General features: G+C 34.1%; 2 protein-coding genes across 2 annotated transcripts; one reads left to right on the plus strand and one right to left on the minus strand.

Annotated features, from left to right (window-relative positions):
• Nucleotides 1–47,280: 47,280 nt before the first annotated feature.
• On the plus strand, nucleotides 47,281–47,957 carry LOC119767084 (mantle protein-like). Its single transcript, XM_038254620.1, has 2 exons — nucleotides 47,281–47,327; nucleotides 47,385–47,957. Exons 1-2 carry the CDS (start codon nucleotides 47,322–47,324, stop codon nucleotides 47,904–47,906), a joined length of 528 nt encoding a protein of 175 aa, XP_038110548.1. The 5' UTR covers nucleotides 47,281–47,321; the 3' UTR covers nucleotides 47,907–47,957.
• A 3,446-nt stretch (nucleotides 47,958–51,403) lies between these two features.
• On the minus strand, nucleotides 51,404–52,041 carry LOC119767085 (mantle protein-like). Its single transcript, XM_038254621.1, has 2 exons — nucleotides 51,992–52,041; nucleotides 51,404–51,934 (listed from the first exon to the last, which is right to left on the minus strand). The coding sequence occupies exons 1-2, from the start codon at nucleotides 51,995–51,997 to the stop codon at nucleotides 51,413–51,415; spliced, it is 528 nt and encodes a 175-aa protein (XP_038110549.1). The 5' UTR covers nucleotides 51,998–52,041; the 3' UTR covers nucleotides 51,404–51,412.
• Nucleotides 52,042–72,089: the final 20,048 nt, after the last annotated feature.

Consider the following 72,089-nt stretch of genomic DNA (forward strand, 5'->3'; position numbering starts at 1 on the left):
TGTTTGGGAGCGCCTGTTGTGTATGCAAGACAAAAGAAATTGAAATCTATCATCGTACACATGTATCAAAACGCGAAAGCAGCCAAACAGCAGCCCCAAAAGGCACTCCCCGCGAAAGCCTTCCAAGAAAACGGAAGACCCTTTCTTGAATTCAGGCTTTGGGTCTTACCCTGACGAACTATGGGCAGCCATAGTTAAATTAAAAACTAAAAACTAAAAACTAAAAACTAAAAACTAAAAACTAAAAACTAAAAACTAAAAACTAAAAACTAAAAACTAAAAACTAAAAACTAAATACTAAAAACTAAAAACTAAAAACTAAAAACTAAAAACTAAAAACTAAAAACTAAAAACTAAAAACTAAAAACTAAAAACTAAAAACTAAAAACTAAAAACTAAAAACTAAAACCAAAAACTAAAAACTAAAAACTAAAAACTAAAACTAAAAACTAAAAACTAAAAACTAAAAACTAAAAACTAAAAACTAAAAACTAAAAACTAAAAACTAAAAACTAAAAACTAAAAACTAAAAACTAAAAACTAAAAACTAAAAACTAAAAACTAAAAACTAAAAACTAAAAACTAAAAACTAAAAACTAAAAACTAAAAACTAAAAACTAAAAACTAAAAACTAAAAACTAAAAACTAAAAACTAAAAACTAAAAACTAAAAACTAAAAACTAAAAACTAAAAACTAAAAACTAAAAACTAAAAACTAAAAACTAAAAACTAAAAACTAAAAACTAAAAACTAAAAACTAAAAACTAAAAACTAAAACTAAAAACTAAAAACTAAAAACTAAAAACTAAAAACTAAAAACTAAAAACTAAAAACTAAAAACTAAAAACTAAAAACTAAAAACTAAAAACTAAAAACTAAAAACTAAAAACTAAAAACTAAAAACTAAAAACTAAAAACTAAAAACTAAAAACTAAAAACTAAAAACTAAAAACTAAAAACTAAAAACTAAAAACTAAAAACTAAAAACTAAAAACTAAAAACTAAAAACTAAAAACTAAAAACTAAAAACTAAAAACTAAAAACTAAAAACTAAAAACTAAAAACTAAAAACTAAAAACTAAAACTAAAAACTAAAAACTAAAAACTAAAAACTAAAAACTAAAAACTAAAAACTAAAAACTAAAAACTAAAAACTAAAAACTAAAAACTAAAAACTAAAAACTAAAAACTAAAAACTAAAAACTAAAAACTAAAAACTAAAAACTAAAAACTAAAAACTAAAAACTAAAAACTAAAAACTAAAAACTAAAAACTAAAAACTAAAAACTAAAAACTAAAAACTAAAAACTAAAAACTAAAACTAAAAACTAAAAACTAAAAACTAAAAACTAAAAACTAAAAACTAAAAACTAAAACTAAAACTAAAAACTAAAAACTAAAAACTAAAAACTAAAAACTAAAAACTAAAAACTAAAAACTAAAAACTAAAAACTAAAAACTAAAAACTAAAAACTAAAAACTAAAAACTAAAAACTAAAAACTAAAAACTAAAAACTAAAAACTAAAAACTAAAAACTAAAAACTAAAAACTAAAACTAAAAACTAAAAACTAAAAACTAAAAACTAAAAACTAAAAACTAAAAACTAAAAACTAAAAACTAAAAACTAAAAACTAAAAACTAAAAACTAAAAACTAAAAACTAAAAACTAAAAACTAAAAACTAAAAACTAAAAACTAAAAACTAAAAACTAAAAACTAAAACTAAAAACTAAAAACTAAAAACTAAAAACTAAAAACTAAAACTAAAAACTAAAAACTAAAAACTAAAAACTAAAAACTAAAAACTAAAAACTAAAAACTAAAAACTAAAAACTAAAAACTAAAAACTAAAAACTAAAAACTAAAAACTAAAAACTAAAAACTAAAAACTAAAAACTAAAAACTAAAAACTAAAAACTAAAAACTAAAACTAAAAACTAAAAACTAAAAACTAAAAACTAAAAACTAAAAACTAAAAACTAAAAACTAAAAACTAAAAACTAAAAACTAAAAACTAAAAACTTAAAAACTAAAAACTAAAAACCAAAAACTAAAAACTAAAAACCAAAAACTAAAAACTTAAAAACTAAAAATTAAAAACTAAAAACTAAAAACTAAAAAAAAACAAGAAACAAGAAACAAGAAACAAGAAACAAGAAACAAGAAACAAGAAACAAGAAACAAGAAACAAGAAACAAGAAACAAGAAACAAGAAACAAGAAACAAGAAACAAGAAACAAGAAACAAGAAACAAGAAACAAGAAACAAGAAACAAGAAACAAGAAACAAGAAACAAGAAACAAGAAACAAGAAACAAGAAACAAGAAACAAGAAACAAGAAACAAGAAACAAGAAACAAGAAACAAGAAACAAGAAACAAGAAACAAGAAACAAGAAACAAGAAACAAGAAACAAGAAACAAGAAACAAGAAACAAGAAACAAGAAACAAGAAACAAGAAACAAGAAACAAGAAACAAGAAACAAGAAACAAGAAACAAGAAACAAGAAACAAGAAACAAGAAACAAGAAACAAGAAACAAGAAACAAGAAACAAGAAACAAGAAACAAGAAACAAGAAACAAGAAACAAGAAACAAGAAACAAGAAACAAGAAACAAGAAACAAGAAACAAGAAACAAGAAACAAGAAACAAGAAACAAGAAACAAGAAACAAGAAACAAGAAACAAGAAACAAGAGGTGGGTTGAAAAGTGTTTTTATCAATTTTATTAAACAAGAGTTTACTTATGTGTTAGGACTTATGATTAGTTGTAAAATTTAAAATTGCCAGTGATTTTCGAATTATTTTGACCAAATTTTCTTCATTTCCTTCCACAGTGAGACCCCATCGAGACTCCGCAGTCACAATCCCAGGACTATGAGAAATGATGCTCCAGATTTATCGTTTTCTGACTCTCTCTCTCTCTCTCACCCGGTGTGGCAGAGAAAAATTGACTCCACTTCACATGCTGCTCCTCCACACACTGAGGCACACGGGAATGGCATTTAGGAAATTCTTTACCGCTGTTTTACTCGTTTAATCACTTCAATCTCAATTATCTTCTCGCGCTGTGCGTCGATCTATAACAACAACAAAACAACTGAACCAAATTTTGAAGGGACTTTGAGGGGACTCCACGGGGTTGATAATGACCGGCAGCAACGCCACCGTTTTGTTTGAAAGCTGCGATCTTCTTCTCCGCTTTCCATTCATGTGTGATATCCATCAGCTCCAGAAGTGCCAACTTTTTCACTTAGCTTCTTCAGGGTTGAGTGGGAAAGGGTTGCCGATAAATCTCAACCCTTTCTTTCTATTATTTTTAAAAGAAAATGTCAAAACCTGGCAACCCTGGTCCACGGGGGTTTCGATTTCTCAATGGTTGTATTACATCGGAAATGATTAATTCTTTCTTTCTTTTCTTAGGGACTGGCAAACAGATCAACTCACTGGTGTTTTTTTTGGTGTTCAAGCGATGCCATGCCAGGCGATAGATGAACTAGTTTTACAGATCGACCGTACCACCGCAGTTGAAAGCAAGACAAACGCGTGGCCTTCCCCGAGTAAGGTTTTAAGTGTGGGGTGAAACGAGGTGTTTGTTAAAAACTTGAAAGTTGTAAAAAATGATTTCTTCAAAATTTCAGCCATTAGTTTTTTTTTCAAAAACAGTTTTTTTTTAATACTGTAATTTGCTGATTCAAAACATTAAATTCATTCAATATTTTGATCAACTCAGCTCAACCTAGTGGATAAAAAAAAACTCAACAATTCAAAATTTGCTTTATAGATGTTTGACAATTACAGTTAAAATCAATCAATAATAATTATTATCACGATTTTCGTACGAATTTTATGAACAAATTTGTGACGAAAGTCGGTAATTCAAACGTTAATTCGTACGTTGAAAGCCTTGGCTGAAGAAATTTAGAAAAAATAGACACATAAAAAAACAGCTTCACATTTTATTATTTCATATTTTAATGCACAAAAAAAAGTTTTGCACAAAAGCATTTTTGAATTAAACTGTAAACTGTTATGTTTCACAGACAAAATTATACAACTTTCGAGCTTTGACAGAGGGAAGTCGAAAAATATATGGCAATAATGACACCTTTTAAATCTTTTTTTTTTTTTTTGAGAATAAAAAATTTAAAAAATTACTTGAATTTTTAATGCAAAAGTGGGTTTGAAATCAAAAGGAATTTAACTGAAATTATGATAAGCAGAGAGTGCACCGTTTTCGAGATAAATTCACCAAAAGTTTAATGTTCTGTGAAAAACTAGCATTTTTTGATGGTTTGTTTTTAGGAAAACTCAAATAAAAATTTCGTTTTTTTTTTATTATTAAAGCAGAAGATTAACTTTGCAGTATGATTTTTTGCATTTTAAGGCCAAATTAAATTTCAAGTTTTAATCGTTATAAATTCTTCAAAAAACAATTATTGCTAAAAATTAAAATTTGTATTAAGTTATTCAATTTGATTTTTATTCAAAAAAAAATAAGTCACAATGAGTTCATTTAAATACATAACAGAGTTCCGTTCAGCTGTGTGTTGCATAATAATTCATTTTGGAACATTTTTATATGTAAACTAAGGCCGTTATAAGAGTATTAAAAACACTTTTAAAAAAATTCTACAAAAAATGAACTTAAATTGGAAACGCTTATTTCTAAATTAATGATTTTTATTTTAAAAAACCTGTTCAATTGTTGTAAACTCTTTAACTCTTAAAAATACATTAGATAACGTCGAATTTAGTTTTTTAATCAAATAGGGCACTTGAATTTTTTTTGCAAGTTTTAACAAGATATAAAAAAGGCTATGAAAAAAAGATCTTCATAATTTGAATTTAACAAATTATAAAGAATTTTGTAATAGCTACTTTGTGCTTCAAAATTTAGAAAGATTGGCTTAAAATTTCTTTTTTTTTTATTTCAGCCTCCTTGACTAGAGCCGAGTAATTTTTTTTTTTAAATATTTTAACAATATTATTAGTTTTGATTTGTTCCAAATCTGATTTCAATTAATGATGTTTGAAATTTTATATCATGTTTCAACTCTTTTTTTTTTTCTTTGAAGATTTTTGTGAAAATTAATCGAAATTTAAGAACAACTTTGGAACAAACAAGCCATTATGATTTTTTTCTAAAGTTTTTTTTTCTTGAAAAATTTGTTGAAAACAATTTTTTTTTATGGTTTATTTGTTTATTTTTTAACTGTTAATAGAAACTTTTTGTAAGTTTATTTCATTTTAGTTTCTATTCAAAAATACTTTTTCTTTCTTTTCATTTGCATTTTTTAAACTAGCAGTTTTCATATTTTCATAATAACTTCTTTAACTCAGAATTTCAATTCTTACATATTCTTGATATGATTTTTGATTTAGCAAAAAATTAAGAAAAAACCAGAACCTAATTTGCTCTGTTCTCTTCGAAAACATATTTTATTTCTTAAAACGCGTATTTTTAAAAAGATTTTGATTTTCTCAAACATGATCAGCTCATCAAAACAATTTGTTATGATAATTTCAACAGTTTGAAATTGCTTAATTTTTTTTTTAGTTTTGTAAATCAATTTATTTCTTGACAAAAAACACAATTTTAAGTAATTATTTGAAACCTCTAAATACATGTTCAAGAGTTAAATGTTTTCAATTCTAAGCTGACTAAGGCAAATCTATAATTATCACAGACAACTAAGCATAGAAGCGTAGTGCTACTATCTATTAGAAATTTAAAGAACCATTTCAAGAACTCTGTGCTGGAAGTTTTTGCAATGTAATGTTTTCTAAGCAGAACTATTGAAGGACCTCCTTTATAATTTTCTTTTGGGACTTACGGAACCTCATCCTGAACCAAATGGAATATACCCGGACGAGATATTTGTGTAAATTAAAAAAAAAACATGTCCACAAGTAAATCTTCATATTTTTTTAAAAAAAATTAAACAAAATTCATTTGTTTATCGAGTTAAAAAAAAGCGTTGTAAACATTTCTATCCAACCCCACTTGACCCTTTTCCTCAAAAGTTACGCGATCTGCAGCCAAATCCCACCACCGGTCTCGCGCCGTGGGTGCGTCCGTCATCGTCGTCACAGTTCATCTTCTTCGGTCCAACTCCCTAGCAGTCAAAACGGCCAAAGCCAAAACCTCGACGACTCCACGCAATGCACACCTTTTCGAAGCCGTTTGTTTTCTAATCCATTTTTCATAGAGTTGTCAGTTTCACCACCAACCAACACGAAGCCATTTTCGAGAAAACAACACTTTTGCTAATGATGGACGATTCCCCTCGCTTCTTCGCTCATGGTCCACGTGTGTTGCCACCTGGTTTCGGCGGGCATCCCCCGCTATTATGGCACTCATCAACAGCGTCATCAATTTCAGGAGGACCGCCGATAAACAATAGCAAATAGACAAAACACGACTCCCATAGACTCAAACCCACCTCGGAAGATGGTGGCCTACATCCAGGGGGGGACGAAGGAAGCGGCGCAAAAGGGGTTAATTTATCATACAGCGAAAAATGCGCGCGCGAACGATGGATGGATGGATGCTGTGCAAGATCTTCTCGGCGATGTAGCAGGCGATGGGAGAGGACTATTCGATCTTTGACTCGCGCCACTCCACAAATCTGGTACGGCTACAAATGCCACGCTGTCTATTCGCTTTAAGCGAGAAGTGCGAGGAGAAGAGGCGAGTTGCTTGCAAAGCTGTGAAACATACACCTCACCGGGTTAGGTTGGTAAAGTGTTGAAAGAAAAAATTGTTTAATATATTTTGCTCATACTTAAAAAAATCACACAAGAATAAAAATAAATTTTCTTTAACAAAATCTCAATCAATTTTACTCTGATTGCAAGATTTTTGAAGAATAGGCAAAATATGCTAAACAAAATTTCAATAAAAACTTTCAAATTACAACAGTTTTTCTCGGACTCGGAACTGGAAATCATTGTATAACGTTTATATTTGTATTTTTAATCAAAAAGGGTATCTTTGAACTTATTGCAAATTTCAAATTTTGGGATATTTTTGAATCAGCCGTATGAAAAGTCGTACAGTTTATTAAGCCTGTGTCAAAACTTTTTTGTATTGAAATGTTGAAACCGCATAACATTTCAATTTTTGGTTTTTTTTTCTTCCCTCTCAAATTTGGCCAGGGTTAAGGACATCCATATAAAAAAAATATAAAAAAACTATATTTTAACGTTAATTCGCGATTACACAGCAAAAAATCCGATGGTAAAATCACATGTAAGAGCATGCACATCACCTTCGTCAAAATAAACACTTAATATTACACACTGCATGTACAATTTTTGCAAACACAAAAAAAAAGTTGCAACCGACGGGATTCAAACCCAGCACCAACAGTGAGGACTGGCGCCTTAGCCCACTCGGCCATCAGACCGATGTTCAGCTGGAAGGATAAACGCATATATGAGCTTGACATTTCGGTCAAGTAGGTTTCCCATACTGATAGGCTACATATTTCAGGGTGTAAAATCACATAAAATTGCATAAAATAATGCAATATTTAGTTTACACCCAAGCCTTTTACACGCAGCTGAATTACTACTTTTTTAGCTGTGTACTCTTAATATTTTAACATCATTTTTTTGTAATTGTCTGCTAAACAAATTTGTAAATCATTGTTACACTCTCAAAAATAACCCTACAAAGTTACAAAAGACACGAAATATAAAATTTTTTTTCCGTTCTAAATTATAAAATGCCGCTTTGTAGGTTATTTCAGATTCGCAAAAGAACATTTAATTTTTACATAAAATGATATGTGCCAAACAATTTAACAGTTTAAAAAAATGAAAAGTGGCAGAATTTTTAAAATAGTTTTTCTTTTTTTTCCGATAATTTTTATTATATTTTAATTCTTAGTACACCATCAAATTGGGCGTCCATTCTACATAAAATTCTCTTTGACACCAAATTTCTAAACCATCACCATTTCAGGCTACAGCTTATTGAAAAAACAAGTATTTTTTTAAATGAGACGAAACAAAAAATTGAGATCGGATTCGTGATCCGGGACTAAAATTACCCCTAAGGACAAAACTTCACGCATCGAATCGTCATCGAAAAGGGGTTGGGGCAACTACTAGTTGACGGAGTTAACGGAGAATTACCCTTATTCTATGAAAATCATTTTTTTTATAACAAAACAATTTTTTTTTCAAATCCATGTTATTTTCTTAATATTATCTTGAAATTTATAAAACAACTTTTTGAACCAACCTACCGTCTTTCTCAAAGTATCATACTCTTTGTCAGCTCATAGGCCTCTCTGTTTTAGACCAACCCCAAGACCAGACCAGACCAGACCAGCAACAACCAAACAGCTTCAACCTACCAACAATCATCATCAGCAGCAGCGTGCCGTGGCATGTTTCGCTCTTCGATGCTGCTGCTTTTGTTATTGCTGTGTATCAGCATTAAGTGTGTCGTACAAATCTGTGGAATGTTATCCCGAAATTGAATCAACAAACTGACTTTGAAGCGTCGCGGCGACAACACGCGTTACTTCGGCTCGACTCGGCTCAGCAGCCGCAGAGCTATTTATACTGGGCCAAAACACGACAGACGACACTTTTTCGAGTTTCGAGTCTCGAGGTTTAGCTGGTTAATGTTGTTGGCCGCTAGTTAGCCCCGTTGTTGTGACTGGTTTTTCGGCGAAATTGGACGTTTGCGAGATGAAAGGGGGGTTCGCGACATGTGGCCACCGGCCAACGATAGAATCTGTACTGTTCAATGGCCGATGGCCCATGGCACAGAGCACACATGCAATCAACCGCCACCATCGACCAGCCGTTGTGTCATATATGCAGATATCAATCTCTGCCAAATACCCCCCGCAGGGGTGCAGGGTCCACACAATTTAGCATTGTGTCAAACTTTGACGAAAACCTTCGATTCAGAGGTTGGTATTGCACTCTGTGGGGTCACATTTGTGACGGGGAGAGGTCTGAAAAGTGAGCCCGAGTCAATATTGCAAAATGGATGTTGAGTCACCTGGACTTGCAGTGATTAGTCGATAGTCATTGGAAGTATATTGATTACAAAAGATTTAAGACAATATCATCATATTTTTCAAGTGAAAAACTCTTACTTTTTTCAAATAGATTTGAACTGAGAAGGGAAATTCTATTATTATTTACTTAAAAACTGATAATTTAATAAGTAATAGTAATTTTTCACAAAACCCATAAAGAGCATCGAGCACGTAGCTCGGTCTACGAATTTTGTCAATTTGGTTAACTTGGTCAATAAGGTTAATTTGGTAAATTTTGGGTAAATTTTGAGTAAATTTTTGGTCAAATTAGTCAATTTGGTCAATTTGGTCAATTTGGTCAAATTGGTCAAATTGGTCAATTTGGTCAATTTGGTCAATATGGTAAATTTGGTGAATTTTGTAAATTTGATAAATTTGATAAATTTGGTAAATTTGGTAAAATTGGTAAATTTGATCAATTTGGTTAATTTGGTAAATTTGGTAAATTAGGTCAATTTGGTCAATTTGGTCAAATTGGTCAAATTGTTCAATTTGGCCAATTTGGTCAATTTGGTCAATTTGGTCAATATGGTAAATTTGGTGAATTTTGTAAATTTGATAAATTTGGTAAATTTGGTAAAATTGGTAAATTTGATCAATTTGGTTAATTTGGTAAATTTGGTGAATATGGTAAATTTGGTGAATTTAGTAAATTTGATAAATTTGGTAAATTTGGTAAAATTGGTAAAATTGGTAAATTTGATCAATTTGGTCAATTTGGTAAATTTGGTAAATTTGGTCAATTTGGTCAATTTGGTCAATTTGGTCAATTTGGTCAATTTGGTCAATTTGGTCAAATTGGTCAATTGGGTCAATTTGGTAAATTTTGTCATTTTTGTCAATTTGGTCAATTTGGTCAATTTGGTCAATTTGGTCAATTTGGTCAATTTGGTCAATTTGGTCAATTTGGCCAATTTGGTCAATTTGGTCAAATTGGTCAATTGGGTCAATTTGGTAAATTTTGTCATTTTGGTCATTTTTGTCAATTTGGTCAATTTGATCAATTTAGTCAATTTGGACAATTTGTTCAATTTAGTCAATTTGGTCAATTTGGTCAATTTGGTAAATTTTGTCATTTTTGTCAAATTGGTCAATTGGGTCAATTTGGTAAATTTTGTCATTTTGGTCATTTTTGTCAATTTGGTCAATTTGGTCAATTTGGACAATTTGTTCAATTTAGTCAATTTGGTAAATTTGGTAAATTTGGAAAATTTGGTAAATTTAGTAAATTTGGTAAATTTGGTAAATTTGGTAAATTTGGTAAATTTGGTAAATTTGATAAATTTGGTAAATTTGATAAATTTGGTAAATTTGGTAAATTTGGTAAATTTGGTAAATTTGGTAAGTTTGGTAAATTTGGTAAATTTGGTAAATTTGGTAAATTTGGTAAATTTGGTAAATTTGGTAAATTTGGTAAATTTGGTAAATTTGGTAAATTTGGTAAATTTGGAAAATTTGGTAAATTTGGGAAATTTGGTAAATTTGGTAAACTTGGTAAATTTTTGACAATTTTGGTAAATTTGGTAAACTTGGACAATTTTGACAATTTTGACAATTTTGACAATTTTGACAATTTTGACAATTTTGACAATTTTGACAATTTTGACAATTTTGACAATTTTGACAATTTTGACAATTTTGACAATTTTGACAATTTTGACAATTTTGACAATTTTGACAATTTTGAAAATTTTGACAAATTTTGACAATTTTGACAATTTTGACAATTTTGACAATTTTGACAATTTTGACAATTTTGACAATTTTTACAATTTTTACAATTTTTACAATTTTGACAATTTTGACAATTTTGACAATTTTGACAATTTTGACAATTTTGACAATTTTGACAATTTTGACAATTTTGACAATTTTGACAATTTTGACAATTTTGACAATTTTGACAATTTTGACAATTTTGACAATTTTGACAATTTTGACAATTTTGACAATTTTGACAATTTTGACAATTTTGACAATTTTGACAATTTTGACAATTTTGACAATTTTGACAATTTTGACAATCTTGACAATTTTGACAATTTTGACAATTTTGACAATTTTGACAATTTTAACAATTTTGATCAATTAAAAATGAATCAATCAGCCATCGAATAAGTGATTTATTGGTCCAACATCGCCTTTTGGATTGCCATCGTCCAATTCGTGGAAGATGGAGTGGTTAGCTCTAGCACATTCAAAAAACGTTTCCATGAGGATTTAAATAATACCGTGCACAGTCCTTACAAAAACAGATTTGAATGAAGGATCTGTAAGACGCGTTGTGTAATAAAAATAATGACAATAACTTTTATTTCACCAATTCGTTTCCTAAATTCCTCCAACACAGGAAAAAAAAGATGATCGAAATCGAGAACGTGTCTTCCGAAACGGTCGATTCAGCACCTTTTTGTTGTATCGATCTTTTGTTGTTAAAACGAAGAGAAAAAAAAAACTTTGTTTCGCTTTCGTGAACGAAACCGAGCCAGCCAGGAAACGAACAAATTTGAATTAATCTTGTTTCAATATGCGTTTCCAAAAGTCGGTGCCCCGTAGAATAGGTTCCCCTCTTTTCACGCCGTTGATCGAATCGAAAAAGTTGTTTTAACAACACTCACACACACCAACAACAACAACACCCAGAGCAATCGACACAAGTTGTTATAAATAATAAATGAGATTTCAGTTTTTCTCTGCTTCTTCTTCTACTTCAACTTCGTTGCCTTCTTACCTGGGCAATAATAATCGACAAACCGATATGATAGGTATAGGAAAACTGCTATAAAAAGCGTTAAATCAATCCGTCAAAAGTTAACCTTTCACCTTGCCTCAATTTTTATACGCGTCGTCGTCTTAGTTGTTCCTTTCTCTTGTTCTTCTTACCTTGTTGCTTAAAAGTACCTTCGGTTCGATGATGGCCACGGTGATGGTGGCCAACTGGCCGACGACCGCCGCGACCTGGCCACACACTTCCCCGCGTGGCCTTTTTTCGCTAGCCATAAATTTACGACACCAGAAACACTAAAATTAAGTACATTTTTATTATTCTTACTTTGTTACTTTCTAAGGAGTTTGCTGCCCGCTCGCTCGCTCGCTCAACTTTGTTTTCTTTTCTCTTTTCTTTCTTTTTCTCTCTTTCTTTCTTATCCCTGTTTTGGTCGGTGTGTCCGTTCGCGCGGTCCGACGTTTGATTTGTGCGTGGTTTTGTCCGTTTGGACGTTTTGCCTTGTAGGACACACAGACCAGCCGTCGTCGTCGCCGCCGCACGCGTTTATTGCATCTTTTACCTCATCTCACTAACTCACTCTCGCTTGGAGCTAAAACTTGGTTTAGCTAGGTTTTGACACCATTCGCCCGTTGGAAAAGTGCGTTTGCACCGTGAAACTTGGTGATTTTGGATTGAAATATTGCAATTGTTTGACGTTTAAAGGCATTTTACATTTTATGAAGTCATTTAAAGACGTTAGAAGACAAATGAAGACAGTTGAAGACAAATGAAAACGATTGAAAAAAAAAGACAATTGAAGACGATTGAATACAATTCAAGACAGTTGAAGACAGTTGAAGTCAATTGAAGACAATTGAAGACAATTGGAGAGAATCGGAGACAATTGAAGACAACTGAAGACAAATCACAAATCAAGACGATTCAAGACAGTTGAAGACAATTGAAGAAAATTTGAGTCAATCGAAGACGATTGAAAACAATTGAAGACGATTGAAGAGTAATGAAAACAATTCGAGACAATTTAAGACAATTTAAGAAAATTTAAGGCAATTGAAGACAATTGAAGAAAACTGAAGACAACTGAAGACAGCTCACGAAGACAATTAACGGCAATTGAAGACAACTGAAGAAAATTGAAGATAATTGAAGACAGTTGAAGACAGTTAAAGACAATTGAAGACAATTGAAGACAATTGAAGACAATTGAAGACAATTGAAGAGAATCAAAAACTATTGAAGACAATTTGAGACAATTGAAGACAGTTCAAGACAATTGAAGACAATTCAAGACAATTGGAGAGAAACTGAAGACCAATCACGAAGACCAAATACAATTGAAGATAAATGAAGAGAATTGTAGACAGTTGAACACAATTCAAGACAATTGAAGACAGTTGAAGGCAATTGAAGACAGTTGAAGACAATGGAAGAAAATTTAAGTCAATTGAAGCCAATTGAAGACAATTGAAGACAATTGAAGACAAATGAAAATGATTGAAAAAAATTCAAGGCAGTTGAAGACATTTGAAGTCAATTGAAGTCAATTGCAGAGAATTGGAGACAATTAAAGACAACTGAAGACAAATCACAAAAACCATTGTAGAAAATTGAAGATAAATAAATGATATTGAAGACAGTTAAAGACCAACCAAAACAATTGAAGACAGTTGAAGACAATTGAAGACAGTTGAATACAATTGAAGAAAATTTAATTCAATTGAAGACAATTGAAGACGATTGAAGACAATTGAAGACAATTTAAGACAATTAAAGACAATTGAATACAATTGAAGACAATTGAAGACAATTGAAAAAAAAATAATACAATTGAAGACAAATGAAGACGATTTAAGACAATTCAAGACAGTTGAAGACAGTTGAAGTCAATTGAAAACAATTGAAGACAATTGAAGACAATTGAAGACAATTGAAGACGTTTGAAGACAATTGAAGAGAATCAAAGACAATTGAAGGCAACTAAAGACAATTAAAGACAATTAAAGACAGTTGAAGACAATTGGAAAGAATCAAAGACAATTGAAGAAAATTGAAGACAAATCACGAAGACAACTAAAGACAATTGAAGGTAAATGAAGAGAATTGTAGACAGTTGAAGACAATTCAAGACAGTTGAAGACGATTGAAGACAATTGAAGACAATTGAAGACGATTGGAGACAATTCAAGACAGTCGAAGACAATTGAAGACAATTGGAGAGAATCAAAGACAATTGAAGACAACTGAAGACAATTAAAGACAATTGAAGACAGTGGAAGACAACTGCACCCAAAGTTAAAGAACGAGAGGATAGTCCTCACGAAAAGAAACGTGAGGAAAGTGCTATTTTGCGAGAGTATAGTCCTCTCGCGTGTTCATTTGTTCATTGGAATAGTTCATTCTTTTGAGTGGCTTATATGGACACATGACCGCCACTTAATCATCAAACCGTGGTGGCCCATACGGCTAAGGCACGGTTCAATATGTCGAAGGTCTTGGGTTCGAGTCTCGGTACCGGTACTTTTTTTTGATAGATGAACTTTTTTTGAAGATGAACCCATGAGTAAAGTACTCTCGGTAATTTCGGGATTTATCCTCTCAGTCCGCACACAGTACCATTTTACTACCGAATCGTGTTCTTTATTCTCTCGTAAGTCGATGCCCAGTTCTGGGTGTGAAAACAATTGGAGAGAATCAAAGACAACTGAAGACAACTGAAGACAATTAAAGACAATTGAAGACAGTTGAAGACATTTGAAGACAGTTGAAAACAATTGAAGAAAATTTAATTCAATTGAAGACGATTCAAGACAATTGAAGACTATTGGAGAGAATCAAAGACAATTGAAGACAACTGAAGACAACTAAAGACAATTGAAGATAAATGAAGAGAATTGTAGACAGTTGAAGACAATTCAAGACAGTTGAAAACAATTGAAGACAGTTGAAGACAATTGAAGAAAATTGAAGTCAATTGAAGACGATTAAAGACAATTGAAGACAATTGAAGACAAAGGAAGACAATTGAAGACAATTGAAGACAAATGAAAATGATTGAAGAAAATTGAAGACAATTCAAGACAGTTAAAGACAGTTAAAGTCAATTGAAGTCAATTGGAGAGAATCGGAGACAATTGAAGACAACTGAAGACAAATCACGATAACAATTAAAGACAATGAAGATAGATGAATAAAATTGTAGACAGTTGAAGACAAATCAAGACAATTGAAGACAGTTGAAGACGATTAAAGACAGTTGAAGACAATTGAAGGAAATTTAAGTCAATTGAAGACGATTGAAGACAATTGAATTTTTCGAATTGATTAAATATCAGGAACAATAAGTAAAATGTAGATCTAAACTAATTTTAAAGACTGATGCAACCCATTTTCTGATTTCAAATTGTTGAAACATACGCCATGTTACGGTACTTTCTCAAAGAAAAAAAGTCTATCCTCCGAGAAGCCACCGATGCCAGCAGTAAAATGAGAGTTAAAAGCAAAACAGTCTCGTTTCTCCCCTTCTCTTCCCCACAAACTTTCCTCCTTCGAGTCGGTACCGAGGCGTCAAAAATGCGTAATAAGAAATTAGATTATCAAAACATAAAACGATAAAACATACACTGTTGTACAGCTTGTTGGCGGCCCCGACGAGAACGCAACGTCCTCCTCCTAAAGGGGTCCTAAAAACAAAACGCAACGAAGAGAATGGGAGAGGGAAGGGGAGCAACCGGGCAAAACGGACACTGCGTTTTCTTATCTCTTCGTCGCTCTTTTCGCTTCGTTCGGCGCTTCTCCACTTCTGTTTTGGGCCTATCTGTTCTATTTTGACATATGCAAAAATTATGTTGCCTCGTTAACGGAACGGTTCTTCCTCGGATTTGCTTCCTCCTCTTCTTCTCTATTTTGCGTGGGCCCAAGGCCCACCATAAACCGGGGGGGAATTTACGGTCCGCGCGGCGGCCTCGGAAGAAAGTGTTGTTCGGTTCGGCCCGTTTTATGACTTTTGACATCGCTTCTCCACCCCTTTTTAAGTTGATGCGCCAAGGGTTAGGGAGGGGGGGCAACCTCAAAAATAGCTGGAAATTAAATTAGTACTATTTAATTAACTTATAAATAGAAAAGCCTTCCACGATCATCACGAAAGAGGCGTTCGTTCGTGGTCGGGACAGGTTTTTGTTTTCCCCGTCTGCGGAATAAAAGAGGTGCTTGTTGATGTGGCCCCGGCCAGGTTGGAGAGGAGGCTCCAGCATGGTCTCGAGAGAGCTTTTTGTTTTCAATTCACCGGAACGTTATTCTATTGTTGTAGGGAAATTTGACTAGCTGGGTTGTATGGGTTCGGAATGGTGGTGAAATTTGGGTGTAAATAAAGAATTTTCGTTTTAATTTACTATTCATAATTATAAAGCGTTCTAGCACTATAAATTAAACTAAAATATCGTTATTATTTATTTTGGTTGAATAGTTTTTAATATTATTGCTCGAACAGCAGAATTTTTGAATAATTTCGACAAAATAATCAAAGAAATAAGCACAATTACAAAGTTTTACAAATTAAAAATGATTAATTATTAAATATTTAAAAAATAAAATAATTATTTCTAAATTGGATATACATTAAAATTGTTTATTTTGAGATTCTTAGAAGACATTATATTTTACTGTTCCATATTCCCTCATAGATTGTATCTCAGTAAACAATTAATTGCTTGTTTGCATGATGATTATAGTAAGGCCGATGCAAATATTTTTCAAAGATTTTGTCCCTCGGCTCGGGTGGGGGTGAGGGGGAGGGGGGTCAAAAAAATTTATTTCAATTCAATTCGGTTTTATTGGTGAATAATCAAGATACAATGAGTTATTTTGAAGTGCATAACAGAGTTTTGGAGTTCCTTACAGCTGTGTGTTGCATCATAATCCATTTAGGAACAATTATTTCTTTAACTAAGGCACTAGCAAGAGTAAGAAAAAACTATAAAAAAAAACTTACAGAAATTGCAAAGGAAAGGGGATAGAGGAAGAGAAAGCTTAATACTAGATCACAGAAAATTTATCCTTTGTAGATGTGTATGATCATCAGTTCCCCAAGGGCCAGGAATTGTTCTGCCTTGTTCCGGCAGCTCCGAAACCGCGTCATCATCTCCCCCGCGAGAGCAAAGAACTCCGGCAGGGTGAAGAGATCTTCCCGGTGACTTCTTGCTGGGCCGTACTGCCGCTACCGGCAGCGACCACGCTGGCGAACGAACGCCCCCAACCAGGAGGGAACGCTGAGTTTTCCGCTGGAACCGTACGCTGTCCAGCTGCAGGAACGGCTGCGCTCGTACTTCGCTGAGGAGGGTGGGACGCTTTCTTTTTTCTCTTTTCCTGCTCCTCGAGGTAGGCCTTGCGCGCGACGCATCCGCGGTAATTGCCGGTATGGTTGCCGTCACAGTTCGCGCACTTTACGCGCGGCTTGGTTTGTTCTGCCTTGTCCCCCAAGTCCGCCTTTCGTGGCAGTGCGCACGCCTCCGAGAGGTGTGACTCACCGCACTTCACGCAGCGGGGCCGGAGGTTGCAGTTCCGCGAGCCGTGGCCGAATTTCTGGCAACGGTGGCATTGCGCTACGTCCGTCGGGTTCTTGGTGTAAAACCGCCAGTTTACCCAAAACCGTCCAACGTTTTAGTCCGCCGCAGGTCTTGGATCTTGACGGTGCCGCGGTCGAAGTACAACAGGTACAGTGTGTGTGTACCTGTTACTGTTGTCTTGCGCGAGAGCACTTTAATCTCCCGCGGTTTTATTCCGGCGTCCGAAAGGTGACCCTTCAGGTCGGAGATCGGACGGTCTTGATAACCCTGCAAGACAACCTTAACAGGTGGCTTCTCGGGGTTGAATGTGTAGAAGTTGAAGTTGCTACGCTTCAATTCTTCAAACACCAGGTCGAAATTCTTTTTGGTCAGTGTGATCACTTGCACTGCCGACTTACCGATTTTCAGACAATATCCGAGGCCTTCCAGCAACTCGTCAACATCGTCCGCTAACGTGTCCAAAACAAAAATTGGAGGTGGTCTACGTTCCGCTGGAGAGTTGTTCTTTTTGACGTCGGCACTTTTTCCGTGCACGACCATCATCGTCGTCGTCGTCGTCGGTAGTGCTGCTACCGTCAGAGTTGTTATTTTCTTCGTCGTCGCTCAGCATCTGGAACTCGTTCCTGATGGGGATGTTGGCGGATGTTGATGTGCCACTGGTCGTGGCACCGGACGTACCGGAACGGGTTCGCACTGGTGATCTTGGGACATATCCAGGATGTAGTAACTTTTGTCGATGCCTTCAGCGCTGACGCTCCCCTGCGCGATGGCGGCCGACACGGCGTTGGTTTGTTTACCTTTTTGCACACGGCCGGTAGACGAACTTCGCGGGTTTTTCGAGGCCGCACTCGAACTGCCACGGCCACGGCCGGCCTTTGGCATGCTGGAGAAGCAAACTCGCGGGTAACCACAATCAATTACGGCGAAAAAAAATCGAAAAAACGATGGAGCACTGAGCACTAGCTGCATGCTCTCGTGCGTACACGGAGGGAGCTGTGGCAAAAAAATTTAAAAATTCAAATAACAAGCCAAAGTGTCAACATTTGAATGCAAAAAGTGTTTTAAAATGCATTTTGTACTAGTTCAGGTGTTTTGCAATCTTTAGATTTGACGAAAACAAAAAAAATTGCATTTAAATTCCCATTGCAATTTTGAAGCTTTTTGGAAAAAAATGTTTTTTACCCCCTGTTTTTTCGGGCCAACTTTAAAGGGGGAGGGGGGGGGGACAAATTTATAAAAAAATATTCAAATATCATACAAAATATAGTAGCATCGTTAGTCATGATAAAGAAGTTGACTTCTATTGTCGATTACACAGTTCAACAAAAAATCAAATGTTTCTTGCCTCTGAAACGAGTATATGTGTTTCTAGTAGAATTTTGCCTGCTGAATCCGAATCAGGGTCCAGTATTGCTCCAAATGGTCCCAATTTTGAGATACACCCGTTTGAAATGTTAGTTTAGGCCAAAATTAGCTACTTTGTCGACTATTTTACAAAAGAACTATTGAATAAACAACTGAACCAATACATTATCTTATAGTTCACGTTTTTCCCTTTCTGAAACACCCCTGGTTTTTAAAATTTGATTGTTTCTACGCATATTTATAGCCATTTTAAAATTATATTTTCAGTTGGTTCTCATTCAATTTTTTCCAACTTGCATGCAAGTCAAATTATGCGGGGATATCACTAATAAAAATCAAAAATGCTTTGCAGAACGTTAAATAAGTATGTCTCGGTAATCTAATTGATCATATTTCATGTAATTTTGTCTGCTGAATCCATTCCTATCATTAGATTTTTTTCAAAAAGTAAGTAAAAATTGAATTTTCGATGATTTTTTCAAAATAAAATCTGTTTCATGCTAAACTATGACTCAAAGATGACTAAATGTCGATGTCTCGTCAGTCTAATTGATCATTTTTAATGTATTTTTGTCTGCTGAATCCATTCCCATCATTGGATTTTTTCAAAAAGGTCAGCTTTTTTAGTAAAAATTTAATTTTCGATGATTTTTTCAAAATAAAATCTATTTTATGCTAAAGTATGACTTAGAGATAACTATATGTCGATGTCTCGTCAGTCTAATTGATCATTGTTTATGTATTTTTGTCTGCTGAATCCATTCCCATCATTGGATTTTTTGGAATTGAATTTTCGATGATTTTTCCAAAATAATTTTTTTTTTATGAGCAATTCTCTTTGAAATCGGCCGATATCGACCATTTTTTTTGTTATTTTTTTTTATTTGGCTCAAACTTTGTGGGGGCCTTCCCTATGACCAAAGAAGCTATTTTTTGCCATTGGTTCACCCAGTCTCCATACAATTTTGGCAGCTGTCCATACAAAAATGGTACGTAAAAATTTAAACAGCTGGAACTTTTGAGTGAATTTTCTGATCAATTTGGCGTCTTCGGCAAAGTTGTTGGTATTGTTGAGGACTATTGAGAAAAAAAGGTACACGGAAAAAAAATTGCCGAATTCTTTATTAACATTTTTTTTTACAATTACTCAAATTCCCAAATGTTGATAAGTAGGACAAAAAAATCCCCATTTTTTGAGCCATAGAGAAGTATGGTCAAAAAATCTGCCGCCGTGTTATGAATTTTTGAAAAGGCAGTATTTTTTTAGAAAAAAAAACGAAATTTCATACAAAACAAAATTTGACTTATTTTTTTTATGTTAAATTTAATTTGCAATCGAAAAGTACAGATTTTTGATAAACAGCTCCGTTTTCAAGATATAGCCACCCAAACATTCAATTTTACTCCCTTTAAAAATGTAAGTCTTGATTTTTTTATTGAAAATTTTGTTTTTGAAAAGATCGGATTTTTTTACGAATGTTTTATGTTTTAACATTGAAAATCGGAACATAAGTTGCTGAGATAAATATCGACATTATAAAATTGTGGGGTTTTTGTGTAAGGTTTAGACAACCTCAATTTTCCTCTTTCTTTTGTTTAAACCGCTGTATCTCAGCAACCAGAGGTCCAATATTCTATGTCTCTTTGACAATTTCATAGAAAATCAAAGATCAGAATCTTTTAAAAATAGATATTATTAGAAAAGGTCACTCATGGTCAATATTTTTAAAAATCAAAAAACTGCAAATATTTCGCTTAAATCAAACTTTGGGTGACAATATCTTGAATACGGAGTCATTTATCAAAAAATCTGTAATGTACTTTTCGATTGCAAATCAAATTTAACATAAAAAGATTAGGTCTAATTTCGTGTTGTATGAAATTTCGATTTTTTCCAAAATCACTTTTTTTACAAAAATTCATAACTTGGTGGCAGATTTTTTGACCATATTTATCTATGGCTAAAAAAATGGGGTTTTTTGTCCTCTAAAACATATAAAAAATCTCAAAAATAAAAAAAATACGTATTTTGGGAATTTGAGTTTTTGTGAAAAAAAGTGGACAGCTGCCCAAATTGTATAGAGACTTGTATGGGTGAACCAATGGCACAAAATAGCTTCTTGATCATAGGGAAGGCCCCAAAAAGTTTGAGCCAAATAAAAAAATACAACAAATAAAAATGGTCGATATCGGCCGATTTCGAAGAGAACTGCTCGTAAAATAGATTTAATTTTGTAAAAATCTATTTATAACTCAAAAACATGACCTTTTCAAAAAAATCCAATGATGGGAATGGATTCAGCAGACAAAAATACATAAAAATGATCAATTAGACTGACGAGACATCAACATTTAGTTATCTCTAAGTCATACTTTAGCATAAAATAGATTTTATTTTGAAAAAATCATCGAAAATTCAATTTTTACTCAAAAAGCTGACCTTTTTGAAAAAAATCCAATGATAGGAATGGATTCAGCAGACAAAATTACAAAATATGATCAATTAGATTACCGAGACGTACTTATTTAACGTTCAGCAAAGCATTTTTGATTTTTATTATTGATATCCCAGCATAATTTGACTTGCATGCAAGTTGGAAAAACTTGAATGAGAACCAACTGAAAATATAATTTTAAAATGGCTATAAATATGCGTAGAAACAATCAAATTTTAAAAACCAGGGGTGTTTCAGAAAGGGAAAAACGTGAACTATAAGATACATGTATTGGTTCAGTTGTTTATTCAATAGTTCTTTTGTAAAATAGTCGACAAAGTAGCTAATTTTGGCCTAAACTAACATTTCAATCGGGTGTATCTCAAAATTGGGACCATTTGGAGCAATTCTGGACCCGGATTCGGATTCAGCAGGCAAAATTCTACTAGGAACACATATACTCGTCTCAGAGACAAAATCTTGTTGGACTGTGTAATAAAAAAAAGTTCTCTTATAAACTTCAACTTTGCCGAAAACATTAAATCGATCAGAAAATCCTTTCTCAAGATACAGATATTCGATTTTTGGCATAGCACTTTTCTATGAACAGCCCCAAAATTTTATGGAGACCTGCACGGAAAAACCAATGATGAAAAATGGCTAATTTGGACCTAATGATTAGTTGAACAAGTTTTCATCTGAATCAAACAAAAAAAGAAATGTCTTTTTGCGATAATGTGCGTAATTACTTTTTGAAATAAATTTATATTTTTTCGATCATGAAAAACCTTATTTTTACACTACAATGTCTTTTAAATTATTTTCAAAAAATAATTTTCAGGAAGACCTTGTGACGCCATTAACAGAGATCCACCCAGATCCAGGCCAACTAGATGGCTTCTCAATGGACCGACCAACCGATCCACCACCTCGTCGTGACGGCTTTCCCGAGTGCGCGCGCGGCATGTTCGACTCTCGTCGGCAAAACAAAGCCTGCTTTTGTTCTCCGGCGGATCTGACAAACGCCCGTTTGAACGAACGCGCGCGCAATTTGGCCCCAACCGAAAACAACAACAACAACAAAACCATGTGGCGTGGCGTGAAAGCCGAAAACGATCATCTTTCTTTTCTTTCTCTCTGTGTCTCTCTCTATCGTTTTCAGCATGTCGAAAATATGGCGCTGCATGGAGCAGAGGAGCAATTTTCGATCCGGTCTCTCCCGGTTTGGAATGAATTTTTGAGATTTTTTCTCCCATTGCTATATCTTTCCGACATTGTGAATCGTCGAAAAAAAATGGGCACGACCAGCGTCCACAGCAAAACAAAACGGCCCCCCCCCCCAAAAAAAAGCCCCATGGCTGCGGGACTGACCTGGACCAACGCGGCGACCATGGACCAGCAGTCGGACCTCTCTATTGAAAGGGCTCCCTCTGTTGGGGGTGCATGCTTTGTTTTTAGGGGGTCTAAGAGGGGTTTTGAAAACGTGTTAAAAAGTTGTTTCGAATTTTTATTTTGCAGACCTAAAATTTTTGAACCGTGTCATTTTTGCATTTTTAATAAGAATAAAGAAATTCAAAGATAAAGTTCAATAAATTTATTGACCCTAATCCACCAAGAGTGCAATCTGGACCCAAAAAAAACGCCAGAAATATATCGCCAAATTTTAGTGCGAGAGTCCGCCACGGCAGCGCACTCCCCGGGCAAGATTGTATAACAACAATAGAGAATCGTTAATCATTTTACAGTTTTCAAGACCAGAGAACGTTCCAAAGCTCAAATGTGGTCCAGCAGCAGCATCCCATAAGCTGGGTGAGCGGGAGTGTGAAACTGGGAAAACAAGGCTCGCTTTCATGTGCGTGCGAAATTTATCCAAATTTACGACTTCGGAGAAGATCATCTTCCGAGACGGTGATGGAAAGATGAGAGAGAAAGAAAGAGAGAAGGGAGCTCTTTCCGAAATTAGGATGATTTTTACTGGCGAATCGATGTGTATCGTTAAAATAACACAATGGTCGGCTAATTTGAATAATGTTTCACTTTTGCCTTCCCGCTCTCACACATGAACGTACAATGTCTCTTCGTGGTGAATGGATCCCCAGATGGATTGCGATTGATGCGCTCTGAGAAATGGATTTAATTAATTTTCATTCTTTTTCAAAATGGGCACACATTCCTTCACAGTCAGAGTTTGAAAAGTTATTAATTTGTTAACAGGAAATTTGATACAATGCATCATTTTTGGAACATCTGGGCTGGAGCTAATAACGGAACCCTCAAAGACTCAACCTCGCCTTAAGCTTGACATAATACAAGTTTGCTTGATTGTGATATTGAATGTATTTTCATTTTTAAATCTGCAATAAGGCCATTGCAAATATTTTTTGAAGTTTATGTTTATTGCCAATGCCAATGGCTTTATTTCACTAAGTTTTCAATCTTTCGTAAAATACAAATCAAAAAATCAAATTATTCGCTCTACAGCATTGCCTTGGCTTTCTCGATTGCGAGATTCCTACTCGAAACTAGGTGTCCGAAGGTTTGGTTGTTGAGGCAACTGCAAACTTCTTTTTACACCTTAGCTTCCATCCACCCCGGGATTCGAACTTACGACCTTTGGATTGTTAGTCCAAATGCCTACCAGCGACTCCACCGAAGCAGGACCCAGGGAGACGACTTCTACACCTGGGTTGAGCTAACGATCTAATGAGAGCGTCCAATTTCCCGTACCGGGAAAACAAATCCCGGGAATTCCCGGGATTTCCCGGAAAAAAATATTTTCTGTTTCTCGGGAAATATACAAAAATTCCCGAAATATAAGCAAAGGTATACATTTTCCTACCTTTTTGGCACCAATGTTTTGAAATTATACAAAAAAAAAATGTAATAATTAGATAACCTGATTTGATTTTATTCATTTCAACCATTGTTCATGTTGAACAAATAAGCCTGCCTGTAAATTTCATGTCAAGGTTTAATTTAGATAATATTTATTTTGGAAGCTAGTTGTGAATAGAAATATCGTTTGCTTACATGTTGGGCAACAAAAATTACGATATTATGGAATGAATATTAACAATTTCTGGAGTTTTTTTGAAAAGGACCAATAAACCAAATTTTCAGTTTTTGGTTTTTGGGTGTTTTTTAATACCCCTGACTCAAGGCGGTTCTAAAAACACCCAAAAAGCAAAAACTGAGAATTTGGTTTATTGGTCCTTTTAAAAAAACTCCCGATTTTATCTTCGACAACCATTTTTTTAACGAAATTTTTTGTTATATTATTTGAAAATAAGATACAGTGGACTCTCTGGCTGTCGATCTTCTCGATATCAATATTGCTTCAGCTGTCAATAAAATTTTCAGTCCCTTCAAGAAGATTGCTTTGATTTTCCGTTCTATAATTTGATAACTCCCTCTCTCGACGGTCCCTTCAATATCGACATCGAGAGAGTCCACTGTATTTACCTCTTCCGGCCAAGATAAAAATTGAGCTTTGCTTAATATTTTTGTTTACCTTGAACCTTGACCAAATCGGATGAAAATTGAATTGTTATGAGAAATTTTTTCAAAAAGGTTAGTTCGAGAAGAATTTGTTTAAAAGTATTCGAGAAATTTCTGTTTGAAGTTACAAATTTATTAAGCACATAAGCTGCCGAGGGCGTAAGAGGATTAAAAATGAATAAAATATCGTTTATTTTCAACCACTTTTACACTATGAAAATTATTTTATTCTAATAAATTTATCAGGCCATGTAATGACAAAACTAAAACCATTCCATAAATGGAACCATGAAAAATCATTTTAAAAAACAACTTTGTATCGTATGAAATCTATTAAAAGAATGCAATGGTTTATGGTCACTGAGACAAATTTAGAAGCAATTGTATTGTTGTGGAGCATAGATTTTCACTGTCCAAACACATTGATTCAAAAAAGAAACTTCTGAGCAACTAATATTACTAATATTTTTATATGGTACGATTTTTAAGACAGCATAAAATTTATATTTACTCAAAGTTGCAATATTTTTTACAAGCAGTCAAGCCATTAAGGGGTTACATACATGTAAAAAATCTCAAAATTCATATTCCCGATTATTTATTAAATCCTTTCAAAAGATGATTTCCAATCACTCCAAAAAGTTTCATAAAGATATTTCATGATTTAAGTGAGTCAAAGACGATTTAAATTTAAAGTATTGCCATGCGCAAAGCGAACCGTCAAACTTTGTGAGCGTTTTTCTCAAAACACCGAGTTGATTTGCGGGTGCCACGATATCTCGAGATGGGATGGACCAAATTGGCTGAAATTTGGAGTAAGGACTCTCAAGACATATCCCATGTGTATGACGAAACCTGATTTTAAAATTTAGGTTTTTAAAAAATTACAAAAAAATCAAAAACTGTTGATTTTTTTATGAAAAACAGAAAAATATTTTTATCTTTTTTTTAAATGAACTTTTTGAGAATCGGCCTTCGTCAGGCACACCGGACCCGTTTAGTGAGTCATCACCAAAATTTTGAGCCGATTTGGTCAACGCAGTGTTGAGTTATCGTGGCACCCGTTTTTTGAAACTGCTAACTTAAAATAGCTATATCTCGGCAATGGTACATCCAAATGTCTTCATGTATATTAAACTAAAAGATGATTTTAATACCCTGAAATCAGATTTTAAAAAAAGTTGAATCGTCTGCTCATATCAACCTCCTGTTTCCCGGGAATTTTGTGACCCCGGGAAATTTGACGCCCTAGACCTAATCCTGGGATCAAACCCAAGCTGATTGAGTGAGAGGCAACCATCCCAAGTAACATTTTTTTACTACAAGAGCTCTTCAAGATAGCTACAGCATAGCAGTTTGGACCGCGGTAGGATAAAATTCTCTTCAAAACTTCTTCAGGAGTCTGGAAGAGTACTTGAAGAGAGTTTTATCCTACCGCGGTCCAAACTGCTATGCTGTAGCTATCTTGAAGAGCTCTTGTAGTACTCCTGGAAAAAAATGTTACTTGGGACGCTTACCCCTACACCACAATTCCGGATAAAAAAAACACCCAAAAATCAAAAATTTAAATTTTGGTTTACAGGACCATTTACAAAAATCTAGAAATCTCAAGTTTTTTATAAAAGGTCCTATAAACATAATTTTGTTTTTTTGCTTATTGGGTGTATTTGAAACCGCCTTGAGTCGAGGGTATTCAAAAACACCCAAAAAGTAAAAAAAAAATCAAAGTTTAGAAACGTACTTTTATTAAATGTTTGAGTTTTAGCGATAGTGGTTTTTAAGCGATCTCAAGTTTCTAATTTTTCTTTTTTCCGGAGGCAATATAACAATATTTGTCACGGATAGTTTCATAGTAGATTTATGTTAAGTTGTTTCTTATCTTTTAAAGAGCTTAAAAAATACATACTGAAAAAAATATGCATTATAAAAAAACTGTTGATGAAAAATATTTTTTCTAGATTGACACATATTTTACTGAAAGTAATATCACTCCAGATAACGTCATGTTTTTCCTCAAATAAACAGCACATAAACAGTTTGTACCAATTGTAGCGATTTCACGCGCGCTGTAATTGAAACAGCCGCACGGGACAACCACGCTATAAAACAACGCGCTGGGCGTTGTCGAATCACTCTAATCTAATCACTCAACATTGCCCAAAGGCGGTGTTAGGGGGATGCACCCGGAGGTAAATCCCTCTGGGAAAATCCATCACCATTCATTACTCGGCAGTTGTGGCCTAAGTCCGCATATCGCGCGTTCAAATCTTCCCTTGTTTATGTTTTCCCAAAAACAAAAAAAGAACGAAAACTCTTACGACTGTTACAGACCGTAATTTTGAGTTCCCCCCGAAAAAAAATGGACCGACTCTGCTCAAGCAGGAAGGGCGCGGGACAGATCGTTTTTTATTTATTTCCTAGAGCCGTGCGTATTACACGGGGGCTCAGCCGGTCCAATTCCAGCTTTGAGCAGGAAACACCGAATTAGGTCGACTATTTTTTCGACAGCTAAAAAATGCACGACGCAACGACTCGATGATGATCCCCTCCCTGAAAGACCCGGCTCAGCTGCCAGCGCCGCGCCGTAAGTGTGAGCGATAAAGCGATGATTAATTTTTATTTATGAATATTAGTCAATTAATTCAATTTAAAACGAATTTCCATCTAGTTGGCCTGGCCTGGTCCCTTAAGTGGATTACATGGCTTGCTACGACGAGGACGGATGGCGTTGATAGCTTAGCGGCGTTCGGAACAGTACTTAGACCTCTGCGCTCAAAAGAAGCTGAAAGATCATGCGAGCTGATGTACATGAGTTTCCTCACTGCCGGCTTGTTTTTTATTGCATCTGCCGACTGTGAACCTCAGAAGAGGTCCCGTCCACGGCAGCCGTCATATTTTGTGAAGTGCGTGATGAAGCGATTCCGGTGCGCTTATCTCCAAGACAACCGCGGGCCCGAAAACGCGTTCGGGGCCTGCTTTGATGATATCCATGCGGCGCACTTACTCCACGTGGTGATGTAAATCTGATGAGGCCAGCTGGGAACAACTCAGTCAAGGAGTAGGAGGAGCAAGATGAGGAGGATACATTGCACACTGATTGCGGTCGACGACGAATGAGTAAAGTGGCTTAACGTGGATTAATTTGCTACACAGCGCTTATAAGTGGAAGATACGGTGATGATATGGATGCTGAAAGAGTTATGGGTTGAGAGTTTTAGAGCGGGTTTGGTTTGGAACGTGATGGAATAGTCAACCTAGGGGGACAAAAACTGAACAGTCGAACTATTTTTTTTTTCTTTTGAAATGTCCTGATAGTACATTTGTGTCCATGTGTTTGGATGTGTTTTTCACCAATCATCATCATCACCAGCCCATCGATGACTATCCATCTAAAAAGCAATGGTGATGAATTAGAGAAGAATCAAAACCTGGACAGAAAAAAAACGGTCCCATCTTCGTCTTTTCTTCTGGTGGATCCAAACTCCATGGACCCCGGCTCTCTGCTGTTGGTTCAGCTCAGCTCGTTTCGCTCATTGATGCGAAGATTTATTGAGCTCTTACCCCTTCCACTAGCATCTTCCACCCACCAAACCGATTTGATCGAACTGAACCTGGGGGCCATTCGATTTGCGCCTGGTCATCCCATTTGAGCCCCAGCGCCAACAACAAAAACGTCCCCCTCACCCCAACCTCCCCCTCACCATGTCGCCCACAGTCCGCTGGTCTGGTCATCGCTCGTCTCGTTAGATTTTAGACAGAACCTTAACCTTAAGCAGAGAAGGCAAAACGAGAAGTGTTTGTAGACCCCCTGCCCACCTTCCTGTCGCCAACATACACTATTTCCAAACTACTTAATGGGATGTTCTTTTTTCTTTTTTTCACGGCTTTTGGTCATTCTCACTTTTGCGAGAGCAGAAAAGATCTGCGCAAGTAAGCTGCTGCTGGCAGACGCTACGCCGGGTAACGCCGTCGGAGTTGAACTGACCGCAGCGACGACCAAGGTATCGAATCCTTTTACAATGAAATTGTGGGAAGTTAGGTAGGGTAAGCCATGTTAGAGATATGGTTAAATTTTCACATCACTCGATTGGTTGAAAAAATCATAAATATTTTATTTCTTGCGAAATGAATTCAAACATGTTTAACTAGATATGTATAGAAATAATCTTAATTATCCATAAATGTTTTCTTCAAGATTATTTATTATTTTTGATCAAAATCAATCAAAAACAACTTGCTTGCGAACATTAGGTCTATTCCCGTACTGCAGAATTCTGCAATTCTGCACAAAAACGGCAGCAGAGCGTTCCCGTACTTTTCTGCAACAAAAGTAACTTTTCTCTCAGGCAGAACTTCTGCAGTGAGAGAGGTAGAAGTTGCAGCAAAACCGTTCCCGTACTTTTCTGCAAGCTCTCTCTTCTCTTTCTTGTTGAAAAGTTACTGCAATTTGGTGTGGTGGATGTTGACTACACGCTTACATAAAATCTGCAAGTTGGGTGAAATTAAGCATTTTATTATAAGTTGTAATTATAAATTATTTTTTTATGTTAACGATTTCAGGCTTAGTTCATTTATATAAATGATATAGCGATTTTTTCAGTGATAATATTTTTACCTGATAAAAAATTGATAACTTAAGCCATAGTATTACAGCACAACTAGTATTCCAACAAAAAATGTACTATAAAAAAAATGTTTTTTTAAGACTTTTAAAAGACACATTACTTTTGAGTTTCATAATTTCAAATAGATATTTGTTTAGGAATAATTTTTGATCTTCAATTTTTTTTCGAATATACCTCGGAATATACTAAATATATGTGTTAAATAACAGGTAAATTTAATTGGCAAATAATTATTCATACCTTTAACGGTGCTACCAATTTGTATTCTTTTATGAACCAAAAAAAAAAAATAATTTGCCTAAATTAAAATTCTTAAATTTCTAAATTCTTAAATTCTTAATTTTTTATTTCTTAAATTCTTTAGTTCTTTAATTCTTAAATTCTTAAATTCTTAAATTCTTAAATTCTTAAATTCTTAAATTCTTAAATTGTTAAATTCTTAAATTCTTAAATTCTTAAATTGTTAAATTGTTAAATTGTTAAATTCTTAAATTCTTAAATTCTTAAATTCTTAAATTCTTAAATTCTTAAATTCTTAAATTCTTAAATTCTTAAATTCTTAAATTCTTAAATTCTTAAATTCTTAAATTCTTAAATTCTTAAATTCTTAAATTCTTAAATTCTTAAATTCTTAAATTCTTAAATTCCTAAATTCTTAAATTCTTAAATACCTAAATTCCTAAATTCGTAAATTCTTGAACTTTTAATTTCTACGCCATCTTGAATCGTAATAAATACACATTTTTTGAAGTCATATTTTAGGTTAGAAACTCAAATTTAGAGGATTTAGAGATTAGAAATTTTGACTGTTCCTATTTTATTTATATTTGAGTTTTAAACATTTTGATTTACAGAATTTTTTAATTTTACTTTTATTTGAAATTATAATTTCTTTAAGTTTCTATCTTATTATTTTTAACTGTAGCTTTTCAATTTGTTGTGTTCTAAACTCATAAATTTTAAAAAACTTTACTGCGTCACCGTTGTTCTTTCATGTGACATCCAGTCATAATTTATTTATGTTATCCTGAATAATCTTTCAAACATTCTGCTATTAAACATGTATTTATGGTCGCTTCTATATAAAACCTTTGTTTGTCTTTTTTATCATATTTATTAAACGTACCTGCCACTCTCATTTGTAAAATTGTTTACCTAATGTAAAACTTTTAAGTTGTTTCTAATATATGATTTGTACCTAAGCATAATTGATTTCTAGTTACATCCTTGATTTTTTAAATAAAACGTTGTGCTGCATAAAACTAAAATGTCCCAGTTCTAGAGGTAAACTTCTTTCAATTACTTTTTTTGTTAACTATTTTTTTAAATATTTTGAAATGATTAAAAAAATAATACCCAGTTTGAGTAAATCCACTCAACTGTGTACAATGTTGCAGAAAAAGTACTGGAACGCGCTATCCAGGCAAATTTTTTGCCGCTTCTCTCCTTGCAGAACTTCTGCAAAAGAGAGAGATGAAGAGAGCGAGCTGAAAAGTACGGGAACGTGCTGCAAAAAAGTGACTTATGTTGGCTGCAGAATTCTGCAGAAGCTGCAGAAATTCTGCAATTCTGCAAGTACGGGAATAAACCTATTATTTTCAGAAAAAATTATTTTATTCATTAGGCTGGTACAAATATTTTTAAAAGTTTTTGTAACCCCCCCCCCCTTCAAAATTGGCCCGAAAAATCAGGGGCAAAAAAATATTTTTACAATAAACTTCAAAATTTCAATGAAAATTCAAGTGCAACCCGCTGAAATCAAATTAAAATACATTCTCCTGCGTTTAAAATCATTTTTAGCATGTTTGGGTTTATTAAAAAATCTTAAGATTTTTTGAAAATTTTCGATGCAAAATCTTTTTTTTTCGATACAATTTTTGTTTTTGTCAGATCTTAGATTTTTTGAAAACTAATGATTGCAAAACAACTGAACTAGTGTAAAATGCATTTTAAAACACTTTTTTCATTTAAATTTGAAGACTATGCCTTGTTATTTAAATTTTTATATTTTTTTATCTTTTTGTATTTCTCAGCAACTTTATGTTCGTTTTGAATTGTTAAAAAAAATAAAAGTGTACGGAATTTTCTCACCAATATTATTAAAGAGCTAATTTTCAGAAATGGACTTACTTGGCAACTTTTTTTTAAACAGATATTTTCTTTGTTTTTGCTAAAAAATAGAAAAGGGAGCATTTTATCTTAAAGACGTAACTTAATCCACCCTTAGGTGGTTGTTGCCTTCCTCCCATTTAGAGGGTAGTTCTATCCAAAAGGGCGGACCTTTCAGTGTTCTATCAACTTGATTCATCATTCATACCATCAGATTGGGTAGTCAGATCTTCATAATTCAGGGCACTTATATGCTAATAACTTTTGATAGGGTTATCAGATCTGCAATCTTTTGAATTCGTTGGATCTTTTGATCACCTATCCATCGACAGGTTGCATGATAGATCCAGACAACGTTTTAATCGAAATATATGAGATCCGGTCTCTAAAAAGTGCATAAATAACACTTAAGTGCGCATAACTTTTGATAGGGTTGTCAGATCTTCAAACTTTTGAACTCTTTGGAAAGGTCTTTCAAATACCATTCTAAAAATGTATCACATGGCGGGGTTTCTTACAAAAACCACCCTTTTTACATTCTTCCGGACTTTTGTTAGAATCGTTTTTTTAAGAATAACTTTTGAAGTACTTTACTAAACTTTATAATTTTCAATAGCGACTTATGGGATCCCAAGACGGATCGAAAGAGACCAATACGGTCCACATCGGTTCAGCCAGTGCCGAGATAATCCAGTGCAAATTTTTTTGATCAACATCCCAACACACACACAGACATTTGCTCAGATTGTGATTCTGAGTCGATAAGTATACATGAAGGTGGGTCTAGGATGTCAAATTAAGAATTTCGTTTTTCGAGTGATTTTATAGCTAGCCTTTCCTCAGTTAGGTGAGGAAGGCAAAAATGTGTTAGGTTAAAACTTTTTTAAATGATTTAAATTTAATATTATTTGAAAAATCATAAAATGGACAAAAATGTCTTCAAAAAAATTAATCAAAATAGAAATAAAATTGTCATGAAATCAATCAATTATGTCGAGCAATGAAAAGATGTCATTAACGTGGAAATCTTTGAATTTTCTTTCTTTACTTGTTTTTTTTTTACTTCTTACTCAACATATGTGTATTAGGGTGTATGAGAAAATTCCAAAATGAATCGATTCTATCAGAAGAGTTTTGTTTTGGTTACATTTAGACCCCAAATAACCTCTTCAAATTTTGGAGTGTTTGATTTGGATTCATCATTCCGCAAAGCGATTTATTTTTGTGTGGAAATTTGTAAGGGAAAACCCTCTTTTTAAAATTTTGATATTCACAACAAATTTTTTAATTCATTAAAAAAATAACAGAGTCCCGTGAGATTGTAGAATTTTATGAAACCAAAGCATAACAATAACATATTTCACATAAACAATGGTTTCAAATGTAAATTTAACCTGTTTTGAATTGTAAAAAAAAATCCATTTAAATTTTTTTTTTGAACTATAATATTTGAAAGGAAAATAAAATTTATAAGTGAAAGTTAGGTTTATTCAAAATTTCCTCCCGCATTTTTTTAAATATTTCTCTTTTTGAAGTATCAGAAAGCTAAGAAAATGTCTTATAAGATGCTATTGAAAGCACCGATGACTATTTTTAATTTTTTATAAAAAAAAATGTGTTGTAGAAAACACGCCGTGCAGCATTTAATGTCACTTTTGGCTCTTTTTCAAATATTTTGAAAATATGTGAAATATCCATGAATAGATCGGCAAAGAATTTTTTCGCCATGTTTTGTTTTGTTTTTTTTTTTGGGACCTCTAGGTGACGATTCTCGAGATTTTAAATTTCCCGGGAATCGAATAATAAAATTTTTTGACTTTTTTTTCTGAATCTGGAGATACAAATACGTTTCTTGAGCTATTATGACTTAAAATTGTAGTTTTAAATATTCAAAAATCTTTATTCGCACTGAGTGATTTTTCAAAAGTTGCACAAACTTGTTATTAGATTTTTATATAAAAAAAAACAAATATAGCTGATATATAATTTGCCAGTATCGGTAAGTTTGCAATATGATCAACAACGATTCAAAACAATATATTAAACTGTTTTATTATTGTAATTTTTAAGCTCAACTGTAAACATTTATTGAAGAAATATTAACAGTTACTAGGTAAACCCAAATGTTCACAAAAAAAAACTAGATTATGATGATTGCTATGCTCGAGAGAAGATATGGAAATTTAACTTAACTTGAAAAAGCTTTTCCCTCTTAGAAATTATTGATAAAAATATATTTGAAAATAAAATATTTGATTTAATTTCTAGGGTGTAACTGCTACATATTTTTTATGGTTAATTTTGGGATCCGTTTTTTTTTTTTTGCTTCTCTTTATTATAGTTATTGGAAATTTTGAAAAGTTAAAATTTACACCTTCTGAATAAGAAGATTAGAGAAGCATTGCATTATTCGAACTTGAACATCGAACATTGAACATTCAATGTTCTAAACAATTTTGATTTTTTTAAATGTTTTTCAGATTAGTTTATATAATTTTGGTTCAATATTTATAGGTTTAATATTTCCTGGGAGTCTCGATCGAATTTCCCGGGAATCGAGAGGTCCAAAAATGGTCAATTTCTCGGGAATTCCCGCTCGTCACCCTCTACTTATGATACTTAGTCATTTCAATGTAATAACAATTTAACAACAAGTTGATTTTAAAGGTATTTCAAAGAAAATTGAGAACTTAAACGTAGATTATTGAAGATTAAATGATTTGGACACTACTATATTTTCATTATTTCAAAATCAGCCCTTTTCTGGAATATTTTAGTCTTTTTCCTTAGTCCCATGAAATACTCAAGAATTTTTATGTTTTAATTTGGTGGTCCCTATGAAAACAGAAAATTTTTAGCTGGAAAAATCACTTAGCTTAGCTTGGATTTTAGCATTTTTCACGCTTCGAGAAAATGTGTGTTTTCGGTTAGCGTGAAAAATCACTGAGCCTAATAATTATTTTTCAAAAAATAGCATTTAACACAAAATGCGAGAAATAACATTTTTTACTTTACATTGAAATTCCACACAATTCGACAGTTTAATTTTTATGTTTATAGATGTTTATTTTTTACAAAATTTCTAACTAGAAAATTCTCCGGCTGAGAATCCTTCCCCGATCTGCCCTAAGGTCACTTCAGAACCACCGTCTGGGGGCACGGCGTAACGACGCCGACAACAACGACGACCACGGAGGCACAAAACGAGACCGAGCACAGAGACACCAACTAAACACTTCGTCGTGCCTGCTCATCCTCTTCCTCTTCTCCTCAACCTCTGCTATTTTCATGTGCAGAACGGCGAAGATGACGAAGTAAAACCCGAAAAGGCGATTCCTCGAAAAGAGTGCAAGAATTAGTTGATCGTCGTGTAGAACAAGCATTAGAAGCGCGACGACCGTGTCTGGGGAGAGATACCTGCCTCGTGAGGATGAGATGAACTCTTCTCTTCTTTTGTGGTGGGATGCTGCGACGGCTGATCGTGGCTCTTGTTTTTTTTTTTGCTTGTTTTCGGCTCCGACAGCATTTTTTGTTGTCTTTTTCATGGTGAGAAAACAAGAAGTGATTCAAATCACAAAATATCGCCCCAAAAGTGACCACCACCACCGTGACTTGGATTGCCGAGAAGAAAAGTAAGAAAACAAGTCCAAACTTCAGAGAGAGCTTGAAAAAGTATCAAGATGTGTTATACATCTCATTTTTTCCGTGTTCTACAAAGTCTTCTTCTTCCAATCGCCGTTTTCCATTTGATTAGTTTGTTTTCCGTTGTGGCGACAGCACTTTTTGGCACTCTTGAAATTTTGCGTTGAAATGTCGTCGGCCTCCCACCTCCGGCCCTCGTCACCCCTCTCTGTCTAGAGAGTTGGAACTGCGCTAACAAGACGAATGGATGGCGTGACGAAGTCGACGATGGCCAAGGACGACCGGAGCCACCACACCGATTTGGCTTTGGAACTGGCAACTTGGCAAGAATTTCGGATGCTCCAAATAAGTGGACCGGTAGTGGCATTTGATTGGGTTTGTGGGGATGTTTGAATTTTAATGGATAAAAGCTAGTAATGTTTTTTTTTTTTCAAACTGCTTGAATCACATTTTAATTCATTTTTTTTTTTCATTTTAAAAATAAATGTTTAGACAAATTGATCAACCCTATTTCTGTCATCCCCAAAATCTCACATTCCTTGTCGATTCAAACTTCAACCGGTAGAACTTTTCAGCACCCGATGCAGCATCATAAGTCTGCACGCGTGAAGAAATAAAAAAGCTTTTATCCCCAAGCTCACCTCCCCTCTTTTCGACGTGAATCAAACGAACGCGCCAAAAGTGTCACCAGTTTGGGGGTCGTGGTCACGGTCATTCCTCAACTCTCTGAACGCTGTCAGAACAGTTTACGGAAGTTCTTTCCACTCCTGATGACCAGTTGGCGCAGGGGAACATCATTATTGCACGACGAGTGACGACGAGCTTTTTCAAGTGGCGCAAACTTGGCGAAAGTACTTGTTCTCAACGATGACGATGACTGACGGCTGATGGGGACGAAGACGACGACGTCGTCGGTGGTCAAAAACAGCAGGAGCATTAATCTTTTATGGTTTGGACACGTTCAATCAACCGAACTGGAAAGTTTGAGATAAACGCGGAAATTGCTTGAATTTAGGAGCTAATTTTACATTGGAAAGCGCCTGAAGGTAGACTATCGTCAAACTTCATACGAATGAAGAAAAATCCTTTACTTTTTCCAAAACCATCAACTCTTTCTCCAGAACTAATTGACCCCATTTCCGGATCCATTAGCACCAGAATAAACATGTGTGAGGGATTTTGGCGGAAGATTTTCTGCCAGCCAAGTGTGTCATCAATAACCGATCCATCTTCATCGGTCTTCACTTGGTTAGTACATCAAAACCCGCATCGTGGCGTCGTCGTGTGGCGAACCCCTTTTCCCGTATTGCGTAACGTGAAACAGTAGTGCTCAACTTTTTGTTTTTCTTCGGGATAGGGTTGCAAAAATTGGGAATTCAGCTGGATTAAAAAATTTGTCATGCAATACAAAGTATAACAAAAAGTAAAAATAAGTTCAAGCGTGATTTTCTAAATATTAAAGCAAAAAGTATTTTAAAATGCTTTATGGCAATTTTCTGATCTTTTTCATAAAACTATTTTGAAAATTTTATGATTTGGTCTTAACTGTCTATTCGTTGACCTTTTTATAAGTAAAGCTTGATTTAAAAGAAATGATTTTTTAATGAAAATATCAGTTTATTTCGAAATTGAAAATTGGACCATATGTTTCCGAGACACCATTAGCTGAAAATTACAGGCTAATAAGGTGACACTTAGACAAAAATCATCATTTCGAATACTTTGTGAAGCTGTATACCAGAAGCTAATTGCCCAATTTTCAATGTTCCAGAGAAAAAAATATAGAGAATGTTCTAAGGTTTCAAAATATTGTTTTTAAGGGTGCTTCTCTCTTAAGAAGTATTTGTTTAAATGTAAAAAAAGAAAAAAAAAACCGTAAATTTGTACCTAAAAGAAGCCAAAACAGAAAATTTTATCAAACAAAATTGTAATGTATTTTTCGAAAGAAAAATCGATTGTGGGGAAAAAAAAATTGAATAAAATTTTCAATGACCCAATCAATAAAAAATGATTTTCAAAAAACGCTGTGAACAAAATTCAGAAGTTATCTTCATAATTTCTTCTATAATTTTTGGTTTTGTGTGTTTCAGGCAAAATTTAAAAAAAGGACATTAACTATTACAAAATGCTTGGTAAAGTATTTAATAAAATACCTAAGAAATCATAAAAAATCCTTAGAATTAAATCTGATTGATATTTCAAGCAACAAATATCCCATTTGATTGAAAATGGAAGAATTAACTTAACCAGATTTCTACTTTGCAATTTATTTTTTTTTAATGGTTATGCCTATCAAGAATACAAGTTTTGAAGCTGTTTGAAAATCTTTCAAATAAAACCTATTTGCCTGTATAGTAATTCCATTTGAAAAGAGCTTGAACCAAAGCGACTTTATTTGGTTTGTGCTCTTTTCAAATTGAATTGTTGTGTTACATACAATTTGAGAACTGAGCCCATTTATAACATCATTTTTGCTTATGGACACTTTTTACATGCGAATTTATTAACTGAGCAACTCTCTACGAAATCGGCCGATTTCGACCATTTTTATTTTTTGTATTTTTTGATTTGACTTAAACTTTGTGGGAGCCTTCCCTATGACCAAATAAGCTATTTTGCGTTATGGTTCACCCATACAAGTCTCCATACAATTTTGGCTGCTGTCCATACAAAAATGGTATGTAAATGTAGCTGTAACTTTTGAGTGAATTTTCTGATCAATTTGGTGTCTTCGGCAAAGTTGTAGGTATTGTTGAGGACTTTTGAGAAAAAATAGGTACACGGAGGTTTTTTTTCAATAAAACTCAATTTCCCAAAATACGTATTTTTTGATATTCGAGATTTTTTGATATGTTTTAAGGGACAAAAATCCGCAACTTTTGAGCCATAGAGAAACATGGTGAAAAAATCTTCCGCCGAGTTATGAATTTTTGAAAAAATAGTAATTTTTGGAAAAAAACGAAGTTTCATGCAAAAACAAGTTTGACATTATTTTTTAATGCAAAATTGAATTTGCAATCGAAAAGTACTTTACAGATTTTTTGATAAAGGGCTCCGTTTTCAAGATATAGCCACCGAAAGTTTGATTTTAGCGAAATATTTATAGTTTTTCAATTTTTGAAAATAGTGCCCATAAGTGACCATTTCTAATTTTTTTTTTAAGAGTTCAGAAAATTTGCTATAAAATTGTCTAAGAGACATTGAAGATTGGACCTCGGGTTTCTGAGATAGAGCCGCTTTAAAAAAAACCCACCATTTTCTAATGACGATATCTCAGCAACTAATGGTCCGATTATGAATTTTAATACAAGAAACATTCGTGAAACTTTCCGATCTTTTCGAAAAAAAATACTTTGAATTTTTTTAAATCAATACTAACATTTTAAAAGGGCCAAACATTGAATATTACGCCCATTTAAAATGCTAGTCTTGATTTAAAAAAATTCAAAATCACGAATTTTTCATGTGAGCAATTCTCTACGAAATCGGTCTTTTTTCTTCAATTTTAATTTTTGTATTTTTTAATCCGACTGAAACTTTTTTGGTGCCTTCGGTATGCCCAAAGAAGCCATTTTGCATCAGTAATTTGTCCATATAGTTTTCCATACAAATTTGGCAGATGTCCTGTCCATACAAAAATGATGTATGAAAATTAAAAAATCTGTATCTTTTGAAGGAATTTTTTGATCGATTTGGTGTCTTCGGCAAAGTTGTAGGTATGGATATGAACTACACTGGAAAAAAATAATACACGGTAAAACAAATTTGGTGATTTTTTTATTTAACTTTTTATCACTAAAACTTGATTTACAAAAAAATACTATTTTTTTTATATGTTTTAGAGGACATAAAATGCCAACTTTTCAGAAAATTCCAGGATGTGCAAAAAATCATTGACCGAGTTATGAATTTTTTAATCAATACTGATTTTTTCAAAAAATCGAAATTTTGGTCGTAAAAATTTTTCAACTTAATTTTTTGATGTAAAATCAAATTTGCAATCAAAAAGTACTTTACTAAAATTTTGATAAAGTGCACCGTTTTCAAGTTATAGCCATATTTATGTGACTTTTTTGAAAATAGTCGCAGTTTTTCATTTTTTAAAATTAGTGCACATGTTTGCCAAGTTTTTAAAAAAATATTTTTGAAAAGCTGAGAAAATTCTCTATATTTTACTTCTTCGGACTTTGTTGATACGACCTTTAGTTGCTGAGAAATTGCAATGCAAAGGTTTAAAAACAGGAAAATTGATGTTTTCTAAGTCTCACCCAAACAACCCACCATTTTCTATCGTCAATATCTCAGCAACTAATGGTCCGATTTTCAATATTAATGTATGAAACATTTGTGAAATTTTCCGATCTTTTCGAAAAAAATATTTTCAAAATTTTCAAATCAGAACTAACATTTTAAAAAGACCAAACATTCAATATTACGCCCTTTTGATAAGTTAGTCGTGATTTAAAAATTTTGAAAATATTTTTTTTCGAAAAAATCGGAAAATTTCACGAATGTTTCATATTTTAACATTGTAAATCAGACCATTAGTTGCTGAGATATCGACATTAGAAAATGGTGGGTTGTTTGGGTGAGACTAAGAAAACATCAATTTTCCTGTTTTGCCTTCCTCACTGAGGTAAGGCTATAATCCTGCTCTAAAAATGAACTTCGTATAAAAACGTCGTAGACCCACCTTCATGTATACATATCGACTCAGAATCAAAAACTGAACAAATGTCTGTGTGTATGTGTGTGTGTATGTGTGTGTGTATGTGTGTGTGTATGTGTGTGTGTATGTATGTATGTGACCAACAAACTAGCTCATGTTTCTCAGCACTGGCTGAACCGATTTGACCCGAACCTGTTGCATTCGACTTGGTTTAGGGTCCCATAGATCGAGTTTTATACAGATTGAAGTTTCGATAAGTAGTTCAAAAGTTATGTATAAAAATGTGTTTTCACATATATCCGGATCTCACTTAAATGTATGTTAACTATGTCCGGATCCACCATCCGACCCATCGTTGGATAGGTTATCAAAAGACCTTTCCAACGAGTCCAAAACATTGAAGATCTGGCAACCCTGTCTCGAGATATGGCCATTTAAGTGATATTTATGTACTTTTTGGAAGCCGGATCTCACTTAAATGCATGTAAACTATGTCCGGATCCACCATCCGACCCATCGTTGGATAGGTTATCAAAAGACCTTTCCAACAAGTCCAAAACATTGAAGATCTGGCAACCCTGTCTCGAGATATGGCCTTTTAAGTGATATTTATGTACTTTTTGGAAGCCGGATCTCACTTAAATGTATGTAAACTATGTCCGGATCCACCATCCGACCCATCGTTGGATAGGTTATAAAAAGACCTTTCCAACGAGTCCAAAATATTGAAGATCTGGCAACCCTGTCTCGAGATATGGCCTTTTAAGTGATATTTATGTACTTTTTGGAAGCCGGATCTCACTTAAATGTATGTAAACTATGTCCGGATCCACCATCCGACCCATCGTTGGATAGGTTATCAAAAGACCTTTCCAACGAGTCCAAAACATTGAAGATCTGGCAACCCTGTCTCGAGATATGGCCATTTAAGTGATATTTATGTACTTTTTGGAAGCCGGATCTCACTTAAATGCATGTAAACTATGTCCGGATCCACCATCCGACCCATCGTTGGATAGGTTATCAAAAGACCTTTCCAACGAGTCCAAAACATTGAAGATCTGGCAACCCTGTCTCGAGATATGGCCATTTAAGTGATATTTATGTACTTTTTGGAAGCCGGATCTCACTTAAATGCATGTAAACTATGTCCGGATCCACCATCCGACCCATCGTTGGATAGGTTATCAAAAGACCTTTCCAACGAGTCCAAAACATTGAAGATCTGGCAACCCTGTCTCGAGATATGGCCTTTTAAGTGATATTTATGTACTTTTTGGAAGCCGGATCTCACTTAAATGTATGTAAACTATGTCCGGATCCACCATCCGACCCATCGTTGGATAGGTTATAAAAAGACCTTTCCAACGAGTCCAAAATATTGAAGATCTGGCAACCCTGTCTCGAGATATGGCCTTTTAAGTGATATTTATGTACTTTTTGGAAGCCGGATCTCACTTAAATGTATGTAAACTATGTCCGGATCCACCATCCGACCCATCGTTGGATAGGTTATCAAAAGACCTTTCCAACGAGTCCAAAACATTGAAGATCTGGCAACCCTGTCTCGAGATATGGCCATTTAAGTGATATTTATGTACTTTTTGGAAGCCGGATCTCACTTAAATGTATGTAAACTATGTCCGGATCCACCATCCGACCCATCGTTGGATAGATTATCAAAAGACCTTTCCAACGAGTCCAAAACAGTAAAGATCTGGCAACCCTGTCTCGAGATATGGCCTTTTAAGTGATATTTATGTACTTTTTAATTCCGGATCTAAAAAATAGATGAAATTTGTGTACAACCCCATCAAATCAGCCATTGTTGGTAATGAGTGAGGAAGGCTCCAACCACATAGGTGGATTAAGTTAGTTTTTAAACCTTTGCATGGCAATTTCTCAGCAACTAAGGGTCGTATCAACAAGGTCCGAGAAAGCAAAATATAGAGAATTTTCTCAGCTTTTCAAAAATATTTTTTTCAAAACTGGGCAAACATGTGCACTTATTTAAAAATAAATGGAAAACCGCGACTATTTTTAAAAAAGTCACTTAAATATGGCTATAACATGAAAACGGTGCACTTTTTCAAAATTTCACTTAAGTACTTTTTGATTGCAAATTTGATTTTACATCAAAAAATGAAGTTGAAAAATTTTTGCGACCAAAATCTCGATTTTTTGAAAAAAATCAGTATTGATTAAAAATGTTTTTTTGCACAACCTGAAAATTTGGCATTTAATGTCCTTTAAAACATATAAAAAAAAATAAAAATAGTGTTTTATTGATAAAAAGTTAAATAAAAAAATCACCAAATTTGTTTTACGGTGTATTATTTTTTTCCAGTGTAGTCCATATCCATACCTACAACTTTGCCGAAGACACCAAATCGATCTAAAAATTCCTTCAAAAGATACAGATTTTTTAATTTTCATGCATCATTTTTGTATGGACAGCTGCCAAATTTGTATGGAAAATTATATGGACAAACTACTGATGCAAAATGGCTTTTTTGGGCATACCGAAGGCACCAAAAAAAAAACAGTCTGATTAAAAAATAAAAAAAAAAATCGAATGACCGAAATCCTAGAGAACTGCTCTTGTGGCTTGTTGGCAGTTTATTTGACATTTTTTTCAAAACATTTTAAACATCTGTAGAAAAACACAACGATTTATTAAAAAATCATGCGTTAAAAAATAATTAAGAAAATCTAATTCTAACATTTTTTTTTTCAAGAATTACGTTATCAATAAAAATAAAGTGACACAGTTAAAATAATTTGTACTCAAAAAAATTGCAAAGCAAAGCTGAAGAAATCGTCGTAATCCGATTTTTTTGTTTTATGCTATATTATAAATCATTATCGATTTTGGTTAAATATAGGCAGAGATAGGCCCGGTTTCTAAAAATAAAAAGTGACTTTCTCCAAAATTTCTGGATTGAATTATCGTTCACATGATGAACACAGACCACTATTTTTTTATTAATTGCTTTTAAATAATAATAATGAATTATGTTTAATTTAATGTTATTTTGGTGATTAAAAAATGTATAATCATTGCAATTATCTGAGTAGGCGGCGTTTATTATTTAAAAGTAATCAAATTCAGAAATTTTGGAGAATTTTACCAAATCGCCCAAGTAGCACTCATAACTTGTCGACTGTTGAATAATAGTTAGATAGCTGTTTTGGATCAACATACGAGAAAAAATGTCAACGTTAGTTAAATATCAGTTTGTTTCACTACTTGTATTACTGACTTATGTAACTCATGAGATGTGTGCCATACAAGTGTTAAAACACAGTCAACTTCACTCTTTTGCAACTTTTACACACAACATAGGGAATTTAAACTGGCTCCTAACTCCATCCAATTTGCTTATTTTCACTATTAAAATTATTTATTTTGGAACACTTTTGATAAAAACTTACTTGCTCACTTCCTATTGAGCTATTTATCACTTTATTTCACTCGAAAACACTTTTTATGAGCTGTAATTGAACGTCCAAGTGCTGATATGCCAAGATGCTGTTCCCTCATCTGCAATGTCTCGAAAACAGTTTGTTGAATAAAAACAATATTGCCCTGTTTGTTTCACTGCTTATCCAACATTGTCATGTGACGGCATCTTCTGAAAAATGGGCGTGGCCTACCATTCTACAAATCACCTTAGGTTATCTCGCTTTGTTACACAAATGTTATCGGAGAATAGATAGTATAACTGATGCTCAACATACATATTCAACTTGACATTGCGTGTTGTTAGGTGGAGTAAATTTGTACATAAGGAATTTCAGTTTCAATAATGTTTATTCATTGAAGATTACAATAGTTTTAATTGTTGACCGATTAATTTGTAAACATTTTGCTGGTAAAAGCTACAAAAATTATCAGCTTATAGAGTTTATGATAGAGAAAACAACAAATCATAATCAAACCGATTTTCAATATTACTCCGTGGTACGGTAATCGAAATGACAGTTCAAATGGTTTGTTATAACAAAGTTATATAATGCAGTTATAAAAACTGACCTGAAACAAGCTTATATAACTTCAATTCAAATGACAGCCTTCGTTCTTTAGCTAACAAAACAGACAGTAACCTTCTTATTGACGATTAGGTCAGCTTATTTACTATGAAGCCCCGTGGAGCAATGCGGAAGAGCGCCTGGACCTGCCATGGAGATAACAACAATTCGTCGAAGTCGTCGGATCGAATCTTGGGAAAGAGGAAGTTCATCAAAAAAGGAAAATCTAAAAGTTCGCAAGGAATTTCACACTAATCACTTGCGCACCATGATTGTTTTTCTTTTTTTTTTAATTCAATTTCAAATTATTTTAAATAAATCTTGCAGAAACAAGCGTACTCTTTTTCATTAGCTTCGTCGTTGATTGAAATTTTAATAGGAAACGTTTGTTTACATGTAAGTTAGTCGACGGTTAGATAGCTGTTTTCAATCTAACTTTCCTTTCCAGTGTGCGCTTTGATTTGACATCACAGCCGTAAACCACGCCCCCTTTTTTCGTTGAATCTCTTGTTAGATAGCACAGTGTTGTCAAATACATTTGTACAACTTACTCTGATAACTTGCATCTTTTTCTGGCAAGTTATACAACAAAGAAAAGTGCGCTTTTTCCAGTTCACAGGAGTTGTAGAACAAGTTGTGATAACGAGGCGGATTGGTTATACAACCAGTTAGGAAATACGTTTATCTGACAAAGTGTGTTGCTTGGGCGGACATATCTCTGCCTATTTTGAATCAAAATAAAAACTTTTTATGAAACTTGTTCAGAAAACTGTTTTCTAAAATGTGATTGATTCGAAAATAATTTAAAATGTCACGGAGCAATAAGGCACTAAATTAAAAATATTACATTGGGAACCTATTGGGTAATGAACAGCTTTTAAGTGAAATACACTAATTTTTGCATTGTTTAATGCTCTAATTTGTATCCAGCCAATATGTTGATGTATTTTCATGATAAATTATGCAAAGAAAAGATTTTTATTCAGACGCATTGGGGTTTCCAGCAAGGATTTTCGGGTTATTTAAAAGAAAGCTAGAAATCTGGAAAATTTTGTTCGGAAATTTTTTATTGCGGGTCAAATATTGTTCAAATACGTAATTCAAAGTCCCTCAAGTGATATTTATAAGATGTTCGAAGAATATCAACATGAATCAATCGTTTTCTACTGACTGTAAGAAATATTCTATAAAACTGGAAAAAAATATATAAACAAATTGCTATAGACCCCCCGACGATATATTTCGGTATACCCCAAGTGCCAAATTTCCGACTTGCTAAAATTTATATCTTTAGTTTGTTCTATGAAACACACCGTGAATTAAGTAAAAAATGTATTATTTTGTTCAATATCAATTTGATTAGTATGTTATTAGGCATTCAAACTAATATTCAAGCAATCCAAGGAATCAATAAATTTAAAATTTAAGCAAAAACAATTTCAAAAATGTTTACTTTAAAATCCTCAAAACATAAAAGAAAAGCATTAATAACAAAAAAAAATACAATAAAATCAATTTGATATTGTTATTTTTCCCACACGAAACAGTTTTTAGACATGCAATATTATTTGGGCCATTGCAAATTTTATTTCAAGTTTCAGGGAGCGAAACAATTATTTCCAAAAAATTGAATTTTCATTGAAAAAACATGTACAATTGATTGTACAACGTTTGTATTTGTATTTACAGACAATTTGAAATCTTTTCATTTTGGGAATACAATATTGACAACAAATATTGCGATTGTAAGTAAAAAGTAAATCTTTCCCAGTTCCTGAGGGGAACACCCTTGAAGAGTATTGGGGCCGGCATTTACAAAGCGGATTCAGTGGCAGTTTCATTCTCAACTTAATGTTAACATGTTAGGGTTAATGATAACATTCCATAGGTCGCCTCCCTAAGGTGTCGTGATAAGGTACAGTTTGTGACGATACACTACCTTCCCTTTACTAAGCAATCGATTCCAGAAGGGAAAAGATCACCATTGCGATTGGGCCATACAAAAATGTCGAAATTTGTAAGACCCAATCTCACCCCCAGATTCAATGTCAACCCTGATGACGCCTGATTGGAACAAAAATTATTTTTAAGAACAATTAAATAACTCTTAATTTGGAAATGGATGTAATAATTCGACATTTTTTGACAATGTTAAAAAATGTGACTAAAAAAACACCTTCCAACCCTAACCTTCTCATCCTCCTCCCACCTTCTAACCCAAAGTGACGTTAATGATGGTGGACTGCCGTGGCCGTTTCCTTCAGCCAACCAGGCTCCACTCCATCAAAGGGAAAAGCCCGGAAAAGTGCAACTCGAAACGGTTACAAGACAGATCTCGCCAACACTTGAAGGAAGCCCGGAGAAAGCAGCAGGCGACGACGACGACTTTTCGAGACACTCTCGAGGGCCATTTGGCGCGAAAAATTTTCCTCCCTCCATCAGTCAGTCAGACTACTTGGATGGTTGGTTGGTCGGTGGGCACACTAAAAAGTACAATGTTTTTTTTTCCGGTTTGAGATGTTTGGCGGCTTGGGTCCTCTTGATGGATGTTTTTCTTTTCCTCCTGGCTTGTGGAAAACTGTATTCGCGCGCTGTTTCTCCTTTTCTCGAGTGGGTTTTCAAAACTTCTTCCTCCTTTCGCAGCTGCTTTTCTGGTTGGGAATCTGTCAGTGTCGGATGCTGGAGAAGTTTTTTTTTCTCTACATTTTCCCCCTTTTCCTTTAGACCTTGATGGACCATCAGAATGTCCTTACGAGGGATCTCAACCTCTCAGCTCACGCCGCGGCGGAAGGTGGAAATGCCGGAAGATTTATTTTTATTTTATTTAGCTGAAGCTGCCGTCTCCTCTCCTCCTCCCGGATGTAAATATTTGCACGCGGGGGCGGTTTTTCGCGCAGCGATGTGTGCACTTGACAAGAGATGGAAATTGCTTTCACTAAATCATAACAAAACATCGAGAAATGGCTCGCAAAAGCATTGTGAACAGCCAGCGCAGCGGCAGCTGGTGAAGTGGTTGTGGTTAGTTACAGTTACAGCCACGTGTGTTTGTGTGACTGTGCTGCAAGGGGTTGAAAATTTGTAAGAGGAAAAACAGAAAACCCACTTGGAGAGAGGGTCAGCAGCAGCCGCCAGGCTGAAGTGGGCTTTTACTGTCGATTTCAGTTTTTTTTAACACAAATTGGTTTGCATTGTCATGAACGATTGGTTGTTATTTTTTTTCTGGAGATTTAAAAAGGACGCAGATGTATCCCGACAGATTGGCACTTGAAAAGGAAAGGTCATTCATTTGGAAGCTATTTATATTCGATTAGTTTCCTTGTGCTATAATTATATTTGGCGAAGTGGAACATCCCAGCAAGAGACAATGTTTCAATGCATCTAGACGACCTTCATCGCGAAAGAAAACCGTTGATTGGATCTTCAAAGAATCAACTAACCGTGCAAGAAAAAGTGACCAAAGCACAATTGCGATTGTTGAGTAATTTTAACAATATAAAAACCGCCCAAAATCACCTCCTAAGTCATCAGTCGCTTGCGATCACCTCACCAGCTTAGTTCAGTCCAAAAATCACTCGAGCTTACAGAGACATGAAGGTAAGTCTGAAGAACATAAAGTAACGTCGTCCTGTAACGTTCCCCGAATCTCAACAGGCATTCGTAGTGTTGTCCATGGCCCTGGCCATCGCTTCCAGCGCGGCAGTCGACTCCTCCAAGAAGGACAAACGTGGCCTGTGGGAGTTGGACGATCATCATGACTTCGGTTTCAATGATCATCACCACGGAGAAGTGGTCGACGTGCACCACAAGGAGATCATCACCAAGAACGTCCACGTGCCGTACCCGGTGGAGGTCGAGAAGCACGTCCCATATCCGGTGAACGTCCCCTACCCGGTTGAGGTCGTCAAGAAGGTCCCCGTGGTGGTGGAGAAGAAAGTCCCGGTCTACGTTGAGAAGAAGGTGCCCGTCCACGTTGATCGTCCAGTTCCGTACCCGGTTGAGGTGAAGGTCCCGGTTGTTCAGAAGGAGTACGTCGAAGTGCCCAAGCCGTACGCAGTTCATGTCGAGAAGCCCGTCCCGGTGTACGTGAAGAAGCCGGTTTACATCGAGAAGCACGTTCCGGTGACCGTCCACATCAAGGAGGTCCAGCAGAAGAAGCACTGGGGACTGTTCTGAAGAAGCGCAGTTGAGTTGACTGATTAGTTATATGTCAATATTGTTGAGGAATTTTGCCAACTTTAAAACGGTCTGTTGAATAAACAAAAAGTAAAACAATGAATGTGAGTTGTATTTAGCGTATTGAAGTTTAAAATCATAAGCTGTCATTAGCAAATTTCAATAATTTAAATCCTGCTCTATCGGAACGACATAAAGTGTCCTCAAACCTTTCCTCCACCAATAGTATAATTACAGACAATTTGTTTTAAATCAAAAGGTTTTTAACCTCCATTCTTCCTTTTTTCCGATGAAAGCAATTTAAATCATTGCACATGCCACAAGTGCACTAATTTAAAGGCGACCTGAATTTCCTCGGAACAATTTCACCATCGTGACTTCCAAGAGGGACCAACCTGCTGGCCAGTTCTACGTCACAAATTGGACTCATCTGCAATTATCCGAGCTGGGCCCCTTATTCAATATGGATGGCCCAATAATTCGTCGTGGCCGGCCTTTTCGCCGGCGCTTTTCCCTGGGCCTGAGTGTATTTCGTAATAATAATAGAACAATTACGCCCTCGATTGGGCCTGGACCGAAGAGAATCAGTGCGACATTTCCCCCCATCAACTCCACGTGGCAGGCTGGCTCCCCACACTCACACGTGTGTTTGCACTCAGTTCAGTTCGGTCCAAACCAAATTACTGGGTCCTTTCGTGGATATTTTTCGTTTCAATTATTCATTTGGTAGTTCGTCTGTGCTGCCTAGTACCGTTGGCCACAACCGATTGTCGATAGAAGTGACCACCTCCCTCCGAAATCCCTTCCAAAACCTCCACAAAAAAAGAGAGCCACCCCGAACGAGACACACATAATCGCTTGTGAACCAACAAATAACTGGAATAATATGAAAAATAAATATTATTTCAATATATTCAACTCAACGCGGACAAATGGGCCTTCGGACTGGTCTATCTCTCTGGCTCGTCTGGACGCTGCCGCAGTTGTCCCCGGTTCAAACCGAGGGCACTCGTGTGGACACGATGTCGGATGGATTGACATGGCCAACTAAGGTGGGGGGAGGTTCGTGGGCGACACTCTGTTTTCGGAACGAACGCGGGAGATGAATGAAAGTGGAACTCGCTATGTGTGTGGTAAAGTTGGGACTCTTGGGGAGGGATTATGTTTGAGGAGGGAGATTTTGGTAATGCAATGTTATTTTTTGTTAAATTAGCCAAATATTCCGAACACCAACTAACTTTTATCCCGCCCGTGTGGATCAATCGGTCCGCGCACTGGACTCCAATCCAGAGGTCGCCGGTTCAAATCCCGCGGCGGGCGCTCTAAAATTCTTTGTGTAAATATGGGTATTCGGCGCCGTCGCTCCGTGCCATACTTTCATACACTTAGGAGCCCAGGGCGGCGAAGTCCTTGTAGATAAAAAGGAAGACACTAGTGGTTGGTACTAGCAATGGTGGCCGACAGCTATAAAGTCAACTTCGTTTTCGTTAACTAACTTTTACTGTTCTTACTGATAGTTTTTTTTTATACTGAAAACTGATTTCAGTCACTCAAAATGTATTTCTAAGCTATGGCACATCATATGCAATTTGAGAAAAAATAGTTTCTGGTTTGTACTTTGAATATACACAAATTGAAGCATTCAATATGAAATAATAAAAATGCTTTTTGTTTAACTAACCAGATGACCAGATTTGGGTTTCCATGTCAAATTATCATTTAAACCCAAATTATGACCAAAAATCGATTTTTTTTAACTTTGGCACAATTCTGAGGGCAGATTAAGATTCAGCGGGTAAAATTACATGGAAAAACATATATTTGGACAATTTTCCCTCGAAAATTAGACTTTTTCAAATAAAGATATCTCGAGATTATACAAAAACAACCCTGAGATTTTTTCAACGTTTGTAGTGCTAGATCTCCTTTTTCAAATGCAACCTGGTGCTTAAAATTTGGCTTGCACCTTTTCGAGATATTTAAGTTCTAAATTTGCATCTATTTTACCTTAATATGACTGTAACTTTTGACACTTAAGTCCAAATTGACATGTCAAAAAATAAAAATGTTCATTTTTTAGAGCTCTAAAGGTGCTTTGAATATCACTTTTCTCTAAAACTTAACCCTGAATTGCTACGTTCAAAAAACTGATTTTTGAAGGTTTGCTCAGATGCTTTCTATAAATTTGGTCATAGAAGGCGTAGAATATGAGATAAAATTTTGGTGTCTTGAACAAAGTTGCTTGAATTGGCAAGCCCAACAACTTTCTAGAAGACGAAAAAAATCCCAAAAATATTCCTGTAAAGTTAGATTTTCAAAATCACCCTAATGAACCACCCTAATTTTCAACCAAATCAAAAGTTGCCCCTTTCCTTTTGCAACAACTCTTCTGAAGACACTAAAGCTCCAAAACATCACCATTTTTCGGAAAATCAATTTTCCACTTTTTTGCGATCTGGACCACTGTGCATTGGGGTGAGATTTGGTCAAAGGGACTTGAAATGATTTTGCAATATTTCAGGTTCTTTTCAATAAAACTTGAATCTGTTTAAAAAGTTGTGTGAAAACTTAAATAAATATTCGAAAATCTGTATCTTGTGAAAAAAAAAATCATATCAGTTAGGTGTCTTCATCAAATCTGTTGCTATTGATGAGGCCGATTCAGAAAAATGGGTACACGAAAAAAAGGTCAATTTTTTCAATAACTTATTTTTGACAAAAAAAAACGATTTCTCAAATTCAGTATGTTTTATTTTTTATTCAATCTGGAAAAAAAAGTTTATTTGAAAAATTGAAATTTACTACATTTTTTTGTTGACTTAACATGTCAATGTAAAATCAAATTTGCATTCGAAGTGACTTAAACAGTTTCTTTTGTGTGCAAAGTGCTCCGTTTTTCTAGATATAGCCAGTTAATGTTTAATTTTAACTAAAAAAAATTAGTTTTTCGATTTTTTAAGGCTGCTACAAATTTTATTATGGTTTTTGTATCACCCCCCTCCTCCCCTCCCTTCAAAGTTGGTCCGAAAAATCAGGGGGCAAAAAATAGTTTGTTCAAAAAACTTCAATATTTCAATGAAAATTTAAGTGCAATCAGCTGAAACAAATTTTAAATGCATTCCCCTGCGTTTAGAATCATTTTTAATATGTTTGAGTTGAAATATCTTTTGATTTTTTGAAAATTGTTGATGTTTATTGTCGCAAAATTTAACAAACAAATGATATATTTCTGAATAGAAATCGAAAGTTTTTTTTAACAATGTTTCAATAAATATATAAAATAAATATTTTCTTAAACTGAAAAGGAATTAAATTATTTTTATCAACAATTCAGAATACAGCACTGCAAAATAGTACAAAAAAACTTATACAGATTTTAATTCATTTTATTCAACAAATCATTTTGGAATCATCTCCAACTCAGACATAAAATTTCAAGTCGGCAAAATTCCTCAACAATATTGACTAGCAACCTAGAACTAATCAGTCAACTCAACCGCGCGTCTTCAGAACAGTCCCCAGTGCTTCTTCTGGTGGACCTCCTTGATGTGGACGGTCACCGGAACTTGCTTCTCGATGTAAACCGGCTTCTTCACGTACACCGGGACGGGCTTCTCGACATGAACTGCGTACGGCTTGGGCACTTCGACGTACTCCTTCTGAACAACCGGGACCTTCACCTCAACCGGGTACGGAACTGGACGATCAACGTGGACGGGCACCTTCTTCTCGACGTAGACCGGGACCTTCTTCTCCACCACCACGGGGACCTTCTTGACGACCTCAACCGGGTAGGGGACGTTCACCGGATATGGCACGTGCTTCTCGACCTCCACCGGGTACGGCACGTGGACGTTCTTGGTGATGATCTCCTTGTGGTGCACGTCGACCACTTCTCCGTGGTGATGATCGTTGAAACCGAAGTCGTGATGATCGTCCAACTCCCACAGGCCACGTTTGTCCTTCTTGGAGGAGTCGACTGCCGCGCTGGAAGCGATGGCCAGGGCCATGGACAACACTACGAATGCCTGTTGAGATTCGGGGAACGTTAGAGGACGAAGATTCGATATGGTCTTCAGACTTACCTTCATGTCTTTGTAAGCTCGAGTGATTTTTGGACTGAACTAAGCCGGTGAGATGATCGCAAGTGACTGATGACTTAGCAGGTGTTTGGGCGGTTTTTATATTGTTAAAATTACTCAACAATCGCAATTGTGCTTTGATCACTTTTCTTGCACGGTTTGTTGATTCGATGAAGATCCAATCAACGGTTGTCTTTCGCGGTGAAGGTCGTCTAGATGCACTTAATTGAACTTTTCACAGTTTGACTCAAATTAATCGCACACAACTTCCAGCAGTTCACCCCATTTTTTGGCGTGGGAGTTGTGTCCCATTTCGTCATGTGATTAGTCAAATTTATATGCTGCCCCCTTCAAACATCACAGCTGGTTCTTCTTCAAACAAAGCTAATTTAATGCTTTCACAGTGTGTTTGGCCAGAACGACAAATACACTTAACCAGAGAATTTAGTATGTGGAACTGTTCGGGTTAGACGAGGTGGCGGAAATCCGAGAGGTTGTTTTCTCCAAAGAAAAGAATAGTAAATATCGAGGTAATTGAAAGCGAATATCACCAATCACACACTCACACACATACAGAGTGGGCACACCAACGTTTGTCACACATACAATCAACAGAGAGAGAGAGAGAGAAAAAAAGCTCGTCCGAGTTGGGTCCGATTGGGGAATTGAGGTTGACAGGCTTGATTGGGATTAAGCTCGAGGATTTTTTTATGTTATTTTTTCTGTTTGTTTTGGTTTGGGGTTCCCCACATTCACATACCAGTGATTTTGGGAAGGGTTGCCGGACAGGGAGGGGTTTGAATCGATTTCGGGCGACAATATCGGGCTGCTGCTGTTGTTGTATGGGCCAGGCCGAACGGCCAGCCGGCTAGCGGGCCATTTGTCCGTTTGCTGTGACGAAGGCCTCACAGAGTGCACATTTCAATCGGGATTTAGCTCACCTTTGGTTGGGTACTTGAGATGGTCAAGTTCTGATTTATTTCACTACTTTAATATTTGTATTTCGTCAAATTGCACAATGCTCTATTATCTAAGTTTAATTTGTAATTTTCTAGAATTTCAATTTTTACGAGAAATTAAGTTTTGTACATTTTTTAAATTTGGATGAAACTTAATTCATGCAATTCCTATATCAAAAACCAAGTTTCATCATTTGTTTTTCCATACAAATATCCATACAATTTTGATAGCTGGTTATAAAAATTGCCGAGCTTCCGTGGCCGTGAGGTTACGGGTTTCGCCTTGTAAGCGGAAGGTGATGTGTTCGATTCCTGTCTGGCTCGGCAAAGTCAGATCCCTTCAAAGAGTAAATCTGCTCACTGGGAATACTGACCGGTAGGGGATGGGTTTCGACTAACGGCGTGCTGGATTTTCAATCCAGAGGTCGTGAGTTAGATTCTAGTCCCAGGATGATGAAAAATGGACATAGGTAATATTCGAAAATCTGTATCTTGAGAATGCATTTTTTGATCGATGTGGTGTTTAGCAAAAATTTAGAAAATGATAGGGACTGAAACAAATAAATAGATACATGGATTAAAATTTGGTTTTTTTTTATTTAATTTTATACAAATAAAATTTAAACTCCGATACTATCTCGGATCGTGCTAAAACTTTTTTTAGGGGTTCCTTGGCCAAAATAATTAGACCCATATTTTTTTGTTCAGCCATTCGGGTGACTTACGCCGGGTAGGTCCGAAAAATCCGAATTTCGTCATTTTTGGCAAAAACTACTTTTTTCATAAAATCATATCTCCGCGTCATTGAATCCCATTTTAGCTGTCTTAGTCGCAAAAGAAAGGTGATTAGTTTGGCTAATTGGGAAAAATAGTAAGAAGTTTCAAAACTCTAGCTTAACATTTGAAATGGTCGTATGAAAACTTAAAATGCTGTTTTGAAGGTTTCGGGACCAAAGAGTCTATGTCTGAAAATATTTTTACATAATTCCTCGGAAAAATTTACATAACATATCAAAAAATGGTGAAGTTATATTTTCAATTTTCTTAGGGACAATTAAAAAAAATAAAAACAGGGTTTTTCGACGCGCCACGCTAGAGCGTCCAATTTCCCGGGGTTACAAAATTCCCGGGAAACGGGAAATTTTTAACAAATTTCTCGGGAAATCCCGGGAAATTTTAAATTTATCAAAAATTGATCTTATCCTGCTTCTGATTGATATTTTGCAACAAAATTTTATAGAACTGCAACTTTAATGTTCAAAATGAGTGTAGGGGTCAATTAATGGCTTGACTGCTTATGAAAATCAAACAACTTCGTAAAAAAATTCTTATTATATCAATTGATATTTTTTTTTGTTAAGGAGTATTATTTTTTAAATAAAATATTGAATCAGTGAGTAAAATCCATGCTTCTTAACCATAAAAATGCTTTAAAATTTGTCTCTGTTACCATTTCAAAGGAATATGTAATAATGTAACAACGTTGACTGAAAAATAAAATCATGCAGAAATTATGTTTTTCATGGCAAATAACTTGTTCTAGACCGTAATTTTATCAACAAAACTCTTTTTAAGGATTTTTAGACAAAATTTTGACTTTTTATCAATTTCACCCAAAATTTATAGGTATATTGTTAAAAAAGTTATAAACTATGTTAAGTAAAATTTACACATTGATTTTCTTTTTCTTCTTAAAAACTTATCAGCAACCTTATTGATTGTGTTAAATTTGAACACATCAAATCTCTGGAGTTTTTTTTTTGAAAAGGTTCAATAAACCAAATTTTCAGATTTTGCTTTTTGGGTGTTTTTCAATTCTCCTGACTCAAGGCGGTTTCAAAAACACCCAAAAAGCAAAAACTGGAAATTTGGTTTATTGGACCTTTTCAAAAAAAAACTCCAGATCTGAATTTAGCAACAAATATTTTGTACAAAGTCACCCCAATATGCTAAGTACAATTTTCAACGCCACTAGTTTTCAAATACTATTTGTTGCGACGGAGCGCGTCCCTCGTACGGCGCTGAAGCAACCCCCTGTGTTTCGTAGTGTCAGTGATTGTTATTGTTTATGTGGTGCCCGTGCTGTCGCTAAGAAGTCAAAACAGAACAAATAAAATTGAGTTAGCGGGAGCACGGGCGCAGCTGGACAGGTCAGCTGTGATAAAATACCGAAATTGTAAGTTATTTTAGAATGTTGTGAACTGTAAATGTAATTAATTAAGATAATAAACATTTGCAGTTCTGTAGCGAGTGGAAAATGGGAGTTTTATTCCGCCACTCCGCTCACGAAACCGGTGCCCGGTTCGACATCCCCCCGCGACTCAACACTATTGAAAAACATTTTTTTTTCAACAATAGTGCATGGACTTTGTGTGGCCTACCCCAGTACATGTTTAACAAAATGATCATCTTGAGACAAACCTTACCAGTTGGGAAAAAATAAAAACAGAATGAAATCCTATCATTGATACCCCGTTTTTCTAATAAGTGCACAGTAGATTAAAATGAATAAAATTAAGTTTGGTTCTCTCATTAATATTTTTTGCAAATTAAAAAAAAATTAGGACCAAAAAGTAAGGAAAATGTATAATTCCGCTTGAATTTCGGGAATTCCCGGGTAATTTGAAAATTTCCCGGGAAACGGGAAATATTATTTTTCGGTAAATCCCGGGAATTCCCGGGATTTTTTTCCCGGGACGGGAAATTGGTCGCTCTATGCCAGGCGCAAAAATGGGAAAATGACGAAAACGGCAAAAAATCGACTTTTTTCACATAAACTGCGGCAACTTTAAAATTTCAGCGATGACCTTTACATGTTAAGCTACCAAAATTTTCTTAATTGAAAATGCTTTTTCTTCATAAAGCATAAAAACGAAAAAGTCTAACCAATTTTTGGTATTTTTCGGCTTTAAATGCCAAAAACTTGAAAACGGTGCATATACCTAATTAAAAAATATACACATAAGTCGTACTCGATTGGAAATTTGATTTTACATCTTAAAATGATTCATAAAATTTTGATCAACAAAATAAAAAAAAATCTTCACTAGATTTTGCACAATATTTTGGGATCACAACTTGAAGTGATTGAATATCAAATAACAAAATTGTGTTTATCCAGTGTGCCTACTTTTTTTTCCAGATGAGTCCCTATCATAATCGGAAACATTGCCGAAGATACCAAAGCGATCAGAAAATCCCTTCTATTTACAAGACATTTTACTAATTTATTGGCATTATTCTTTTGCATCCCCTATTAATCCTTGAAAAATCAAGTGCAAAAATCAAAATAATTCCAGAAAATTCTTATTTTTGTTTGAAATATTTAAAAAATTGCTAGAACTTGTTAAATATGTTATATATATGGCAGTGCGTGGCCGAATGGTTACGCTGTTCGCTTTGTAAGCGGATGATTCTGGGTTCGATTCCCATCTGCTGCAACCTTCCATCGGATGAGGAAGTAAAATGTCGGTCCCGGCCTTGGTTGTTAGGCCGTTCGGGCATTCCAGGTGTAGGAGTCGTCTCCATGCCATAAGTACAAACAACACACCAAACCAAACCTACTCCGGTGGAATCGCTGGCGGCGGTTGGACTCGCAATCCAAAGGTCGTCAGTTCAAACACTGGGGTGGAAGGTTCCTTGGAGTAGAAAGAGGTTTGGGTGCTCTCCCCATTCAAGCCTTCGGACTCCTAGGTTCGAGCAGAAACTTGCAATAGAGACCACAAAAGACCCGGGGTCGTTAATGTGGATGGTTTGATTTTTTTTATTGATAACAAATATTTCTGTATTTTAATCATATTGGACTTTTTGAAAAAACATAATTTTTGGACAGAGCGAAAAATACCTTGCTTTTTTATTTCAATTTATATAAAAATATATCTTCGAAAGTTTTTTTTTAAAAAAGCTTTAATATAAAATTTACTCTTAATTGTTTAAATAAAAACTTTATTCATTGAAAAGCAAAGAAAACTTGGTTGAAATTTAATTTTTCATTTTTTGAATGAATTTTTCATGACAATGGAGAAAGGGGTTTTAAAATACATAAGTATATTTTTTAATTGAGAAATTCACTGGGTTTTGCAAAAGTTGAAACTTTTGGTAAATTTTAATATTTTTTCAGTTATAATATTTTCAATTGTTTATGTCATGCAATTTCTATAGAAAGCTTGACAATATTCTAGTTATAATTAAAAATCTTGGTGGTTCTTCATATTTTAAAAAAATATGTTATTTGATGCATCAAGTTGAAATCTATTTAAAACTGGACGAGTTTTTAAAAGTTATTTATTTGTTACATTCACTGAGTAAAATTGGTCAACTTTTTTCATAGTTAATAGAAACAAAAATGTTTTCTTTATCAACATAAACATACAATAACTTTTCAATTGCCCAAGTAATTTGACTATTACTACTGGGTTTAATATTTTTAAGGCAATGTTATCAAACTTTCACAATCATGAAATCAAGATATTTTTTTTTCTAGTTAACTAACTTCTATGCTGAGCTACAGTAAAAATAAACAAAAACTACAAATTTGGCTCATTTTTAATTAAGGCTGCCCGAGCAGATGGAAATAACTTGGGAAGGTCAGTTTTTGATATTGTGAGAAGTTCAAAATATGTTATTGGGATGATCGGATTAGTTGTTAAAATAACAAAAATCAATAACAAAGATTTGTTTAACGAATAACTTAAACTGTTATTATGTTGTTATTGCAATAACAAACCAATAACACAGAAGGAATCATGAAGGAATAACAAATTTTGTAATTTTGTGCGGAGAGGTGGAGCAGCATAATAACAAAAATTGTTATTGAACGTGTATGTCTCCATAACAAAAAAAATATATTATTTTGGTTTATTTGCCATTTGCAAATAAACCTGCAGTTGTCATAACTCTTCTGTACTAGTCAGGACTGCAGAGTCGGGTTCCTTCAAGCGACTTTGAATCCAAGGTCTCACTCCAGCTCGAACTTCAACGTCAGCTCCGACTTTCTCGCTCTATGAAAATAATAACAGTTTTTGTTATTCACATTTCAAAAATTCTCAATAAATTAATCAATTCCCATACTGCCGCTCTAATCTAGTCCGTCCCATATGTATTTTGGTCATTTTTGAGATAAACATAGCAAAAGTATTGTTTTTACATGTACTTTGAGCCAATTTAATAAAAAAGTGATGTTTGTTCTGAAAATTCCAAAATAAAAATCACTTTCATGCTGTCCCATATGCAAAATAAAGGCAAGTCAGTTCCTTCTAAAGAAATGTCTCATGAATTGATTGAATGAACGTGGAACCATTTAAATATCAAGGATTAAGTTTCTATGAACACGCAGAACTTGAGTAATGATTATAAGTAGTTCATATTTGCAAGAATATTTATAAATTTTGATGCGTAATATTGCAAACCATTTGTGTTTTTTTCATGCAAGGGACAACCACGAGTAAACAAACTACATACCATTATGAGTAATAATTCCATAAAATAAGTTCTGTTCAATCTTGAATGAATTGCCCTGGTCCTAGTTCTGGAAGAGGTTCTACTTCCGGTAAACGTAGATTGTGGATCACTAAATTTCAACGGTCCAGACGTTGAGACACGCTTTCAAATATCTCTTGCCTCTGTAGTATTTCAGTCTCGTTTATGATTACTTTTTCATAGTTATAAACTTTACTTTAAATAAATGAATCTGAAATAAACATAAAATAGCTTAATTTTATACTATTTGTGAAAATTACTTGGAAATTACCCAAACAAACCTTGAAATGACAGTTTAAGTTCTGGTGAAAATGTTCAAGCCTACCTTGATATCATTGACTGACTTGCCTTTATTTATAGAATAATAAAGGCAAGTCAGTTCTAGTATGAAAATAACACAAATTTATCTCTGAATTTTAAGTTTTATGAAACAAATTCATGTTAGAAATATTTGTTGAACTAATATTGAAATAACTGTATAAAAATTTAGCAAAAAAAAATTGATTGGAAATGTGAAAAATGGTGCAACATTTTTTGGCCTTCTCACGTCGTTATCTCAGCATCCACTTTTTACATATGGGACGGACTAGATTGGAGCGGCAGCATAGAGAATATAACAAACTTAAAAAAACAACTTTCAAATGTAAATTTTATCAGATTAATTTAAGCTTAAGGATCCCATTTCATGGTCAAATAAATGACCCCGACGAAAATGTTCAAAATTATCCCATAGTTCTAGCCAATTTTAGCAAAGTCCTTTGAGGGGTATATCAAATAATTAAAAAAAAATCAACTTTAAAATTTTCAACTTTTTTAAATAATTTTAGCTTAAGGACCCCATTTCATGGCCAAAATAATGACCCCGACGAAATTGGACTAAATTATACCAAAGATCTAAACATATTTAACAAAAGAAAAATAATAACAGATTGTGTTATGGACACTTAGAAACTTTTCCATTTGTGCGATTTATGGTTATTTTATTTCTAAGTCAGAATACCAAGCGAATAACAAATCTTGTAATCAGGAGAGTTTTTGAAATGTATAACATTCCTTCTTATTAGCGTGTTATTATACATTTTCAGTATAATATCACTTCAATACCAAATCAACTAATTTTATCAGAAACTGTTATTATTTTATCATCTTGAAGTTGAAGTTCAGGATAAAATAATAGCACTTTTTGTTATTTTAACAGGATTTGTTATTGAAATATTATTAATTTTGATATTACCGTCTGCCCGGGTGGTATAGTTCTATATATTATTTAGATTCAAAAGAATGTTCACTTCATTAAAACAAGATTGAAATTATGTTGTAATCTTATAATTTTTTTTCTTTAGCATATTCATTGATCTAACAATTTTTGAATTTGTTTTTGAATAACGATTTTTTAAAAATATAACACAATTCAATAAAATACTTTGAAAATTAGGAACGTATCAGCAGGGATGCCACTTGTTTTTTTTAAAATGTCTGTAAAAAAGTCTGTGTATGTCTGTGCATTTGTCTACAATTCAAATATATCAATTCACAGTCATGGAAATTCATCAGAAATTGCGTTTTTAAGCATTTGAAGACTAACGAAATAAGTTTCGACAAAAAAGATTACAAAATAATAATTTAATGAAGTTTTTTAAAAGTCTGTGCACCTCAGAAAATGTCTGACACAAGCTCAAAAGTCTGTGAAACACAGACAAATCTGTGTATCTGGCATCCCTGCGTATCAGGGAAAAGAAAACTAACCTAATCCACCCACGTGGATGGTGCCTTCCTCACTCTTTACCAACAATTGGTGATTCGATGTGTTTGGACACAAATTTCATCTAGTTTTTCTTAAAATCTTTCGATTACCTAACCAAAAAAGAACGAAAACATCACTAAAGCGGCCATAACTCGAGACAGGGTTGCCAAATCTTAAATGATTTGTACTCTTTGGAAAGGTTTTTCAATTACCTAACCAAAGATATGTAGCATGAAGGTATTTGAGTCAATTTCCGGTCACTTCTCTAACATCTGGACCAATACAAAAAACACATTTTTATACATAACTTTTGAACTACTTATTGAAACTTCATAAAATTCAAAAGGTATGTCTGGGACCTTAAACCAAATCGCATGCAACTGGTATGGCCAAAATTGGTTCAGCCAGTTCTGAGAAAACTTAGTGAGAATGTTGGTCACATACACACACAGACATTTGTTCAGTTTTCGATTCTGAGTCGATAGGTATACATGAGGAGTGGGTCTACAAGCTTTCTGTGAAAAGTTCATTTTTAGAGTAGGATTATAGCCTTACTCCAGTGAGGAAGGCAAAAATAATTCTTATTGTAAAGTTTTCGAATTAACATTGCATTTTTCTATTTCAATTAAAAATATTGAAGAACGATAAGCACCCCTATAACTCTTTTTTTTTTCTTCCTATCGATACCACAACAAATAAGTTCTGTGTGAATTCCTAGTGTATGTTTGTGCCAAGGAGCAAACTGCGAAAATCAGCCAGAGCTGTTTGGACCCATATCCATCAATAAAACGTCGATAAATCATGTCTATGGAAGCTTTTCCACGACTGGGACCCTTTCTCAAAAGCTCAGCATTGTAGAACTTTGTGTTGCACCTACGTCGTCGTCATCGTCATCTTGGGGAGCCAGTTTCGTTTCGAAAACGCTATGCTGACTCAGACTTTGTCTATTGCAGAAAACTTGTGTTTTTCGTTACGTATTTTTTTATTCCACTTGAATGACCCCCCGCTCTCGGAGGAGTGTGACCAGTGCAAATATTGGGACACACCAACGCAACGCAACGCAACGTTGGACATCGAATCGAAATGTGGCCAGACTCTCTCGAACAAATTCTGTCGCATTCCTCGTCGTCCTCGCGCGCACTTCATCATCACTGAACGACCTCCTCGCCCGTGGCGGCCCCATTGAACGAGCGAGCGAGAGTTGGAAAAATTCATGCATTATTAATCCGATTATAATGATAGCAGCGGCAACTCTCGTTTGCGTTTCGTTCGAACGGCCATAAACGAGAACCAAACTCCCCCGGAATGGGCCTCGCGGGACACCTTCTGCACTCCTGGACCGACCGACCTTCCCCCGAAATGGAACAGTGAAACGTGGTCCACGGTGACGCAAGCTTAGAGCAGGAGAGAATTTTTGATTCTTGAGAAAAAAAAACGAAGGAAGCAATTTGCTGCTTGCTACTCTGCACCTTGGAAATCAATGCAAATACTTTGAGTTTGCAGTAGGGGAAGGGGGAGGAAGCGGCAAGTTTGGTCAAAGTGCACGAAAAATGAAAAAAAAACTATATCGAAAGTGTGGCCTTCCTGTCGGAGAGGAAGAAGGTATGGCCGATCTGTGTCGCAGAATCTGAAACTGTGGCGAAAAGTGTGCCACCTTTGTATAAATTTGGTATAGGTTCTGGTAACACCGTTCAGTGGGATTAAGTTGGATAATTGTGTTATTATGTTTTTTTTTTTTACTTTTTGTTATCATAAAACACAAGGCCATAGCAAATACTTTAAAATTGCAGTTTAACTAAGTTGAAAAATGCATTTTCCTATGTTGATATTAATTTTAAGCGCCAGATTTCTTGAAAATTATTCAAAATTTCAGTGCAGAAAAAGACAAAAAGATTTTTAATCTTTTTTTGGTTGAAACATTAAATTTTGGAAAGAAGGGAAAGGTGGGGCAAGACGACCATATGGGGCAAGAGGAACAATCGCTCGTAAGGCCGTAATTTTTACAATTTTGATTATTTCCAATATGAGGAATTGTTGCTAACAATGTAATTAGCTGATTCTACTACCACATAACCGCCAAAAAGACGACAACGCCACGTGGCATAAGATTGAATTAAGTTTTTTTTCAAAACCTTTGTTTTCTTATAATATTTGGAAAGTACAAAATAAGGCACTTTTGCCACTAGTGAACAACAAAAACATCCCCTCCCAAATCCCCACGGGACTGTATGGGCGTAGCCTTGGAGCACAGTGAGGAAATTTACGTTCTTAGATATTTTTGGTTGTACCGGGCAGCAATCAAATTGTCTAAGAATATTGAATTGACCATTGTGGCACCCCCTACAGCGTGGTGCAGACCCGTTATGCTATGCTATGCTATGCTATGCTATGCTATATTTGGAAAGTACAAAATAAGGCTTAGGGTTCGTTTTAAGGCTCATTTTATCAAAATGCTATTTTTCCTAGATCAGTAGTGTCCCTACCAATGACTTGCACGTATTATAAAGTATTATTTAAATTTTGGTTATTTTTGTAGAGAGCTTTTTAAAAAATCTTGTTTTGGTGGGGCATTGGATTTTTAGTATGGAAAAAATACGAATTGCTGCAGCAACATATTTTATTGTGAAAAAATACATAAAAGTTCTTAAAAACTGATAAACAATTGTTTAAAAATTGTCCATACACGATATAATAATATCATGAGAATTTACTATTTATCATCTAAGTAATATTATTTTTCGTAAAAACGGTCAAATTTGTAGTAAAATATTATTTTTTTAATCTAAAAATGAAAGAAACGTTTTAAATACATCCTAATCTGATGTATCTAAGTGATAATAGTTCAATTGTAAGTAAATTAGCATGTTTTTTCATGCATTGTTTTTCTTGCCCCAACGGGTTGTTCGTCTTGCCCCACTAGTTGAGTAGAACGTACGAAAAATCAAAAAATTTCAAATCAATTTTTTACATTAAAAAAAGATTTTTTTAAAACTTGTTCTATCAAAGTCTCAGTCAAGACCTGGAATAAGATGATTCTAAAAAATCCGACAATTTGTTTAACGTTTTTAATGGGTTATAACGAGCATTTCTTTAGCTTGTTACACATGCCCCACTTTCCCCTATTGATTGTAAGGCAACTTTATTTGTGTATAGTGCTATTAGTTACATTAGTACATTTATAAACCCTTTTTAAACTGAAATGGTCAAATCATGGCTTGAAATTTCTTTTTTTTTTGTTTGCCCCCATCTACCTCAAATTGTCCCTAAATTGCTCAATCCAAGTTTAAAAAAATCTGAGTCAATTCAATGGATTTAATACAGATTTTTCGAATCTTACAAAAAATCTCAAATATTTACAAAAAAAAACATAAAATTAAATGCAATGAAATAAAGCTTTTATGAAAATAATCGAAATATGTTGCAACATTATATTTTTCAGCACCATTTTTTTTTATTCTTTCTTCAATACAGTTTATCTCCACCATGATATCCAGAGGTGGACAAAACCACTCTGTCGCTCTTTTTTTAATTTTGATCAAAAGCATGGGGAGATTTTTATGTTATTTCATTGGACTTTTAAAATAATTTGAAAAAAAACCCAAACTTTATTCAATAATTTTGGAGAAAATTGCTTTTAATTTTATTCAATTGCATTTATTTTGACTAAAATCACACAAATGCTGATATACTGCAAATTCCTTTTTTATATTCTGATTGAATCAGTAAAGTTAATGAATGCCTTAAGTTTAAACAGGTAAGAGGATTTATGTTCTCTAAGATCTCATGGGCTTTTTAATAGTTTTTTAGTAAAATTTTCCATGTTAAGCATTTTGAAATGCTCAAAATTGTACTCGAGTAATACTTTAATGTAACTTTACCGTTTTTTTTAAATCATTCAGCTAATTAACTGAAAACATGGATTTGAAAACTTTTAAGTAGTGTTCAAATATTGCCATTAATGCTATTAAATGAATTTAATAAAAAAAATATGAGAAAGTTGCAAAAGAACCAATAGAAAATGTCAATTCAGCTCTCAAAATGTCGGGAAACAACCCTTTTAACCTGCCTTTTTTATTTTAAAGTTTTCGCAAAAGTTCTATTAAAAAATCTATTGTGAACTGTTTACAATACATTGAATAATACTGATTTATATATTTTTGAACCATTGAAGACTTTTCAAGTTTTTTTTAAATTTCGATATTTGATAATATTTTGAAGAAAAAAAATCATAAATTCATTGATATTTCACGAATTTGCATTGTATCATTTCTGTGAATATGACAAATAAAAAAAATCATGCATGAAATTATAAATTTGTTATGTTTTTTTCTTTTTTTGTGAATTGATAGATTAGTTTTTGCTCAATTCTATAGTTTTTTTTCTGAAAAGGTCCTAGGGTAAATTCTCGTTTGTTTGGCAGGTTATGCACTCGGTCCTAACTCCATCCAATTTGCTGAATTTTACTATTCAAACAACGAATTTAGCACAACTTTTGAAAGAAACTTGCTTGCTCACTTCCTATTGAGCTATTTATCACTCGATTTCAGTTGAAAACGCTTTTATTGAGCTGTAATCGAATGTCAAAGTGCTGATATGGCAACATTAGAGGCACGCTGGAATTAGATGTTGTTCCCGTACAGTCCAGACACGATTATCCGAAGGCCTCCGAAAAAAATCACTCTGGAGAATCGAATCACATATTTTTGATTGTCGAGCTTAAATCAACCAAATCAAAAAATGGCGGCCAAAATGGCGGTGATAATCGAATCGAAATCACTCAAATTTGACTGAAATGGGGTCGCAGAACTCAAATATTATGATAAAAATAATCGAACTTCGGATAATCAAGCCTGGACTGTATAAATAAAATTTTCTTTTTTTTTCTTTTTGGGTGCTTTTTGAAATGCTTTGAGTTAGGGGTTTTCGATAACACCCAAAACTGAAAATTTTGTTAATTGGACCATTGCAAAAAAAAACTATTGAAATTGTTGTCAAACTAAGTTTTATTTTTTTTTTCGTTGTAAGCGTGTTAAAAATATTTTTTTAAATAATAATTAACTATAAATTATATTATTATCAAAATAAGTTTTCACACTAGTTACAAATAAAAAAATTACCATCTTCACACGGTAATTCGGTTGAAACCCCTCACCTAGTTTTCCTCACACAGCACCATTTCATCTCTTTCTAGCGCTTCGCGGAAAAGTATCATTGCTGAATGGTATTCTCCCAGCTGAAAACAGCTACCACCTTCACCGCATCCTTCGAAAAAGCAAAGCACCCAAACCGAACACCCAAAATTTGTTGCAACCCAAGCCGAGCCGATTTTCCTCGGAAATGGAAATTCCGGACAAAACACACACCCTCACTCACACATGTTCACGCTGGGGGTGCTCACGTGGGTGTTGTGGACTTTTTGTGGAATTTATAAATTGCGGAAGCCCGGAATGTGTATGGGAAAACGAAATTTCCCAACGATTCCATCTGGAAGAAGGATGCTCTCCTCAATGGTGTGCTTTATTGCTTGTGGGTGCATTTTGGCTACAAGTGGAAGGGTTTGTTGCAAATCATCAAATTTAAGAGTTTTTTTAGGTTCTTTTTTGCAATTTTGTTTGCATCATGAAGCGCCAAAAAATAAACCGGTTGCACGAATTGAAACGCCAATTACAAATTCAGTTCAAAAGTCGTTTGCACTGCACACTTCCATCAACACAGTTCAATGGAATTCTGGCTTGAAATGTCAGTTCAGTGGACCGATTACTCTTTGCCGGGACGATTTGTTTCCTCGAAGTCAAAAGCCACATTACCACTTGGATTTGAATTCTGTGGAAAACTCTGTTGCGCATTTGATACACTTGCCATTCAAAATGTGGGCACTGAAATTGTAAATATCAAAAATATATATTAACATTTTTTTTTTATTAAAAAAATAAATTAATTTAATGAAATCTTGACATCGATTTTTTTAATAATGGCTTTAATTCAAAGACAACTGTTCAAAAATTTGCATCCATTTAACTAGAGTGCAACAAGGTTAATCCTTTAGTTGAACCACACTGCATTGCGGGGCACTCCCAGCTCAAGAAACCTGCTCTTTGGAGAAGACCAGAAGAGTGGAAAAACTAATTTCCAAACGAAGTTCCGTGAAAGAATCTGCAATTGGAAACATTATTGTAATCTTCTCCTTCCGTTTTTCCTTTAGAGTGCAAATTTTCCCCTCTCCTTAAACGGACAACTCGTCTTCGAAGACGTAGACCGGTTAAATGTAAATCACTCCGTCCTTTAGCATAAAGTCAGAGAAGATCCCATTTCCAGGGATTGGAGTACGCTGGAAGTGAGACGAGCTGGAAGACAAACTTTAAAGCCACATGCAAAAGAACCACTTTGGCTTCCTTAGTTTCCGGTCACTTTCTCTCTTCTTGTTTTTGCAATCTTTTTCTTCTTCCTCTTCTTTTCACTTCGTCTAAATGACCCAGAACTAACCTTTCCTTCTTGTGCCACACCCCGCTTGGTCGTCCTTGCCACGTGGCCCACCCGACCTGCTCCTCCCAGCTTAAGGAGAGAGTAGCAATAAAGTTTAAACAAAGTTTCTTGATTCCTATCGTCCGAGCAGCAGCAGCAGCAAATGTAATTGGATGGAAAACAGCCAAAGCCGAAGCGCAAACCGAAACCCTTTCTCCGTGGCCTGGAAGTTCTGACCTCACCGGGAAACGTTATACGACAGGGGTTAAGACAGAGGACAAGACAAGAAGGTGTGAAGAAGGGGTTTGGGTTTGAGGATCACCCACTTCCCATCCCACGGGCGAACTCGACCGCGCCGAGTTGTGTAAACGTTTACCTTAAGCAGATCATCTCTCCCTCCCGCTCTGGTGCAGCGAAGAATGGTACACGGTAGCCGGAAAGGGGTCGTCCATATACTTAGAAAAACTCAAATTCATGAAACATTAAAACATTAAAACATTAAAACATTAAAACATTAAAACATTAAAACATTAAAACATTAAAACATTAAAACATTAAAACATTAAAACATTAAAACATTAAAACATTAAAACATTAAAACATTAAAACATTAAAACATTAAAACATTAAAACATTAAAACATTAAAACATTAAAACATTAAAACATTAAAACATTAAAACATTAAAACATTAAAACATTAAAACATTAAAACATTAAAACATTAAAACATTAAAACATTAAAACATTAAAACATTAAAACATTAAAACATTAAAACATTAAAACATTAAAACATTAAAACATTAAAACATTAAAACATTAAAACATTAAAACATTAAAACATTAAAACATTAAAACATTAAAACATTAAAACATTAAAACATTAAAACATTAAAACATTAAAACATTAAAACATTAAAACATTAAAACATTAAAACATTAAAACATTAAAACATTAAAACATTAAAACATTAAAACATTAAAACATTAAAACATTAAAACATTAAAACATTAAAACATTAAAACATTAAAACATTAAAACATTAAAACATTAAAACATTAAATCATTAAAACATTAAAACATTAAAACATTAAAACATTAAAACATTAAAACATTAAACACCTAACCTAAGTAACTTTTCAAAATGAAAACTTCTTGTTTTCGCAGGGATCTCGAATCAAACCATCAATTTTTGTAAAGTGAATTAACGCGACTAAAATATCCTTTAAAAATCTCGAAAAATCATTTTTCTAATATTTTTGTTGGAATTGCTCGAAAACTACCCAAATGTTTGAAAATCTCTACTTCAAACATTGGAGCATGTCAATACTGTTGGATGACTTGTTTTTACCAAATCTTTTTATTTGAGCATCATTTTTTTTTTCAATTGACCCAATGTCACCCCTCTAAGGGGTGAGATTGGGTCAATTTTCAAACTATTGGCATTTAAGGTAGTGTTCATCAAAATCCACCATATTTTGGGAAAATGTTAGTAAACTATTTAAGAACAAATCTACGTTAAAAGATTTTCGATGTTATTTAAATTGTTTTTTGTTATTAAGAAATTACGAGAGGTATATCGTTTTTTTTGACCCATAGTCACCCGCACTGACGGTATTAAAATAATTTTTTAAAATCCAATTCCTACTTGAGGTGATGATAAAAGCAGAATAAGGCATTTATTTAAAATTGATTGAACTTCTCCATTCACTAGATATTTCCAAGTATTTTGAAGATAATCTGTTTGGCACCTGAAATTAGAAAAAATAACTTAACTTCAAATTTGAAGTGTTTTTTGACAAAATTAATTTATAATAAAAATGAAGAAAAAACTTGGGAAAAAATGTGCATTATCAAAAAAAAATCGTCAATAAAAAAAGATTCTTATATAAAGTAAATAAATAGTGCAACGATCATGATTCCTTTCTGTAAAAAAATCACAAAATATCTTTTTTTGTTTTTAAATACTGAAATTATTATCATTTGCATTATAAGTGTCAGAAGAAGCACAATAATGGTTTATGGCATCTGCAATTTTTGTAGTAAAATTCAGATTTTTTAAATTATTTTAAACATGATCAGTTTTTAAACAAATACGAAAAAAAAGTTTGAACTTAAAAATGATCTATTGAAGACTTTATTTTTTTTTAATCAATTACTCTTTTTTCAGTTATTCATTAATCATATGTATATTTAAAAGAATTTCATATTCCTTCAAAATATTTTTTCCTCGTTTCTGTAACAGTTCTCTGAGTATTTCCAGTATTTAAAACATTAATAGTTTTTAACTAGGTTTGCAAAAAAAATCTGGAAGGTTGGAAATTTGGTTCATTGAATATTACCTCAAGTAATTTTACATAAACTAATGTTTGAGAAATTCAACACAAACTGATGAAAATGTTAAGTTATACAATTTTGTCTAATAATCTGAAACCATTCCCAAATGTAACTTTATCATAATTTTTTAAACTTTGTAGCTTGATTAGATTTAATTATTTAAAAGAAATCATTCAATTGTAATTATGCCGGTTGTTTTTATTTTATTTTTTTAAAGAGGTTCAATCTTTAATGATTCTTAGTAAACTGTATTGCAAATTTTCTGAAATTTTCGAGAAAAAATATTAGGAATGGATAGCCAATAAAAAGAATGAGGCTGACACTATTTGGACAAACATTCAAAACTGAAGTCAAAAATTGTTTTGATTCAATTTCTATTTTTTCCTTTAAAACTTTGTGGCCTGGTTTTTGCCCATACTTCTCCATGGCTCAAAAGTTAAATTTTTGTCCACTAAAAATATAAATCAATTGCAAAATATAAAAATAAGAATTTTGGGAAATTGATCCTAGTAAAAAAAAGATAATTTCAAAATCGCAAAAAAAAATCCGTGCATCAAAACTAACAAAAAAAATAATTTACAAAATTTCGAGTTTTTTGCAGGGTTATTTTTTAGCGTGTAACAATGTTCTACAACGTTGAACAGCAGAAAATTAAAAAATATCGATTTTGAAAATAAGAGGTCTGCATCATGAGTTATTGCGATTTTACAAAGATTTTACAAGAAAAAAGTCTGTCGCTGGTGACCTTTAACGGCCATAATTGGCACAACCAACTTTTTCTAATTTTTTTTTAGAATCGCGATAACAAATGATGGTTACTAGCATACCCCTAATGTTTTTTTATATTATTTTTAATTATCTACTCTAAAACTTTGTAAAATATTTGAACATTCTTAAAAAAACCCTTGCAATCAGAAAAAAACTTAAAATTTAAAAATGAAAATTTGTATTCAAGTGAAAAAAATACTCTTCTAGGTTATTGCAGATTCGAAAAGTAAATTCGTGAACAAGGACAAAAGATACTCCTTTCGAAAAAAGTTTCACGCAAAGCGAAAAGGAGTCAAGGCATTTTTTTCCGATTAGGTGTGAGTTGGCAGAGAACGATCCAGATACTAGATAGATATGCACATGTACTATCAACTTTACCGCCCTAGTGGTTATGACCAGGATAAGTGATTTTTTGCTTTTTAACTGAACGCGTGAAATTCTTGAAATATTATACATGAAATATTATATTTTAAGCAATTACTTGGGCAATTAGATGTATTTCAAAAATAAATTCACTAAAGCCAAACATCCAGTTATTTTTTTTTTTTTTGTTATGGTTTCCTTTTATTTATTGCAAAAACTAGTGAAATTGATAAAAAATAATGTTCATAATTAATGTACATAGTTCTCAATTCAGCAATTTACGAACGCCCCCTCCCTGCTCCAACAAAAGACCACCAGCACCAAGAACAAGAAAGCTGGACGCGGGCGGCGCGGGCTGATTTAATATTTAATTCCACCCCACATTGCCAAGTTTTCCCATCCTCCCTCCACCTCCTTGAAAAAAAAGGTAGAAGGTACGGGGAGACCTGTCAAAGTCCGGACAAGAAAGCTTACATCATATTACACAAAATACTTTTTTATGACTCAACCTGGAGCCCAACCTTGGACGGGGGAGGGCTCGGAAGTGGAACACCCCGGTTGAGAAGGGGAAGGGAAGGGGGGAAAAGGGTTGAAGGGAGCTGCCTGCCAGCGAGCTTCATACAATTAGCATTAAAAATAAAACCACAATCTTTCTTCGTCTTGGCGAGCGAGCGCGGGCGCGCGAACCGTTTTGTGCGATTTCGCGGTTGCGGGCTGGGTGACCCTATTGTTATGGAGAAGTTAATTTAAAGTTATTTTTTAAGAATAAATTAAGATTTATATCACTAAAATCATCTAAAAACGACAATTAAGCAATCGTTACTTTTAAAAACTTGATAAAAAAACAATAACTTCAATAATAGGGTCACCCACCCTACTCCACGTATCAATTCCTTCCATTCAAAAAATTGCACCAGGGATAAGCTCTGGCATACGGGCGCAGAAGGCAAAAAAAGCTGCATTTTAGGTCGATTCTTGGCCTGCATTTTGCGGTGGCGACTGGCCAGCCGCGCTTTCGATGCAAATAAGCGGGGATTTATCACTCACTGACAGCCGAGGACCGACGAGGAGGCGGGGAAAGGTGGCTTTGCTCAAGTTGCAAAATTTGTGCAAAATAAAATGTATGAAAAATCCGTATTGACGTGGACTCGACGACAATGACGACGACGGCGGCAAAGAGATTGCGAGAGTTTATGCGTTTTTGTACCATAAATAAAAGATAAAGTTTTTCAATCAGAATGTTTGGCATGGTAGAAGGGACAACATTCTTTGAGGCACAAATCATTGGATTTAAACTGGATGTAAATAATAAAGAAAAACTGAAATTAACCTTAATTTCCAAAAAATCTTCTTTACCTTAGCAAAATGAATTATCTTTTCTCTCAAAACTAAAAGAAAGCTATGTTTAAAAGAAATACTTAAAAATTATTTTTATTTGTTTTGTTTTCACTTAGCAGAAAACTTTATTCAAAACCTCGGTGGAAATCAGGGGAATAAGAAAGTAATGTTATACTGATATTTTGATCATACATAAATTGGAATTTCAATGGAAACAAACATTCTATTTTACAGTTTTGTGTCCTTCCTCATTGACAAAATACTATAAAATGCAAAGTAAAATGAACCTATGAACTTGACCTCTAAAATATAAAAACACCGATGAGTTTGAACAAAAAATACTTTATTCTGATGTATTCTTAAAAAAAAAAATCTTGTTGGCCAATTCAACCGAAATCATTGGGTTTTCATAAATAATGTTTTGTGAGTTTTGACATTTTCAAATATGATTTATTGAGAATATAGCGTTTTTTTCAAAATTGAACAGTTTTCTATGTTATAAAAAGAGAATAATTACATTTGAAGTTTCATGGATTAATTTAGAATGTGAGCAGTTCTTGAAAATATTAAGAATGGTTAGCTTAATAGTTTTCCATTCTTTAGTTGGTTCGGCCATTAGGATGATGCCAATATTTTTTCAAGTGTTTGTTCG

Source organism: Culex quinquefasciatus, chromosome 2 (genome assembly GCF_015732765.1).
Source record: "Culex quinquefasciatus strain JHB chromosome 2, VPISU_Cqui_1.0_pri_paternal, whole genome shotgun sequence".
NCBI classification, from domain to species: domain Eukaryota; kingdom Metazoa; phylum Arthropoda; class Insecta; order Diptera; family Culicidae; genus Culex; species Culex quinquefasciatus.